The sequence below is a fragment of the Amaranthus tricolor genome, chromosome 10, assembly GCF_026212465.1.
Source record: "Amaranthus tricolor cultivar Red isolate AtriRed21 chromosome 10, ASM2621246v1, whole genome shotgun sequence".
NCBI classification, from domain to species: domain Eukaryota; kingdom Viridiplantae; phylum Streptophyta; class Magnoliopsida; order Caryophyllales; family Amaranthaceae; genus Amaranthus; species Amaranthus tricolor.
Genome location: NC_080056.1, coordinates 19,326,097 through 19,398,185, shown reverse-complemented (window position 1 = coordinate 19,398,185; position 72,089 = coordinate 19,326,097). Strand labels below are relative to the sequence as shown.

Genomic DNA, 72,089 nt, shown 5'->3' with positions numbered 1-72,089 from the left:
TTATTCCATGCTCATTTAATTTGTTTCGAAATACCCATTTCAAACCAATTACCTTCTTGTGTTTCGGTTTGGGTTCTAAATGCCATACTTTGTTCCTTTCAAATTCGTTCAATTCATCTTGCATGGCTATGACCCATTCCGAATCCTTTAGTGCTTCTTCGTGATTTTTGGGTTCAAGTGATGATAGGAACGCAAAATGTGCACAAAAATTTCTCAATTGAGATCGAGTTTGTGTTCCTTTATTCAAATCACTTACAATCAAATCAAGAGGATGGTATTTTTGATATCTCCAAGGTTTTGGTACAAAATCTCTTGTGGGAACAGTAGCATGTTCTGGTTCATCAGCTTGATTAACATTCTGTTCAGCTACTGGATTGTTCTGCTCATCTGTGGGAACAGCTGGATTGGGAACAGTCTGCTGTTCCTGATGTTCTGGCAGTTCCTGAACTTGATCAGTACTTTCTGCTTCTGCTGGAACCGGCTGTTCACCAGCTGTTTCTTGATCTTGCACTTTCAATTCTTCATCATCGTCCTCTAGATTTGCAAGACCTATCTTGAAATTATTTGTATCTTGTTCACTTGACAAAAGGTTAGTTTCATCGAAAATTATGTGAACGGATTCTTCCACACTCATTGTTCTTTTGTTATAAACTCTATATGCCTTACTTTGAGATGAATAGCCAAGAAATACTGCTTCATCACTTCTTTCATCAAATTTACCTATATTCCATTTTCCATTAACATGTACAAAACATTTGCATCCAAACACACGAAAATAGGAGATATTTGGTTTAACACCTTTAAGCAATTCATAAGGTGTCTTAGAAGTGATGGGTCTTATTAACACACGATTCAAAATGTAGCATGCAGTATTAACAGCCTCGGCCCAAAAATTTCTAGGTAAACCACTAGCAATCAACATAGTCCTAGCCATTTCTTCTAAAGTTCTATTTTTCCTTTCTACTACACCATTTTGTTGTGGTGTTCTAGGGGCGGAAAAATTGTGACTTATTCCATGTTCATTGCAATAACTCATAAAGCTTGAATTTTCAAATTCTTTACCATGATCTGACCTTATGTGAATAATTTGATTATTAGTAGATTTTTGTAATTTGTTAGCGAAAGAAACAAACTCATTAAAAGCTTCATCTTTACTAACTAAAAATAAAGTCCATGTAAATCTACTATAATCATCAACAATAACAAACACATATCTCTTGCCACTACGGCTTTGTATTCTCATAGGTCCACACAAATCCATATGTAATAATTCAAGGGTTTTTGAAGTGGTCACAACATTCTTTGGTTTAAAAGATGACCTTACTTGTTTTCCTTTGGCACAAGGATCACATATTTCATCTTTAAGGAATTTTATAGATGATAGTCCTCTAACTAGGTCTTTAGATCTTAATGTATTAATCAATGAATAACTAGCATGACCTAGACGCTTATGCCAAAGAAGTGGGTCGTCTTCTATAACACTTAGACACGTTAGACTGTTTCTGGGAACAGTGTCCAGGTCCACCACATAGGTGTTCCCTTTTCTGATTCCCTCAAGAATGGTGTCTCCTGTGTCATTCCTAGAAATAATGCACTTTTCAGAAGTAAAGTTTACAGAGTTACCCTTATCACAAAATTGAGAAATGCTGAGTAAGTTGTGTTTCAAATTCTCGACTAAAAATACATTATCAATGGCGTGGGAACATGACCTTCCAACCTTTCCTTTGGCGATTATCTCACCCTTCATATTGTCACCGAAGGTTACTGTTCCCCCATCATAGGCTTCAAGTGAGAGAAATTTAGTTTTGTCACCCGTCATATGCTTGGAACACCCACTGTCGAGATACCATGAGCTGTTCCCCCTCACTTGGACCTGTAAGATAATTAATTGTTAATTATAGGAACCCAGACTTTCTTGGGTTCCTTGTCGATCTTACATGAATCATATTTATCAATTTGAATGTTATCGACATAATTTCTGTTAGAGACAGTATACTGTTCCCTTTTGGTGCACTGTTCCTTCAGATGGCCAGCTTTTCCACAGAAGGTACAGTACCTGTCTCTAGGAAGATCAACGTAAGCTTTCTTACTTTTGTTATTCTTAAAATATTTTAGGCCTTTTGATTTCTTACTTTTAGCATCTAGAATCCATTTGGGAGTTATTTTGATTTTCCCTTTTTCTCTAGAATTTAATTCAAGATTATTATCATTATTATGGTCGGATTCCGGATTCAACTCTAAATGTTGAAAATCATTGCACAAATCCTTAGTAGATGCATTTATCAATTCTTTATTTAAGCCTAATAATTTGTATTGTGATAGCTCAATATTAAGAATAACATTTTCTTTCTTAAGTCTCTCCATATTTTCCTTTAGGATTATATTTTGGTCCAACAAACCGAAAAATCTGTTTTGGACATCATGTCTAAAGGTGTTTATGTATGAGACATGGTCTTTGCTTACTTTAAGTTCCTGTTCTAACTTGAGACACTTATCATTGCAATTTTCAAGTTTAGCTTGTGTCTCTTTTAACAACTCTTTTAATTCATTTTTACTTAGATTAAATGAATGGTCAGAAAATGAATTAGAAATATTTACCTGCTTCTCCTTGCCTTTATGCGTAGCCATGAGACATAGGTTAGCTGTCTCCTCTTCTTCGGGAACAATAGTTTCATTCTCACTTTCAGTTTCTCCCCATGCTGCAATCATGGCCTTACGAAAGTCAATCTTGTTGAAATTCTCTTTGTTCAACGATCTTCTTGAATCTCTTGTCTTTCCCTTGCCCTTTTCATTCTTCCATGTTGGGCAATCCTTGATGAAGTGCTCGGTACTTCCACATTTGTGGCATTCAAGATTTTTTGTTCTTCTTTCTTTGTTGTTTCTTTGATTTGCATACCTGCTGTTCCTGAAGAACTTCTTGAATTTTCGTACCAACAAAGCAGCCTCTTCTTCATCACATTCTGATTCGTCCTGTTCCCTCGCTGCCAGAGCCAGTCCCTTGTTCCTGGAACTGTCTGCTGTTCCCAAATGCAATTCATGCGTCATGAGGGAACCAGCCAGCTCCTCTAGATTGAACTTAGTAAAATCTTTGGACTCTTGTATAGCAGTAACCTTGGCCCTCCAGCGCTCATCTTGAGGAAGGCTCCTTAGAATCTTCCTTACTTGTTCATCAGTGGGAATTATTCTTCCAAGAGAAACAAGCTCATTTGTTATGTTGGTGAACCTAGTGAACATCTCTTGGATACTTTCTCTTGGCTCCATAACAAATCTCTCGTATTTAGACATTAACAAATCAATTTTGGACCGTTTGACTTCACTTGTTCCCTCATGGGTAACAGCAAGCAGGTCCCAAATTTGCTTAGCGGATTTACACCCCATTATTCTATTATGCTCGTTTGGTCCAAGACCACAATGAAGTAATTTTATAGCAAGAGCATTTAATTCCATTTTCTAAAAATCTTCTTTTTCATATTCCGTTATTGGTTTGGGAACTACTTCATTGTTGGAGTTAGTAATGGTTACCTCAAAATCTCCGATTTCAATGACTCTCCACACTTGATAGTTCTCAGCCTTGATGAAGATTTCCATTCTATTTTTCCAGTATGTATAGAATTTTCCATCGAACATTGGCGGTCTTTGAGTTGAGTATCCCTCTTCCATTTGCTCGTTCATAATTGACATTTTTCGGGAACACCAGAATCTGCCCTCAGGGTTTCCTGATCTTCTGGGAACAGGGCTCTGATACCAATTGTTGACTCAATTAGGAACGGGAACAGCAACAAGAGGGGGGGGTGAATTGTTGTTGTTGTAAGTTTAAGCGATTGTGCCCTGTTTTTGCGGAATTATTCAAAATAAATAAAGCTTAAACTAAGAGCAAAATAATAAGAGAGACACACGATTTTACGTGGAAACCTTTTGAGCCTAAACAAAAGGAAAAACCACGACCACTTGGGATTTTCAACAACTCCACTATGTTTAAGGCAATTAGTTACAATCACAATAAACACCTTGCTTCACTCGAAGCGTAACACCTAGGCCGACTCCTCTTCTCTCTAATTGCTTTACTCCAAGCAACAACCTTAGCTTCTCTACAAGCTAATCCTCTCTAGCTTCACTCAAAGCTATCTAAATTCCCCTTTAGACTCACCCGAGTCTAATTACATAAACTCTCAAAAACCCTTACAAAAAGGATTGAAATTCTCTAAGATAAATTACAGAGTTGCACAAGTAAATATTATGAATTAATTGGCAATTTGAAAACAAAATATTACTTGTAGAATTTCCAAAAATAAACGCTCAAAAATTATTTTTCTCTTAAAGCATGCGTTATATTCTTTTATGAAAAATCGAGCTAGTTAGCGTATTTATAATAAAATAAATTTCTAAAAATAGAAAAATATTCCAACCCATTATCCTTAGTCATGGATTAATGAATGATGCTGAATAAATCACAAAACGGTTAATACTTCAGCCTTTGAATAAATCAAACAAACGGTTAAGGAAATCAATAACCGCTATTCACTGATAACCGCTGTTCCCTGATAACCGCTGTTCCCTAAAGTAGTAGTTACTTCTTGTTCCCCACGTTAATGGCTGGAACTTCATGCTATATTTAGAAAACGGTTTTATCACACGGTTATTTTTTGACAAAGTCAAAACGGTTATCTTTTTGACCAATTCTTAGTAAATGGTTATTTTTACTATTTTTAGGAAAAGATTATTTTTATTATTTTTCAGAAAATCCAAAAATAATTAAAGCATAACTGCTGTTCCTACTTTTTAGTAGATCCAAGTTTATCTCCTAAAAATAAGGAATTAATCTTGAAACCACCACGTAAGGAATTTTAGAAATTCTTTTTGCCAATTAACTTTAATAAACTAATGCAACAAATTAATTTAAATACATTAACTAAAAAATAAAAGATAGAATTTATTAGCTAACGTAAATTGACTTCAGTTTGGGAACACTGCGCTGTCTCCAAATTCCAACTTGCTAGAACATCAAACCTGGGAACAGTAGACTTCCTGTCTCCATTTTACATCCCACGTGATATACTCTTCTAGCATCTCTTGAAACCTTTTGACATGTGTATTCCCATGAACTAAGTCATCGGTACTATCAACGATCACAATTAATCGGATATCGACCTGCACAAAATCTCTAAACAAATATTTGCTAAAGTGTAGTCATCATCAAAACTCAAGAGGTCCAACACTGATGTTGATCCGGTTAGGATTAGATTTGAGATCATTTCAAAGGATGTTGATACACAAAGCACACTATTGTTTTCTTCTTTTGATAACCATCAAAAACCATCCATTGTGGAGAATAATGAAGAAATTGTTGAAGCATCATGTGTAGAGGTGATTAATGATCTTAAAGGAGATGTTGAGGCATCTTGTGTAGAGGTTGTTGATGATCTTGAAGAAACTGTTGAGACAACTAATGTTGAGGATGTTGGTTCTTTGATGCAACCCTTGAAAGTGGCGAATTCTCCTTCAAGTTTGAGGACTAGTTCACATGTTGTGCAAGTTACGAAGGAAAAGTTTGTTTACATTGATCATGTGGTTAAACAAACACACTTTGTGGAGTTTGTCCATGTTAGTAGATTTGTTGAGGTTCATCCTACGAAAATTCGAGGAAGAATTTTTTCTAAGAAGGGAGAATGCAACAAGCAGAATGTAGTCTTGGTAATACAAGCAAGCTAATCTTCTTGGTAAGCTTGTTTAATATATGGGTGTGATTCATTATGCAAGTAAGGGCAAGAGCATTCTTCCTTACATGTGTGATGGTCATGGGGAACCTGATTCCTAATTTAATTCAAGCATGTTAGTGTAAATAAATGACGAGTAATAAAACTTTGGTTGAATAATGGGCATCAGCAGCAACACAACTCAATACAGAACGGAACAAGAGTGGTTCTGATCAGCAACAGTTCAGCAGCTATTGTGTGCAAGATCAGCATCATTAGCATCAGATTAGCAGCACCATTTGCTATGTTAAGCAGGCAGAATGATTGTGTCACATTATGGGTATGTGTAGTTCTTTTTGTACATGTTGGGTATGCTAGGTTATGGTAAGCATTGCGGGAAAGAGTCAAGAATTGAGGACAATTCTTTTTCTAAGAAGGAGGGATTGAACCATATTGGTTCAAATCTTGGTAGCTTTGCAATAAGTGGAAGAATGGGCATGTAGCACATTTGAAACGAATGTGGATGTTTCAAATAAAGAAAACAAAGCAAGCCCAAATGGAAGTCAAGCCCAGCCACGGAAATCAACCCTTTGCTGCAGAATGATCTTATGCCAGAAACAGAACAAGAGCAACAACAACACTGTCTGCCAAGCCACCTTGCATGGGTTGAAAACACGGGGAGCAAGAACATTGCTGGTCAATCTGAGGGATGCAGAGATAGACTACATGGCAAACTACAAGGGAAAGCAATAAACAAGGAAAGGGAACCAAAGCACGTGACAGAAAAACGCGAGTAAAGGAGCCCTGTCAGACAGAAAACAAAGTCTCCTTCGGTGGCTGTATTCTGATTTTCTGTTTTACGTTTTAAGTGCTCATGTATTAGCATGTTTATTACACATTCAAGATATGTAATTAAGCAAGCAAATAGTTTGTGCATGATATTTCAGCAAGTGCAGCAGAAAATCAATGTGCACAACTTAATACAGCAGCAGCAGAATATTGAAGAAAGCCACAGAAACAAAATACAGAAGAAACAACGACCAACCCACCTTGCACGACACGTGGAGACCAAACCTGTGCATCCAAGACCTGGGCTACAGTAGAAATGGAATCTTGGCACATGGACCTAGCCATCAAGGGCCAAGAACCCTATTGATAACTCACACAGCTCTCTGAAATTCGTGTGCAAGGTCGTGTAGTCAGCAGCCTTTCTAACAGTACTTATATTAGCTTCTGTTTTGTTCTTTTAAGTGTGCACATGTTTAGCACATGACCTATTATAGCCGTTATAATTAGTTAGCTCTTTTCCTTATAATTTTAGGCGTGTTTTGATTGCTCCTTAGGCTTATAAATAGTTGGCTCAATCATTTGTAAAACCAAGTTTGATAAATAACATCTCAGAAATTACACTAAGTGTTTTTCTTTCAATTGCTGTGCAATTGGGTCACCAAGGGTCAGTCTACCCTTATTGGTTGTGCGTGTTCTTGAGTGTTCATCAAGACTCCACATCACCCTATCCAAAAAAACTGATAACTCCTTTGAAGATCAACGGAGGAAGCCTAGAATCGTGTGGTTGTGAAGCCTGGCAGTCCAGTCCTTACCAACACATTCTGAGTGCCAGTTCTTAGAATATCCCTCATGTTCGTATCACAATCTGATTTATGCGTTGAATTCTTCCTTCACCACGCATAATTGGATCAATTGGTATCAAAGCCTCAAAGTCCTTGTGGGGTGGATAATTCAATTGGTTTTGATGAGAAACAACAGCCAAAAGTTGCAAAAACAAGAAGAAACAGAAGCTGTCAGAAACTGACTGCATTTGGGTTCGAAAGCAATAGCGTTTTGGGGATCGTATTGTGATTCGTTTTCAAAACTGTTAATACACGTTATTTCGGATTGAGTTGGGAAACTTTTGGCTTTGTAATCATTGGATTTGGTGTTGTGGTTAAGGAGATATGAATTTTTCTTTACAGACTGCCCAAAACTGATGAAATCCGGGTACCTTGGTAAGTTGTCTTCGAAAACCTATCAAGATTCTTTTATTTTGCTCTAATCTTTCACCAAATTATCAATACCTATCCCAAATTCATTAAACCATATCATTTCCTTAAGCATAATAGTGGAGTTTTTTATTAGTGCTTAAGTTGATATACCTTTTTTCACATTAACTTGTTTTTTCACAAATTTTGCAAATAAATTGCAATAAAATGTGAAAGCTTGTTGTGGACTTGTAATTTTAAGTTCCTAAAATGTTAAAGTTCTAATCTTTAAAGGTTTAAATGATTGGAACCCTAACCCTAAATTCCATATTGAACAAAGTTTGGATTTTTCATGTTTGGTTGATTAATATCCATCAAGTTCAAATACTTGTGAGTAAAGTTTGATTAGTTTTCATATTGGAAGATGTAATCTTGGTATTTTACACAAGTATGCAAGTTGGAAAATTTTATCATTAGATGATTAGTTTATTTTTCCAACTACGCCAAAGCGAGACATCACTACTTCCCTAGGAACGTAAGGTATACTAGGATACAAGTTGTCTTGGTTAAGCTCAACGATATTAGTAAGGAGTCCTTAGATGTCGTGGCAAAAAAGATAAAATGTCAAGGATGCATTAGATGCGACATTTTATCAAACCGAGAGTAGCTTGGAGCTATTAGCAATTGGATTGTTTACCTTAAGATATTTAATGATTAAGACAAGCCAAAGCATGCTTAACAATTTCTTGATCTTTGGGATCTCGGAATCATTTTATTCTCGCCTAAAAGGGACAATTTTATAAATGCATGGATAAAATGCTCAATAAGTTTAAAATATGCATGAACGCTTTTAAATTTCAACTTATTGAATTATGAATGGTTTTTCACTTCAAATTCTTTCAATTGTCGAACCATGTCTACAAGTAACTCAAACAACAACCAATTCTCTTTACGCTCAATTCTCGACAAGGAGAAGTTGAGCGGGCCAAACTTTCTTGATTGGCAAAGAAATCTGCGCATTGTACTAATGCAAGAGCAAAAGGAATACGTCCTTGATGAGGAAATGCCCGACGCTCCCAATGAGGAGGTCACTCAGGCTATCCTTAACCGATGGCAAAGTGCCAATCGGGATGTCAAATGCATCATGTTGGCCACTATGTCTCCAGACCTTCAAAAGACTTTCTTAGAAAGGAGACGGCTTTTGAGATCATTTCTGAACTTCAGAATATAATTCAAGAGCAGGCCCTAACTCAAAGGTTCGAAAACCACAGGTAGATCCTTGAGAGCAAGCTCAAGAAAGGAGAGCTAGTCAGCCCGCATGCCCTCAAAATGATTGGATTATTTGAGAACATGGAAAGGCTTGATGCTGGGTATTCAACCGAGATGGCAATTGACATCATTCTCCACTCATTTCACAAAGGCTATGATCAGTTCAAAATGAACTATAATATGCATAGTATGGAGAAAACCCTCACCGAGCTTCGTGGTATGTTGAAGCAAGTCGAGCAAACCCTCAAGGATGAGGGCAAGCATGACATGCTCATGGTAAGGAAGGGCAAGCCATTCAAACGTCCGGGCAAAAAGAAGAGCTTTAAAGGGAAAAAGAAGAAGTTCCTGCCTAAGTCAAACTCAGCCAAGGGCAGCAAGGACAAAAAGGTAGCCTCTTCTAAATCTGATTCCGAATGTTGACGTTGGAAACGGGACTGCCTCAAATTCAAGGAAGATAAGAAGAACGGCAACGTTGCTTCTTCATCAGGTATTTTCGTTATAGACTTAAACTTCGCTAGCAAAACATCGTGGGTATTAGATACCGGATGTGGCTCACACCTTTGTTCCAATGCTCAGGGACTAAGGAAAAATAGGAGGCTAGAGAAGGGAAAGGTCGACCTTCGGGTCGGCAATGGAGCAAGGATGTCTGCCGTCTACGTTGGAACTCTCAGTTTGTCTTTACCCTCAGGGCTTATTCTAGAACTTGAAAACTGCTATTATGTTCCAAGAGTGACCAAAAACATTATTTCAATATCGGCGTTGGACGCCAAAGGATTCGAATTTCGAATCAAAAACAATAGCTTTTTTATTTATTTTGATGTTTTATATGGTAAGGCACATTCAGAAAATGGTCTTTATGTGCTTTCTCTAGACAAACAGGTTTATAACATCGATAATACTGCCAAAAGGGCTAAGACCATCGAGTCGAATCAAACCTACTTGTGGCATTGTCGTCTTGGCCATATTAACATCAAACGCATCAAGAAACTTCATCAAGAAGGTGTTCTTGACTCATTTGACTTAGATTCGTTTGAAAATTGCGAAGGATGTCTATTAGGAAAGATGATAAAACAACCATTCTCCAAGTTGGGAGAAAGGACAAGTGACTTATTAGGTCTAATGCACACGGATGTATGTGGACCAATGAGTACACCTGCAAGACAAGGTTACCGATATTTCATCACCTTCACTGACGATTTTAGTAGATATGGCTATATCTACTTAATGTCGAATAAATCTGAATCCTTTGAGAAATTCAAAGAATTTGAGAAAGAAGTTGAAAATCAACTTGGCAAGAAAATTAAAGCGCTTCGATCGGATCGAGGTGGCGAATATTTGAGCCATGAATTCGACGATCACTTGAAAGAAATTGGTATTCTTTCAGAGTTGACGCCTCTCGGAACTCCTCAATGGAACGGAGTGTCCGAACGGAGGAATCGAACCTTGTTAGACATGGTTCGATCGATGATGGGTCTTAGTGAACTTCCTATCTCTTTTTGGGGACATGCGCTACAAACCGCGGCACTAACACTGAACCGCGCTCCGTCAAAAGCTGTTGAAAAGACTCCATATGAATTATGGACTAAGAAACCTCCTAGGTTGTCTTTTCTCAAGATTTGGGGTTGCGAAGCATATGTTAAGCGATTAATTTCGGACAAACTTCACCCCAAATCGGATAAATGTTTCTTTGTGGGATATCCAAAAGAAACCAAAGGGTATTATTTCTACAATAAATCCGAGAACAAAGTGTTTGTTGCTTGTGATGGTGTCTTTTTTGAGAAGGATCACCTTTCCAAAATGACAAGTGGGAGGAAAATCGAACTCGACGAAGTTCGAGAGGACGAGCAACAATGTCAACCTGATAAAACTGACAATCTAGATGCTTTGGAAGCATCTAAGAAGATTGATCAAAATCAAACTGAAAATGAAAATGCTTAACCGATTACCCGTCGTAGGTCGCAACGACAAAGATCTCAACCAGACAGATACCTTAGTATCGTCTTAACCGATGATCAGGACATCCTAGTCATGGATGGTAGTGAGCCAGTGACATACAAGCGAGCTATGACGAGCCCCGACTCTGCAAAATGGAAAGAGGCCATGAGATCCGAGATGTACTCCATGTCTGAAAAATGGAAAGAGGCCATGAGATCCGAGATGGACTCCATGTCTGAAAATCAAGTCTGGGACTTGGTGAATTTTCCCGAGGGTTATACACCCATTGGTTGCAAATGGATCTTCAAAGTGAAGACAGAAAAGGATGGAAATGTATCGATATAGAAAGCTAGACTGGTGGCAAAAGGTTATAGACAAATCCATGGGATTGATTATGATGAAACTTTTTCACCAGTTGCAATGCTAAAATCCATCCAGATCATCCTAGCGATTTTTGCATATTACGATTATGAAATATGGCAGATGGATGTCAAAACCGCCTTCCTAAATGGAATTTTGGAAGAAACTATGTATATGACACAACCAGAAGGTTTTGTCGATCCAGGCAATGCTGTAAAGGTTTGCAAGCTGAAAAAGTCCATTTATGGACTGAAGCAAGCCAGTAGAAGCTGGAATATGCGATTTGATGAAGCCATTAGCAAGTTTGGTTTTATCAAGAATCCAAATGAATCTTGTGTATACAAGAAGGTCAGTGGGAGTGATATTGCATTACTAGTCCTGTATGTCGATGACATACTTCTCATTGGAAACAACACAAAATTACTGGAGTCCGTAAAGGGCTGGTTGGGAAAGTGTTTTTCAATGAAGGACTTAGTAGAGGCACAGTACATATTGGGCATCAAGATCTACAGAGATAGATCTAAAAAGATGATTGGATTGAGCCAGAGTACTTACATTGATAAAGTATTGGCACGATTCAACATGGAGAATGCCAAAAGAGGGCATCTACCCATGTCCCATGGCATAACTCTCAGCAACAAACAGTGTCCACAGACACCTGTTGAGCAAGAAAGAATGAATCAGATCCCATATGCTTTGCTGATCGGATCGATCATGTATGCCATGATATGAACAAGGCCAGATGTATCGTATGCCCTGAGTGCAATGAGCCGATACCAATCAAACCCAGGAGAGGAGCATTGGACAACGGCCAAGAATATCCTAAAGTACCTGAAAAGGAAAAAGGATAAATTCCTGGTGTATGGAGGCCACAAAGAACTGGTTGTTGAAGGTTACACCGACGCTAGCTTCCAGACTGACAGAGACGACTTCAAGTCGCAGTCAAGGTACATATTTTGCCTAAATGGAGGAGCATTTAGCTGAAAGAGTGCCAAGTAGAGCACCACTACAGACTCTACAACTGAAGCCGAATACTTGGCTGCTTCAGAAGCTGCTAAGGAAGCTGTTTGGATTCGCAAGTTCATCAGCGAACTTGGTGTTGTACCCTCAATCAAGGGGCCGATAGACCTCTATTGTGATAACAATGGAGCTATCGCTCAGGCCAGGGAGCCAAGAGAACACCAGAAGGTCAAACATGTCCAAAGGCGATTTCACATGATAAGGGAATGGAAATCCAAAGGTGAAATCAAAATTTGTAAGATCGACATGGATGATAATATAGCCGATGCTTTGACTAAACCTTTTCCTCAAGTGAAACACAACAAACACGTTGAGGCAATGGGAATCAAGAACGTTGAGATAGACTTTGAAATTCCCTGTACATGTGTTTTAATTAAACTGGTTGATTTAATGTAAGGCACTGTATTGAAACCATTCATTAATGGAGTAATTAATTTTTGTGCAAAATTATCATTCACTCCATTACTATTTAATTGTGGTTTAGAATTAAATAATGAGTCCATTCGATTTACGAAAATATTCGAAACAGGGTATTAAGACCATGTCTTAGATAAAGAAACACCTGTTAAGTGAACATTGAATATTTAAATCGAAAATTATCCCTAATCGAGGTCATTTGACAGATGGACGATTGATGACCGGCATAGATTAGTGTGTAGTATGATTTACAACACCGTTTCTTGTGCTGCGAGGACGTGACAGTCATAAAACATTTGCACAGGTACAGTTTTGGAATTGTAATGGATAAGACCTATGAGAGTACTTTGAGAAATTTCAAAATTGTCATAAGTACATTTCTCATTATGACTATCGGAGCCTGTTTCCTCCGACCATGAGTATTGTGAAGTTTTCTTGTTTGAGTACTAGACTCTTTGATGTTCCCTAACCTCTGTCGTAACTGGGGATTATAACGGGAACACTCGGGAGACTACGTCCTCTTAGTAAGAGAAACTTACAATGCAAGACTGAGATTGACCCCCTATTAACAATAGGGAAAATGTTTTTGTTGTTTACAAGGCCGCTTGAAGAGCGAGACTGTGAAAATGCATGGCCGTGCTCAAATGGATTTTAGAAATCATCTGCTTATTGACACTTGAACTCGGAGATCAAGAAACACTTCTGAACGTAATAAGGATGACGATGAATCTTACCTTATAGTTCACGAAGAAACATTAAAAGACACAGGAAATGGGCTATACAATATATGCACACTTATCCGGAAGGACAAGTGGGAGATTGAAAGGAATATTGTCCTTCCAACAAGTGTATCATTCTAATAGAGGGTTCAGAATTATTACAGAGTTAATTCTTCAGTAAGATCAAGTGATCGAAATACCTAGGTGGAGGCCGTTTTCGATCAGTAATATCAAGGTACAATTGATATTATAGCTTGATCTTAACTGAACACTTCGGGTCGAACCCAATCGAATCACCGATCCGAGACGAAGAATTAATTCGAAAGGATTTAATGAGTCGACAGAGTTTTACGAATACAGACATCGGATATCGAGCCTAGGGCGTCGAGGCCGAGCGTCACAAAATCACAAGCGATAAGTACGAGCGTAGCCGTAGCACCACAATGGTGTAACCATGTGGATGCTAGGCTAGTTCGAGCTAGCATGCACCTAGCATGGCTAGGCGCACCATGACAGCCCATCGCACCACAAGCACAGCACCATCGCATGGCTAGGCCAGTGTGTGTGTGCGTGTGCTTGTGCCTTAGCCTTTCGCATCATCACAGCAGCATGCCTGCGCACATGCGTGCCTTCGCATGGCACTGCATCGCAGCATGCGTGCCATGGTGCTAGGCACCATCGCAAGTCCCCCGCACAAGCACAGCACCATGGTAGGCCTTATGTGCGTGTGCATATGCGTGGAATGCATCGCAGCAGCAACAACATGTGAGTGTGTGCGAGGCTGGTGCGTGGTGCAAAGCTGGTGCGCATGGTGCGAGGCATGTGCGTGTGCGAGAGGTGCAGCGGGGATGCGTGTGGTGCGTGGGATGCTGGGGCCAGTGCCATCACGATGTGCTAGCAGCACTAGGCGCTAGCACAAAGCACCAGCACCAGCACAGCCCAACACCAGCACGCACTGGCTAAATGGGATGCTGGGCAGCAAGGCAGTGCTAGCTGGCAACGCTAGCTGGCAGCCAGCCAGCCCTTCTTGACCCGGTTTTGTGCTTGCTTGTGGGGACCAATCAAGAGCCTTGGGGAACAAGGCAAACGGTCCCCCCCACCTAGCTTTGGCCATCACTTATTAGCATGTGATTGTGCCACTGGTCGCAATGTGATTAAGTTGATTATTTATTTAATTTGGAATTAAATAAATTTTTGATTTTACCAACTCTCCCACATTGATGGGAGATTGGAAATCAAGGGTGCTCTTCCCTATAAATACCAAGGGCATGGGCATTGGGAAGATACAACCTTAAGTGGAATTAAAAAGGCAACTCTTGTAATTAGAGTAAACCTTTGATTCATAAAACTCGTAGTTTTGTTTGTCCGGGTCTTGACTAACCTTCAAGACTTGGGACGCTCGGGTCGGGTCGAGGGTATGATCCGTCAGAGATCTGGTAGTTTCCAGATTTTGAAGTAATAGCTCTTCGGGAGCGAAGCACGCCACAAAGGTATAATTCTTGTTCTTAGTCTTGCTTAATTATGTTTATTATGCTTGTTAATTGCTTTAATTAAGGGGCAGGTCTTGGGGGGGTTTCCTTCCGCTTAGTGTCGGGTCACTACGAAACCCTACATTAAATGCATGGGGAATTTTTTCCATCAAATGGATGGGACGGTGGTCATGGCTCTACTTCAGCCAGTACCTAAGACATTTGACATCTTTGATGATCTGATGCTCTTGTCAGAAGGTCATATGGTCTATCATGGCCCTTGTGCAGATGTGTTGGATTTCTTTGAATCTTTAGGCTTTCGTTTGGCCCCTCATAAGGTGGTTGCAGACTCTTTACATGAGGTTTGATTTTTATCAATTCATTGTCTTTGAAAACAAGTTTGCTTGTTCTTTTAGTTATTTAACCCTTGAATTTGCCTTTCTTTTTAGGTTACCTCTACGAAGGATCAAGAGCGATATTGGGCATATTTGAAACTAAGGATTATGCTTTAATTGTCCAAAGTCCCTCCTTCCAGCTAGACTGCAAATGAACCAATACACTTACTAATGAACGTGATCAAAACTCAGGCAAAGCGCACTTGTTAAAAAAACAATTGAATACCAACAATTTTTATCTACTCTCCAGGTAATTAAGTGGTCAAATTTTATGTGTTTTATAAATAAACACTAATTTTAAAATTTTAAAACATATTTAATCCCTTGTATTTGATATTATTTATCAAAAGTTCCCCCTTACAGAGCATTTTAGGAGTTGGATGGACAGAGCATTCAGTTACAACACTTACAACTACATAAAGCAGAAATATTTGGCTAGATATTGTCTAATAAACATCTCGTCTATCCAACATTTCTAAATGCTGGTGTTTTAAAAAGCGGGTGCTAGAGACTATATATGATTATACTCATTATAGATATGTTTGTTTGTTTAGATTTAGCATATACATGAATAAATATATGATTAGGTGTAAAGTCTGCGAGTAATTTTACCTATTTAAAAAATATTAGGGATAAGCATTTAAGTTGTAGAATTAAGCTGTACGTGGTAATTTCAAACTTCGTTCTAAATTTGTTGTGATTGCTGGTAAAGTAGTTGCTTAAATAATTAAGGATTATACGTAAAGGATATGTTAAAACTATAAATATAGAGAGATGAGAGATAAATAGTTGATTAATCTCATTGCATTTTACACAAGTACATGAAGAGCCATTAAATATGCTTAGAGAAATAACAAACTGGACACAAATTTAGGAGCACTAACAAGTAGTGGGCTACACCACTATTCCTTAACAAATGTATCTAGATAAGAATATGCTAATTTATTCATTGGACTAAGTAAACAACTACCAAGATACTACTACTAATAGGAACTAACCGTAACTACTTACTACTTTGAAGGACAAAATTTAACAGCTCCTATCCTAAACTATAGGAACTACTTTGAATCAATCCAACAGGATATAATGTTAAAATTGTTGCTAGATGATTGTAGTTTCTTCTTTCCTATTTTATTTCACTTGATTTTATATTTATTTTTTATATTTCTTTGTTATCATTTCTTTGTTATCTGACTATCGTTTATTTGTTATCATTTCTTTGTTACGTGACTATATATTGGGCATATATTTTGAAATCTTACCGATTTATTTCTGTTGAAAAAATTGATGAAGCATTTAGAATTCTTAATTTGGGAAGATGGTTGGATAAACTCTGTCTGATCCATATGACAAACCAAGGAGTCATCCTTTAGCTCTGTCCAAAACAAAGTTTGCATTATCAAAATGGGAGCTTTATTAAGGCATGTTTCTCCCGCGAAGTTCTATGATACGCAGGCCAAGTTTCTTGTATATTTTTCGAACGATACAGGTGTCGATGCACATCTAACTATTCCACATTGATTACAATACTTCATGATTTTCTGTATAATAAACATGGTAGTAATACATACTCCGTAGTCAATAACAATTTTCCATATTACATTAACTCAGGTAATAGCTGTAACACCCTAGAAATTCCTTTTTTTTTAAAATACCTATTTTGCCCTTTTTAAAATACAAAATAGGAAAATCTAAGACATTACCGCCACCGTGAAAACGGCTAAGGCATTTATCAAAGACACACAACGGAAGATTACATTTTAGAAACCATTTAAAACAAGTCAACTTTTAAAAAGTCAAACGAAAACCAAGCTAAGTCAAACAAAGTTAACCTACAACTTGGAACCATCGTAGGCCCTTAAAACCAAATAAATGTTAAAACCTCTGCGTTAGTCTCATGAGTATAATAAAATAAATAATATTCAAAGTAACTAAACACATCATATTCTTATAGGAAACTGAGCATAATTCGCTCTTCACTCATCCCCATCATGAAAATCCTTCATCCCCTAAAAAACTCATCTCTACTTGTCCCTACTACTCGCCATTGGAAATGGGTCATCGTAGGGCCAAGGTAAAGACAAGGCCAAACAAACATACAAACACACAATCAGCAACGCCGAGTACATAAGCGTAATAAAACACACTAACATGCTTTCATCCTATCAACACACAACTTATCGTGTTACACCTGTAAACAAGCATTCAAGACACTCACACTTAACTAGACAAATGCTAATGTTCATTTAAATTTTGATTACGCATCAAAAGAGCTTCCAACCAACTACCTGCCTCAATAAATTGAGGTAAACTACACCGGGAGCTAACCGGGTAAGCAAATGTCACATTAAGTGACTAGACGTGCGCATAATAAATAATAAAAAGGAAAATATAGCGTCCTGTACACCCAGTAGAAGTCATGGTTAAATATAAAACCCCATAACTCCCCCCATATGTTCATACTCAAGGTATATATGTTCCAAGAGTTTTGGTGCGTAATCTCTTTCACTTTACGTTATTTACATATTAATAAACTTAGTGATGACTCTCAAACACAACACAACCAAACATTACAATTCATTCAAGCAATCAAACAACCCAATTTAATTCTTGAATATTTAGTGACCACATAAATTAAGTGTGGAATCCTTTTTTATCTACCTTGGTGTTAATTAACACCTTAAGCGCATAAAGGCACCGCAAATCCTATCCTTCGATGTTAAGAACACCTTAAGTGCACATAGAAACCGCAATATACTTAATTCCTGTGTACTAAGACACTTTAATAGATCTTTCCTCATGCTTATAGCATCAATAACATGAACCATCATAAAATTCCCTTTTTATGTTCCAAACCAAATTAAACATTTAGTTTAATTAAACATGCTCTCTAACATGCCAATAATAAAAGTGTGGATCATATCCGACATGCCAATATAATTAATTCCAATCACCAATTCACCATAGATATTTCACACATCACAAATCATTCACCAACATCAATCCAATTAACAAATTCCATCCAATACATATCATGATACTACTTGGAATTAATTAAACAAATCCTAGCATGCTTCTATACACTTAAACATTACCAAGTACGCGAACGTACCTTGAATATGATCTCAAAATCGCCACGACTAAATAAAATCACTCACTTGGAAGTCTCCTACAAACCAAAATTATAAAGAAGTATTAATACCTCTTTCACACAAATTCCCAGCAATATATACACACTTTAAATCACTCATAAGCCCTCTAAAATAATCTGAAATTTTATTTAAAACCCTTACTTTTATCCCAATTAATGGGTGATTAAAAATCCTTTCAAGAAACCTAATTATAACCTTTATATAAAAATTCCAACTTTATTAAACCATGAAAAATTGTTGTAATTATGTTTAAAAACATTAATTTCAATAGTTTGAATTAGCCACAATCCAACTCCATCAATACTCATTAATTTAGAAACCTAGGGTTTACAATTTGGGGCTCTTTAATTAAAAACTAAATCTGAAAATTTATAAATAAAATACTCATTATTAAACATCCTAAATCATCACAAAACCCCAAAAAAATAATTAGATTTAGGGTAGATTTAATTAAAACAAAAAGAATAATAATATTTTTTTTAAAAGAACCACCGGTGCACGCAACCACCTAGGCTGTTATCGTCGCGCCTCCTAGTGGCTGCTACCGCCGGCGAAGGTCGGTGGTGGTGGTCGGCCGGTGTGCGGTGTGTGTGGTGATTAAAACATTAAAATAATTAAAATTAAGGGGAAGGGAAAATTAAGGAGAAAAGAAAATAAGAGGAGAAATAGAGACTTCCCCTTTAGGTGCACTTCACCTTAGGCTTATGATGGGTATTTATATCCCCTCTCAAAATCCCTCCTACTTAAAATTCCTTTACTACCCTTAATGATCCCTTTCCTGCTCAAACTTGTATTTTGACTTTCCTTAATATATTGATTTTAAAAATTATCTTTCGATAAAATAATATGCCCCAATATTTCCAAATCATGAAATATTTCCTAAAACCCTAAACCCTAAACCCTAAAACCCTAAACCCTAAACCTTAAACCTAAACCCTTCATACCATTATTTTCGAATATCCAATCATGGTTCAGGACCATAATGGAATACACAATATAATGAATGGGGTGTAACCTATTTATCCCGTTTTGTAGTTGTCAATGATCCATGAACGGTTTACAAGTTCCTTAAAACCTAGTTGGCGTTTCCCTACTTTTTCATCCTTAATTGTTATATGTCAAATCCAACTTCCTATAGTTGTCAAGCATATTCACAACATGCTTAACGTAAGCACACTTCTAGCGACGCCTACAACAACCCAAACTCGATCTATCTGTAAACGACCTGAACTCAACTTAAACCTAAATTTTACCCGATCTAAGCTAAATTAGCACTTATTGATCCAACTCAAGCTTAACCCAAAATCGATTTGTCCTGAATAGAACTCAAACCGAACCGATCTGACTCTCCTAAACTCAACCTGGCCTAAAATTGACCTAACAATTACTTGATTCAATATAACCTGATTTGACCCACACTAATATTAACCTAATCCGATTTTAAGCCAAATTGATATCAACCTGATCCAATAGTAACCCGATCTGATTTAACTCGACACGATTTTAACCCGACCTTATTTCAAACCAACCAAAGTTTTAAACAAACCATAATTATAACTCAACCTATGATTTCAAAGCAACCATATTTTTAAACCTATATAAATTGAATGAGTCATATAGTTAACTAACTATACTTGTAGCCTCGTAAGATCGTACGACTGAAGAGTAAAAACAACCTTAAAAAGATGATATTTTGTTGCGTCTATATCACCATATTTGGCTGTCAACTTTCAATTTGTCACTAGTTTATTATTCATCGTCTCACTTATGTAGGTATGACATGTCATAGATAATTCGATTTCAATTATTTGGCTTAAACATGAATGTGACACTTGTTGTCTTCATTAACATTCTTACACTAATTTAAATGATTGTCATTTGTTACTCGTAAATATCTATATCTATATCTATACTATATATTAAAAAGTGTTTCTAAATAATTTTAGGGCGCAACATGACGCTTTCCTCATTTAATAAAGTTTTTCATTCCATATCCCCACCCCTTAAAAAGTGTGAGTCTTCCCCCTTATGAACAGTAGCCACGCGTGGAATTGAAATGACATGTGTGAAAGCATATGCAACTCACATGCATAAACTAGCTATTGTGCTTTACGATGCCTGTCTTGCTGATGTGGCAAAATAATTTCTTTCTCATTTCCTTTTTTCTTCTCTCTGCTTTTTGGCCGTAAATTTAGCCAGTGTATATTGGTCGCATGATAATAGCAAGAGCACCTGCACCTCGATTGCATCAACTTAGCCAACATGGGGGTGTTCAAAATAACTCCACCTGGTTGTCCTGTCCCGATTTCCCGATGACCCGCAAAAAACCCAATGGGAAATTTTCAAAATTTTCTGTTTTTTTCGGGTCGGGTACCCGTCCCGGTAAAATAGCACTTTTGTGGGCCGGGACATGGGACAAGCTTTGCAATTATGGGGTACCCGGATACCCGTTTAAAAAAATACATAAGAAGAATTTAACCAACCACTGCTAGTCAAGCCCATTTAATAAATAAAAAAACACGCAGTCTTCTTCTTCTCTCTCTTGCGCCTCATCCCTACTGCTCTACATCTCCTCAAACTTCCGTCGATTCCGTCAAAAAATCAATCAAATTCGACCTGATTCATCCTCAAACTTCATCAGGTTAATTTAATTTGTACTATTTTTGTGGTATTTTTGAAGTTTTTTTCGTGGCTACGGTCAACTTTGATTTTTTTGGAGAAGCATTCAGGTTTTTCATGATTATCGATTGAGTATTTCTATTTTTTTAATTGTTTGTACTGTATGGTTGGTATTGTTACTAATATGAATCTATAACTGAAATCTTTGATTGTGAAATTAAACTTTTCTGGGTTTTTTAAAATTTATTCGTAGGTACTTTATGATTGGGTTTTTTTTTTTTTTTTTTTTTTTTTTTTTATAAATGTTATGATGAAAGTTTTGTAACTTTGTGTATGAATCTTAAAAGTTTGAGGATGACATTTAGAATTTCATAGATAGATAATGATGTATTCATCAAATTCTTGTTTATAGTCTTTCTTACGCAGATTTCATTTGTACCTGCTTTAATCCATTGACTTTCACTCTAGAATTTCCCCCAATTTCTTTCATATATCGCAATCATCATCACCCAAAAAACCCTCCACCATTTTCTTCAGTTTTACCCAGATTTTCCCCTTTTATTCTTCATTTTGAGTCTGAAATGATGATAATGACATCATTTAAAGATTTTTTCTAATACAATTTTTACCCAATTATCTTCTTACAATTTCATTATTCCCCAGATTGAATAATTGGTGAATTTCATCATTTTTTTTCTGGTAAACCAAACACGGTACACGGAAATCCACAAAAATGGTAAGAAAATTTCAGTTGAAATCTCTATCTTAGTTTTTTTATGGATTTTTTTGATAATGTGTTTGATTTGAGATTGAATATGATAGGAACTAGGAAGTGATTTTTATCTTTTTGAATAAAAATTACCGTGATTTTTATCAACTTTTTGAATGAACATTTGTGTGACTGGTAAAGTGTGGAATATATACCACATAAAGAAACAGTAGAGTTTGTGTGAACACTCTGAACATAGATGTGATTGAGGCTATAACCAAAATTCGTCATGTTAATTTCTTGCTGTTCTTAGGTAGTAGTATTTATATGTGTTAAATGATGACTTTGCTATTTAATTCATCAAATCAGTTTTAAAATTTTCTAAAGATTCTTGAAATAACTTAAATCAATATTGAACACTAGGTCAAAGTAAATTAATTACTTTGAATATTAGTTGTCATATGTGTTGATCGTTATGTATTTGAATCGTAGGCATCTACATATTTTCTGATGCAACATATATAATGCTATTTCGATAAATAGAAGTACTCGAACCTTTCTTTGAAAAGCATAATTAGGTGTCAAATGAAGAGTTATTCACAAATCATAAGGAAATCAAAGTCCAAACTGCTCAATTTTGCAAAGATACTGCTATTATCATGCAAAATTGTCCTTACATTACATTAAATGTCTAGTAGTAGCCGTGGAAGAAAGGAATTTTTAGCAACTGAAGCATTTGTGCTTCATACCTGTTTCCAATCAGCTTGGGATCGAGTTCTCATTTTGGCTCCTTTGAAGTCTTGACATTCCTCATCCATTTCACTAGGCTTATCTATGTGTTTTCAAAATGTCCCTAGGTAGCTTTCCCATCATTGGAGCTACAAGAACCACCCCAAGGCCCAAGCGTGCACACATCACATTTATGTGGTAACATTGAAGTTTAGTGATACTCCATAGTAAAAGTGTTCAACAGGGCTGAGTAGAGTCAGGTTAAGATGACTGTACTGGTTGAAAACCTAGATGCTTTAGAATTCTATAATACTTGGGCCATACGTTTACGCATCGCGTAAGAAGGGTAGAGTCTCATTCCTATTTGCAAATCAAAAGGTGAAATCTTCCAACCCCCAACACTATTAGTAAATGAGCTGTAATTTACTATACTATAATAAGTAGATTAGAGACGAGGCTGTAATCAAACCTTGAATTCAAATGTGCTCTGATGATTGTAGCTACATGGAATCTGGGGTGTTTAAATGACCCTAAAATAAATTAGACCTCTCTATAGGAAAGAATTTAGGATCTCATTGGAAAAAGTACGTTCTTTTGCACTTTTTGTTAATCGTCCAATCCAGATGGCTCCAACTGTTGCAGTTCTACCCTAACTGTTTTGAGGGCTTCTTGATATGCACTACAACTTTTATGGTTTCTGCATTAATTTGTATCAGCTATTTTGCATATGCTGCAAAGTGATATTATTCAATGAGCAACTATTATTATCAGAAGTTGGTATTTTAAACATTTAGTCCATCCATTTTGCATACCATTTTGTTGAACAAATTATTATCTTAATATTCCTGCACTATGTAATATGCTATTGATGTATTTCTTTGTTAGTGCTAATGTTAATGAATCAAGAAAGATATTTGCTACAACTAATGCAGATACTACTATTAAGAAATTATTACATACAAATACAAATACTTCTTCAATTAATGCAAAATAAATTGTTCTCTGAGTAGCCTCTAAATATCACATTCATTGATCTCAAATCCCCCTCCCTTTTTTGATACAACATTGGATAATTTCTACATTCTTTTAGGTATAAAATTTAAAACCATTAATTTATAAAGATTACATTTAAAGGATCAATCTCTGGTCCTTCGTTCTTGCTTTCTTCCTGTTTATTAACCAGTAAATTATTTTCTTGAATGCATCTTGTTTTGCTCACAACCTTTTATTGCTATGTTTGTCCTTCGAGCTGTTGCGAATGCAATAACAATTGAAAACATCAGTCCCACCTATAAGCAACAAAAACATTTTCCTTCCACAATTCCGCACGTTTTTGGCATGTTATCATCAAATTCGAAAGTATATCTTGGGGGGACCGCGTGCGAAGCCCGCGGCCCCACAACTAGTGTATATATATATATATATATATATATATATATATGTATATATATGTATATATATATATATATATGTATATATATGTATATATATGTATATATATGTATATATATATATATATGTATATATATATATATATATATATATATATATATATATATATATATATATATATATGTATATATATGTATATATATATATATATATGTATATAGATATATGTATATATATATACATATATATATATATATATACACATATGTATATATATATATATGTATATATATATATATGTATATATATATATATATATATATGTATATATATATATGTATATATATATATATATATATATATGTATATATATATATATATGTATATATATATATATATATGTATATATATATATATATATGTATATATATATACATACATACATACATACACACACACACACACACACATACATACATACATATATATATATATATATATATATATATATATATATATATATATATACATATATATACATACATACATACATACATACATACATACATATATATATATATATATATATATACATATATATATATATATATATATATATATATATATATATATATATATATATATACATATATATACATACATACATACATACATACATACATATATATATATATATATACATATATATATATACATATATATATATATATATATACATATATATATATATATACATATATATATATATATACATATATATATATATATATATATATATATATATATATATATATATAGATGTAGGATCAAATAAGAAGGATTTTAAAATGAGAAGGGTGAGAAAAATTTTTGTTTGATTTTGTTTGGTTACTATATATACAAAAAAGGATACTATGTTATAAATTAAGAACATTTTAAAAATTATTTCATAGTTACCTTTCTGTATAACATACTTACTTTTACAATTATGTGTTTTTGGCTCAATCTTGACCATAAATTTTTTTTATTTTAGTGAAATCAAGGGTGTAGAGTCCTTCTCACCCTTCTGATTTTCAACCTCTACTCAATAGATCCATCCCCTATATATATATATATATATATATATATATATATATATATAGGATCATATGATATCACCCCCTTATGTGAGAACCTCAGAACCCTATTATATGTGAGGACATATTACAACCGTTGGATTAATTGCATCCAATTGCTACAATTTATCCCAATCAAATGTAATTTCAAATACAATTTTTCAGCATTTTCACTCTCCTCCTTCATTCGGCACACCATTTTTCTCTCTCCTCCTTCAATTTCTCTGCTCCCTTCTTACTGCTCTCTTTCTTTGCTTTGATTCTTCATCAATTCTGCTTCTAACTTTATTGATTCTTTGTCAAGGTAATTTTTGTTTATTTTAGTTTGATTTTCGTTGATTTTAGTTTGATTTCGTTGATTAAAGTTTGATTTTCGTTGATTAAAGTTTGATTACTTAAGGTTTTTGTCAATTTTTTTGCTGATTTTCGGCTCAACGTCCGTTCGATTTTTTTTCCGGGCGATTTCTATTCGATTTCTATTTGAGTACTTATTAGTTGATTTTAGTTTTAATTTTGCTTCATTTGTTAATTTAGGGTTCTTTATAGTGTAATTTGAACTTTTATTTATAATTTCTGAGGTTATGAATGGTTATAGAGATTGATTTTATCAATTTTGGTACTTGCATTTCACTAATTTATGCTAAAATTTTGATGCAAACTAAGTGTTTGACAATATTCCCCAATGAATCCTATTATTTTATCAATTTCAAATGTAATACATATTTAATTGATGGTCTTCTTATTTAATATTCCCCAAGATTGTATTGAGTCTCGGCTTCTAGGTTCTAGGTGTTGTGACATTTTCTGGGTACATATTTAGTATGTTTTGACTGATAATTATGGTCGGAAAGTGTTTACCAATGGTTTACAGTATACATTTTGTCATCATAAAGTTTGGAGTTTGAACAAAGATGACTTGACTTGGACGAATATGTATGATCTCAATTGCAATGATATGTGTTTATTGTGAATTTCTATGACTAGTAAATGGGTGGTATTAAATGGTAAACTGCTTGCATTACTTGATCCGAGTAAAAGTTTTTATAGACAATATCAAGGAGGTACACATTTTGATGGTCATGTTGTTGGTGCTTGGGATTGCAAGATAAGTTTGGTTTCAACTGTTCTTGAATAAGTATGACTAGACGAGTCTAGTCTTTTGTGTGTACTCTTGCCCGGAAATAATCGTAGTTGGTTCAGGCAACATTTTACGGCTAGGTGTACCGATGAGTTGCTCTAATGGTAGTATTTACTCAGTTTTCTAATGGTAGTATTACCAGTTTACTAATAGTCTTACTGTGTTTTTAATATTAGAAGTTGTAAGGAATTATGGATTAGTGGTAGTTTCATTTATATGTCCTATATATAATATCCGTTTTAATGTAGAATTAAGATGTTCAGCTTTACCAACGTTGAGATTAATTTGCTTTATGTTTTGCATGGTTTCATTGCATTGGATTGATAAAAGATTATATTAAGATGTTCAGCCTTACCAATCCAACTTCAAAGGAAAGGTGAATGAAGTAAAAGAGAGAAAATAACTCAAAAATAGTGATCAAGAAGTAAAATTCAAATTACCATGCAAAAAATAGATATTTTTAAGACAAAATTACAACATTAACCCCACATTACCACGCAAAAAGATCTCCGTACCCTTTTGAGATGGTTCAGTGTATCTCTAGTTGAGATACATGATTTTTCTCATTTTAATTTGACCATGACAATTTAAGTTTTAAAAAGCCTTTAAAAAAATTTATCAATTACATGTCTGCAATAGTAGCAACTCGGGCCAACGCCCAGGGCTATTCACTAGTTCTTTTTATTATAATCGTATATCGCACGAGCTAATCTACTACTCCGTATTTATTTTTTGTAATTTTTCTTTTGGGAATAAGTACTTCGTACTTCGTATATATTAAAGCTCTTTTTAGCTTTTTGACTTTTTGTTAATTCTTTTTCAGTTCTCCCCTATTTCACTGCATCTAAAGTTCTACACCCCTCTTTCTCGATTTCCATAACCCTAAAAAACCTAACTTTTTCATTCTCTTGACCTTCTCCCTCTTGGCTTATCAAATTCTCGTCGGTATGTTTCTAATTCTTCTAATAATTATACCTATTGTTGTTGAATTTCTTTCTAAATTCTATTTTTCTGATTATTATCAAACTTTTTTCTTAATTCTTCTGCTTTAGCTTTTAATTTGCTGTTAAGTTGGAAAATTTGTTTATCCAACTTGATTCAGGTGATGTCAGACAGCGAAAGATCATACGATGAAGTTCGGGACAGCATGTGGGAAAACGAAGCTTCAGATGATGAAGCTGGGAAGACGTTGTCGGACAACGGAAGTCCAGGCGATGAACCTTTGTCGAAGAAGCCAAAACTTGCTGTAATCTTTTTCTATCTACTTATTCTTCTATTATTCTCCATTTTTGTTGTTATGGTTACATACTTTTGGCTAGTAAGATAGTTGGAAATAGCAAATTGGATAAAATTGGTTCAAACACAAAATCACACAGTATTAAAGGGAAAAGCTTGTATACCAATTTTCATTATAAGCCTTGCAAGAATCCATGTAGTTGGACATAAGGACGGTTTAATTACTATGTAAAATTAAGAAGAAATTGCATTTTTTTAACCAATATTTTTGATGCTGTCAAAATATCCAATATTTAGAGAGTTTTTACACTAGTAAATAAATGATTTTGTACCAACAAGGGTTATGGTAAGCAACTTGATGCCGCTTAAGGAAGGTCTCGAACCTCACCATAAGCCAGGTGTGCGAGACAACTAAGCTTCCTGGTGGGCTTCCTAAATAAATAAGATTGTGTGCTTCCTAAATAAATAAGATTATATACTTTTGGTTAGTAAGATTGTGTCCTGATGAAAACCTTTTATGTAAATCTATTTATGAACTAACTCAATCCTTATTGGATTGGAAATAACCAGAGCGACCTTAATGAAGTCACTATTGATGAGCATTTGGAAGCAATTGAGGAAGCTGCTTTAAAAGAGTTAATCTTGGATACTTGCGGAAATTTTCTGGTTGGTTGCAAGGAATTACCTGGTCAACTTTATGATAGTCTGATTGAAGGACTTACCACTCTTGTTTACCTGTTGTATGCCAAGGTACTCTAGTTCCTATAATTTTCTCCTGTCCTCTCTCTGCTTTATATTCTTTAAAAGTTGAGATGTTTCAAACCAGAATGATGACATGCGTCTGATCATTGTTCCTTTCTGCTGTATACTTATTATATTGTTTATACATCTATATTTGACAGGAGGATTTATACCGGATGGGAAGTTCTCGCATGGTTATTGATCAACAAAACAAGTTTTGGGAAGAACTTGCACCTATAGGAGAGAAGGTGTGTGTGTGTGCATTTTGTCTTTTCCCTTTTGGTCAAAAACTGGTATTAGCAATTATCAAGTTTATGTATTTTTTTTATTGGTGAATGATGAGGAAAAAGTTGTACTCTTTTTTCCTCATTTTTTTTTTTTTTGGTTTTTCTTTTGTAAAGGATTATTTACATGTCAAATAGGCATGTGGTATTCAGACGTTGATTTTTTTTTAATTGCAATGCCATTACTAAGAGTGATATTTTTGATTTGTTACTTTATCGTCTAAAAATCGTCTAAACACCTTTTGAGGTGCGTAGATGGATTGTATGAAACCACATGCCTAATTCAATATTTGGAGCTTAAAAGCTCAAAATTTAATAGATTTTATAGTAGAAATAAGTTATTTTATCATATCACTTGTAGAGGATTAAAGGAAGCTATAGGAAAGTAGTGCCACTGTATCTCCGTTGCAAGTTTATTCAATCAATTATGTATTTTTACTTTTTTCACGAATGAATAAATTTATGAGTTTTACAAGTGAATATACCATAAAAAAGTTTTAGTCAATCAGTAATTATGTATTTTTACTTTTTTCACGAATGAATAAATTTATGAGTTTTACAAGTGAATATACCATAAAAAAGTTTTAGTCAATCAGTGCCATATCATGGAGTATAAGTGATTAAGTGCCTTTTACCATAATTGACTCTGCTACTCTTTCATCCAATCCAGTTCAAGCTCTCAAATATCAATAATTTATGTTTTATTTTATTTTATTAATTTTTTTTTTTTTTGGCAGAATGAATCAGTTTTTGAGTTTTGCAAGTGGATTTTCTATAAAAAGGTTGACCCGGAAAGATACTCTTTGTTGACCGAACATGATCTTGGCACAATGGTTTCGGTAAAGCTTTGAAATATTGATGTCATTTACCATTTCCATGTGATGATTCCATCCCTTCTGATGTTTGCTTTCACTGTGCAGCGTTATAGCAGTCTCTCATATAAGAAGCCTTATACGGTATGTGCATATACCAGTTAAGATTTTGCGCATCTTGGTGCATACATGATTGTATGAATAAATTGGTTAATTGCTTTAGTAAGATATGACTTTATGCTAGACAATAAGCTGAATGCTTTCTTTGAATTTGAGAAGATTTTAGTGTACCTATTCTCCATAGGAACCTTAGTCTGTGTGGCTGTATATTGACTTTGTTTTTTGTTGTTGCCCCAGTATTATCGCGTCGAGGAAAATATGAAGGTAGCATGGTTTTCTTGCTTTTCTGCTAACTACGGACTACCAGGCTTTTTTGTTATGTTCATAATTTGCTGAGCTTGTTTGTAATGACAGAGTACTATTGATGATGACATTCTGAAAGCAATCAGAAAAGTAAAGCTTTGTCCAAGATTATCGGTAAAATTCTAAATACTAATAATTGTGTTTGCTTATAGATGATCATTTTTTGTATTGAAGGATATACATAGACATATGAACACTTTTGATTGATTTGAAAATATTGCCTTATTTTATTCTGGATTTCTGGAGGCTGTTAAAAGTCTAAAAAAACAATAATCTGGCTTAGTATTAGTTGTTCTATTCATAATACTATGTTTAAATTATTAAAGTGAACCTATATGTTAATTTTTTAATACCTTTTTCCTTGTTTTGTTGCATTGATTTTAGATTTATTTGGATTAAGAACACTCATCTGTACAGTTGATGTAACACCTCTAGATTACATCCAAACTAAATTGCCTTTGTTCACCCATATAGCCACTTTTCTTCAAGGAAGTGCTGTTTTCACAGTTTGTTTGATGTTAGCAAGCTGATGGTTGAGCAATGGTGGCGGCGGCGGCGGCTAATGGAAGATAGGTTATGTGAAGTCAACATCCTTTGTTTCTTTTGAGAGTGTGTTCAAACACTTCAAAGGCAGATTGTTGGTAGAGAACAGGGCTAAAGTATATATTTATTAAATTAGATATCTTCTCCATTGCCTATCATAATAGGCAGACTTTGGTGGATTCTAGCTTAGCTACAGTGGGATGGGAGAATGATTGTAAAGTGGAAGGACAACTTCTCCAACCAATACTTTAATATCTTACTATTAAATTCATTCCATATAATACCATAATATATGTGTATATTAGAGCCTGAAACTTGCTTGAAGAAAAAGAATATATCTAATGATCTATTACAAGTCAAAATACTATTCCCTCCGTCCCTAATTCTTTATCCTATTTCCTTTTTAAGGCTGTCCTAAATTCTTTGCTCCGTCTCTTTATATAAAAAAATTTCTCTCTACTTTTTATACATGGTGGGGCCATACCGACCCCTTTACACTTTTCTCTCTTTTTCTCCATCTTCGTTTGTGTGCATAGCCCACAAGGAGCAAAGAAGTAGGGACTGAGGGAGTCGTTTCTTAGTTGTAAATATAACAATATTCTAAATCCTGATAAAATGTCGTCGATAATTTGATTGAAATTACAACTAATCCTAACTTTTAAATATCTTTTAGTTTTCCTCAATTAGTACATAAGATAATGAATGTTATGCATCTTTTCCTTATCTGCATCATTAAGAGCATCCACAGGTTGCTTCAGTCATCTCATCACTAGCTGTTGTACTTGAATGTACCTTACAGCTTAAATTGGAATGCCATCAAAAGAAATGACATGTGTTGATGACGTGGTCTTCTTTCCTGGAGCAGGTTGATCAATATACATATGTACTGATAGAGATGTTTACGGATCGTGATATGAAATGTCAAGAGTTTTTGATCGCCAAAGCTGTGGAGATAATTGATATTGAAACCTTGTACAGCTTAGATGCTCATTCACTGTCTTTTATTATTGAGTGGCCAGACTCAAAGAGGTCTCCCCATGAAGAGTTTGACAGCCTTCTTAAATTTCACTTATTCAACATTACTCTATGGAGAAAAAGAATGGTGTGTTTGTTTGGGTGGGCTGTTTTTACACATTCAAATATTTGCTCTTTTTTAAGCGTGAAATTTCCAACCATTATCATCTTGTTTATGTTCCAGGTCAAAGAAAATGTGGATGATGCGACTTTTCCTTTTACTTATTTATTGGTGCATTGGAACAACATAATGCCTCTGCGCGGGCATTTTGATTACTTTATTGAAGTTGCTGAACTTCGTCGTAAGGCTGAAGGGACTCGTTTTATCAACAGGGATCATTTCATGTGGGCCTTTCGTGAGAGAGGATATGGTACTTTTTCTGAAATTGACCTTATTCAAATATTTTTTATTATTTTCTTCAAGCTCTACTTTGTTACCAGTGGTTATTTAACACAAATTCTCTTGGGTTCATTTTGCCGCAGAGCTCCCTAGTATGTTTATGGATATTGCAGCCTCTAGAAATGCTGATGATAAAGCTGATCAACCTCCTTATCACATATATTTGACTGCAGTTGCGTTGTCAAAGGCTGGTATGTTTCCTATGCCTTGTAATTTTGAGCTGTTTATGGTGTGGCCTTGAGGACATTTTCTTGTTTTGAAGTGGGCAATCATGTATCTAATCTTGGGTTGTCTATACTGTTGGCTGTAAACGTCAAAAGGCGCTAATCCTGTTGTAACATAGCTTTCCCTTTCTTGGGCTGCAGGTCAAGAGCCCCTTCAATTTGAACATCTTGCCTTTGCGGTGGTTTTCAGCAATTCTTTTGGCTTTTCTAATGAGGAGGTAAATGTCTTAATTGGTCGCTATGACCTGGTAAATCTGCTTCTGAGGTTTTCATATATGTGTGCGTGTGCTTTATTTTTGAAGGGAATTTCCAGTGTTATTTGCAGCTCTTGTTACATGTCAGTTTCTAATATTTTCATTGTTATTTTAAGGTGAAAAAAATGAAAGTCGACTTCCAAGCTTTCAAGACTGGTATAATTGTGAACTAATTATGTGCTCTCCTGTATCTCAATTTTTCTCCTTGTAAATATATACGAATATCAAATTGTAGAATATTTGATAAGATTGTCATTATCTTATGCTATTCTTTTCAGCTTTAAGTAACCATGGTGTGAGTGTCCCAAAGGATCGGTCTGCATTCAAAACCAAGTCTTATTTTTATGACTAGGAGGCAAAAACAACTAGGTGGTTCAAAGGTAGAATTAAGGAAGGCTTGTTCGACAAGTTAGCCTTTTAAGCTCATACATAATGAGATTGTGATGGACTTGTGTATTTCAACTAATCTAAAAATGTTATAAATTTTAATTTGTGATTGATAGTGTTATACTGGTTGATCCAAGATTAAGCATTCGCTACACATTTATTGTAACTTTTTAAATTTTAATTTGTGATTTATTGCAACTTTAAGTAACCACAATTAGATTTTAAACACTACACTTAATTAATTACTAATCTAACCATTAATTTATATACCCCAAAAGTAAATCAAAATACATGAAAAGTATACCTTTTAAGGCAAAATCTAACAACTAAACCCATAATAAAAACCATAACCACTCAAATGGACCACTAATTTAGAGTAATTAATCGAAATAAAACAACACTCTAATTTAATAAATAAAATTGAAGATCTCAAGAAGAAAAAGCTGATATCATACCAAACTATACAAATAAAAGTAGAACATAAAATCACTAAATAATCAATGTTAAATCATTAATCAGATTACAAATAACCAATGACGAAAATCGACGAACAAATTAATCAAACAATAAACAACAAATATAAACACTAATTTCAAACTTGAAATAATTGCAATTAAAAAAAAACATGAATAACAATAAAAGAGCGAAGAAAAACGAAATCAAATAACTTACTTGATCTGAAATAACAAACGACGATGATCGAAGAACAAAGTCAAGAATTTCAAATGTGAAAAATGAAGGAGAAATTCGCAGGGGAGATAATCAAGTGAAGAGAGAGAAAGTTTTGAGAAGAGAGACAAAGAGAAATGAGAAATCAGGAAGATTAGAGGTAGTCATTCAAAGTGATGAATTTCCTATTTTGCCCTTAATGAAGCGGGCGAGATATTGATCGTTAGATGGAGTGTGATCAACGATCTAGATCAGTTCCTAGTTCCTATTATTCACTTTGGTTCTCACATGATCTCAATCCATATATATATATATATATATGTATATATATATATATATATATATGTATATATATATATATATATGTATATATATATATATATATGTATATATATATATATATATGTATATATATATATATATATGTATATATATATATATATATATATATGTATATATATATATATATATATATATATATATATATATATATATATATATATATATATATACATATATATATACATATATATATATATATATGTATATATATGTATATATATATATATATATGTATATATATGTATATATATATATATATATATGTATATATATATATATATATATATATATATATATATATATATATGTATATATATATATATATATATATATATATATATATATATATATATATATATATATATATATACATGTATATATATATATATATATATATATATATATATATATATATATATATATGTATATATATATATATATATATATATATATATATATATACATATATATATATACATATATATATATATATATATATATATATATATATATATGTATTGTCTCACTTATGGAGTTTGGAGTGGTATTCAATTTAACGATTTATTTCTCCAAGGGACTTCTGTATCTTAACGATTTATTTTTCCAAGGGACAATCCTCACTCCCCAGACCTGCAACTTATCTTACTGCTAGTCATTGCCCAGAAAGGAAACAACATCATCGTAGGGTCGCTAAGACCAAAAGTACACGTCAGAAAACGTTGCAATCATCTTAAATACCAAAAATACTTTAAATACAAGATAATGCAAAAAATCATTGCCCAAGTTTTAAGCAAAAACGCCCCAACATAACCCTTTGAGGGTGCGCACCATGGCTGCTAGGCAGCCCATGGCCTGGTGCCATGGTGCATAGGCGAGGTACGCTGTGCCCAGCATGCTCTGCTGCTAGCGCCAACTAACTGCTAGCATGTTGTGCATGCTTGCTAGCACGCTGGTGCCTGCGAGCATCTGGCCTGCTAGGTTGGCGCCTCTTGATGCTAGCCAGCATGCGTGCACTCCATACAGCCACACAGCCACACAGCCAAGCCTATGCTGATGGGCACAGCGCCTTCCCTGCCACACAGGAACACGCATTGGTGCGATGCCTTTGCGTGCACCATAGGCAGCCTACATGGGGGCAGCTGGGTAGCCCGGTTGGCCTTGGTGATGCTTCTGGTTTTGCATCAATTTGCGTGCATTTCCTCGAAATTTTAATTCCGATTTGTGTGACATGATTAATTCTAAATAACATTTTAGAATCAATTTAAGGGAAATTAAAATTGAGTCCAACTAAATAAATTTAATTTTATTGGTGCACAACCCTAAATTATTAAAAAAAAAATTATTTTTGAACAAAATTAGGTCTTTCTTTATGCTTAAAATAATATGAAAAATTAATAATGGATTTGACAAATGGGAGTTGGAAAAATAAACTAATCATCTAATGATAAAATTTTCCAACTTGCATACTTGTGTAAAATACCAAGATTACATCTTCTAATATGAAGACTAATCAAATTTTACTCACAAGTATTTGAACTTGATGGATTTTAATCAACCAAACATGAAAAATCCAAAACTTTGTTCAATATGGAATTTAGGGTTAGGTTTCCAATCATTTAAACCTTTAAAGATTAGAACTTTAACATTTTAGGAACTTAAAATTACAAGTTCACAACAAGCTTTCACATTTTATTGCAATTTATTTGCAAAATTTGTGAAAAAACAAGTTAATGTGAACAAGGTATATCAACTTAAGCACTAATAAAAAACTCCACTATTATGCTTAAGGATATTTTTAAAAACAGTAGATTAGTGATCCAAATGGACATTTAATCTAACCTTGTAATGCTTGCATTAATCAAGGCTTAAAAAGAATTAAAATTTTTGTTGAAAAACGAAAAACCCCAGAAAAAATGGGTTTCTGGTTTGATTTTGGCTTCTGGATAGCCCTCAAAGAGAATTGAATCTTTTCCAGAATGTCGATTCCACCCAAAAATCACAAATTATGAGCCAAAATCTGGGTTCAACAGCCAAATCGAGAATAAAACCAAGTTTTAAAATTAATTAAAATGAGCTTCTAATCTAATTAGAAGAACATGAACTAGAAAAATAAACTCTTTTAAAACGCCTTAATTAATAAGTAATTGCAAAAATTAAAAGGAGCATGGCTCCGATACCGCTGTAGGGTTTCGTAGTGACCCGACACTACGCGGAAGGAAGCCCCCTAAGACTCGCCCCTTAATTAAAGCAATTAAATGGCATAATAAACATAATTAAGCAAGACTAAGAAGAAGAATTATACCTTTGTTACGTGCTTCACTCCCGAAGAGCTCTTACTTCAAAATCCCGAAACTACGAGATCTCCAACGAATCGTACCCTCGAACCGACCCGAGCGTCCCAAGTCTTGAAGGTTAGTCAAGACCCCGACAAACAAAACTATGAGTTTTGCGAATCAAAGGTTTACTCTAATTACAAGAGTCGCCTTTTTAATTCCACTCAAGGTTGTATCTTAACAATGCCCATGCCCTTGGTATTTATAGGGAAGAGCACCCTTGATTTCCAATCTCCATCAATGTGGGAGAGTTGGTAAAATCAAAAATTTATTTAATTCCAAATTAAATAAATAATCAACTTAATCACATTGCGACAAGTGGCTGAATCACATGCTAATGAGTGATGGCCAAGGCTAGGTGGGGGGGGGGGGGGGGGGACACCATTTGCCTTGTTCCCTAAGGCCCTTGATTGGTCCCCACAAGCAAGCACAAAGCTGCCAGCATCCCAGCTAGCCAGTGCGTGCTGGTGTTGGGTTGTGCTTGTGCTGGTGCTGGTGCTTTGTGCCAGTGCCTAGCGCTGCTAGCACATCGTGCGGGCGCTGGCCCCAGCATCCCACCCACCACACACATCCCCGCTGCACCTCTCGCACACGCACATGCCTCGCACCATGTGCACCTGCCTCGCATCACGCACCAGCCTCGCACACACTCGCATGCTGCTGCTGCTGCGATGCCTTCCACGCACACGCACACGCACATAAGGCCTACCATGATGCTGTGCTTGTGCGAGGAGCCTGCGATGGTGCCTAGCACCCAGCCACGCAGTGCAATGCGAAGGCACGCATGTGCGCAGGCATGCTGCTATGATGATGCGATAGGCTAAGGCACAAGCACACGCACACACACACTGGCCTAGCCATGCGATGGTGCTGTGCTTGTGGTGCGATGGGCTGCGATGGTGCGCCTAGCCATGCTAGGTGCATGCTAGCTCGAACTAGCCTAGCATCCACATGGTTAGACCATTGTGGTGCTACGGCTACGCTCGTACTTGTCGGTTGTGATTTTGCGACGCTCGGCCTCGACGACCTAGGCTCGATATCCGACGTCTGTATTCGTAAAACTCTGTCGACTCATTAAATCCTTTCGGATTAATTCATCGTCTCGGATCGATGATTCGATTGGGTTCGACCCGAAGGGTTCAGTTAAGATTAAGTTGTAATGTCAATTGTACCTTGATATTACTGATCGGAAGCGGCCTCCGCTTAGGCATTTCGATCACTTGATCTTAATTAAGAATTAACTCTGTAATAATTTTGATCCCTCTATCAGAATGATACACTTTTTGGAAGGACACTATTCCTTTCTTTTAACAATCTGGAATGTAGTCAAGCTATCTAATCCAGTTGATATTTCATCCATGAAGAGTGTTTTCTTTAACCCCAAAATGAGTTCTCCTGCATTAGGTGAGATAGCATCAAAAGATTGCAAAGAAGTTCATATGTCATTAGAATAAAAAAAAAGTTGACAACTAGTAGAGTCAGTTGAATGAAAGAATAGACAACCTGAAGTAACTCTCTTTCTTTGACCAACCGAAACCCCTCGATTCATGTCATCACCAATCACTGTATCAACACATATATTAAGGCCGAGAACTTTGTGAAGGTAATCTTTTGCAATGTTGTGCGTTTTTCCACCAACTAATAACGCCTAGAGTACATGTCATCAAATAATTACACTATTCATAAATTGCTGAGCTTACTCTCTACGTAAGAGGCAGAGAACAAGGTCACTTCTAAAACACAACCTTCATATATGTATCTATTTCTGGGTTTGGATGTATATTTGTTTCTTTCTCTAATCAAATAAGTTCCTCCATATATCTTGCAAATCACATAACCAGACTCAATACTTAAAATTGCGAGAAAAGAAGATAACCAACTCAAAACTTCAAGCACATACTTGTTACTGTGTTCTTTGTTTAATATCGTCAAGGAAGAGTAATGTGTTCATTATTGGCGGTGTGATGTGTGATCTCATTAATTCATAGTTGATGCTTCTTTATTCCTTGCATATTACACTCAAGGATGTTACGTATGAGTTTTATTGGATTGATTTTAAGCACCACATTCCCAAATTTACATCTCTCTCACCTTATCACCCGAGCTTACCTTTTAAAAGTCATCTTGACTTTACTTGCAATTTGGTCCTTCTACCGGTGGAGGGTTAGATTTTGTGCAAGTCTTGACGAAGGTCATCAAATCGAAGTGAGGTATGAGCTAATATGGTTGAACATTCTTAGGGAAGGTTCAAGCTTGAGGAAAGGAAGCGGTAAGATTGGTTGGTTATTGAAGGGTGCTACAATTTATTGTTTCATTCATGTCATTGATTTGTGACACATATCTTGAGTCATGAAATAAAAGGATTTTGGTTTTCAATACATTACTCTAGGACAGTAAGAACTAGGGGTAAGCAAAGACCCAGGTACTAGACCCGGAACTGGTTAGGACCCAGCGAGTCCAGATCCGGAACCAGTTTTAAAATTTTTCGGACCTTGTTGAAACTGATTCCGATTTCGGGTCCTGGAAATTCGAACCGGTACCCACCGAGTACCTGGTTGTTTAATATGTTCTAAATTTTTTTTGTAAAACAACCTATCTCTTTCTCTCTCCTCCCTTTCCTCTTATTGCCCTTCATCAGTATTCACTAATCACTATAACCGATTCACCACCTCTCTCTTTCTCTCTCCTCTCTTTCCTCTTCCTCCACTATGATCTTCATTAAAATCGCCGCCTCTCGTTGCCCTTGATACCAGCAACCGACATTTTCACCTAGCATCCAGTCATCCACCATCCTCCACTTCCGTCCTCTCCCCGACGCTGGTAAGTCCTACTTCTCTTAATTCTTATTTTTTTTAAGTACAAATTGTTTCAGATCTATCGTTGTTTCAGATCTACTAGATGAATGGTTGTCAGTTGGACCACAAGTCGTTCGCCCATCTTTTATCGCCGCCTCGCCGCTAAGTACTCCACCCATCTTCTTTTTGAATGTATTCTATAAAGGGTGCAGAGGGCAGTGGTTGACTGGTTGGGGTATCGGAGTGGGGGTTGGGGTGTAGGGTTAAGGTCACAGATAGGGGGGAAGCGAAGGAGGAGGGGTGAGGGTTTCTTGGAAGGTTGAAGTTAGTGGTGTGGGTTGGGGTGAGCGGGGGTAGATTTAGGGTGCTCGGTTGGGTTTCGGGTGGTTTGGGGATGGGTGGGATGAAGATTGAAGATTCGGGTATCCGGTCTTGGAACCGGTTCCAATCGGTCTGGACAGGTTCCGAAATTCCTAGACCTGCTTCAACCGGTTTCGGGACCGGGTCCAAGATTTGGATACCTGGTACAACCGATTCCGGGACTGGGTCATGTGAACTTAACCGGGTACCCAGTTCCGCTCACCCTTACTAGGAACACAAACCACTGCAAGTAAAACAAATTAAAACACTATATAGATTCCAACTACATGCTACAATTTTATGAACTTGATTTGTATTGTTAGACCATGTTATATTCAACATAACTACCTTCAATCACCCCTGTCAGCACTAATTTAAAGTTGCATACTTTACCTGAAAAGGATTTGCTTGCACCTTAACCATCTAGCAGCAAAATCAAAAGTCCCCAATTATGAAAACCCCCAAAAATGAAAAATTAAACTCATAAAGATTCATATATGATTACAACTGCACAATTGTCGATAACTAAACTTACGTACTCATAGCCTTATATTTTACATCGAAACTGCCAAGGGTACAGAGTCAGTAATAATTTAAATTGATGCAAACTCTCTTTTTTTGAACATTTGTAAGGACAACATAAACAAACATCAACCTTATGATATCAACCCAACTCTTTTATATATATATATATATATATATATATATATATATATATATATATATATGTATATATATATATATATATATGTATATATATATATATATATATGTATATATATATATATATATATATATATATATATATATATATATATATATATATATATATATATATATATTTATTTATTTATTTATTTATTTATTTATTTATTTTATAGGGAAGTTCTATGTGGTGGCGTCAAGAATTCAACTTTTCCAACTCTCTTAAGTGGCACCAAGGTTTAGAAAAATTAACCATAGTGCCCTTTTATAGGTTTATGGGTAACTTGTTTAGTTAAAATGGTTAACCTATAATTTTTTTATTAAAAAACTATTTAAATTATATTTTAAAATAATAAAATTAAAAAAATTTTTTTAAAAAAAAGAACAAATTCCCAAAAATTCTCAGCCACCCCACAAACCCTAACCTTGCTGGAATCCGACCAGTTACCAACTCCCGACCACCGAAACTACCTCCCAGCCAATCCCCGACGTCCAAAACCACCTCCCAGCCAACTTCTGACCATTGAAACCACCTCCCATCCAACCCTTGACCACCGAAACCACCTCCCATCCAACCCCCGACCACCGAAACCACCAAAATTGGTCGACCTTCCCCAACCCCACCTGACCTTGTCCCGACCCCCAAAATAGCTACCCCGATCCCCAAAACAACTACGAAGTCCAAACCACCACCACCTCCACCGCAAAATCCTAAATTCAACTAGGTCATGTGGGGTTGTGGAAGGCCGGCTGGCTAGTTTGGTGGTTTCGGTGGTCGGGGTTTGGATGGGAGGTGTTTCGGTGGTCGCAAGTTGGTGGCTGGCCGGATTCTGGCAAAGTTAGGGTTTGTGGGGTGGCTGGGAATTTTTGGGAATTTTTTTGTTTTTGTTTTTTAATTTTATTATTTTATAATATACTTCCTCTGTTCTATTTATATTGCAACAATGGACTTTTTGCGGTATTCATCACTCTTGTTTTACCATATAATATGATTTATACATTAAGCAAAATCTAATCATGTAGGATCATGTTGGATTTTTCTCATAAAATACTTTCACAATATCAACTTTTTATAATTTTTACTCTTACACAATTATAGATATTTAGCATATAAAATGTGCTTTGGGATGCATAATTCCATCCTTGTTGCAATATTAGTAGAACGAAGGAAGTAATTTAAATAAGTTTTTAAGAAAAAAAATCAAAAAAATCAAAGGTTAACCATTTTCACTAAAAAAGTTAGCCATAAACCTAAAAAAGGGCACTATGGTTAATTTTTCTAAACCTTGGTGCCATTTAAGAGAGTTGGGAAAAAGTTCATCTTCCACGTAGAAAAGTTGAATTCATGAAGCCACCTATAGAATTTCCCTTTTTTATACAGTAAATCACTATTTCAATATCTGCCATTTATGATAGAATTGATCGTCAAAATTTCCTAACCCCGAATAATCTTTCATAACGTCACTTATTACATTTATTAGTTCAATATTCCACCTTAGAAGTAAAATGAGTAACCAAAATTTAAATTGAAATTAGCACATAAGTTCTTGCCCAAAAGAAGGTATCAAATGATAATGTTATGCGTTATAAATTTTCAAGCAAGTAATCAACACGACAATTAAATTTTAAGATTTTATTTCACTACCTTAATTCTCTTTCCTCCTTGGAGTCGACACCCGACTTTTTTTTTCTAATTCAATGGCAACTGCATCCCTAACCAAAGAAAACAAAATATAAGGGAAAAGTGAACCCTAGAAAATACTAGATAGTTAATATGGAACAAAAATGGCAGGATTTCAATATCTTCATGCCTATTCATAAAGATGATTTCACTAACTACAATTGAAACCCTCATCTGAAATTTGAATGAAAATCCTATTCCAAATAAACCTAGAAATAGTAGCAAGACTCTATCCAAGACCTAATTATTCAATATCTAGATGTCTATCTATACCAATTACACTTAATGCCAAATCTCAAGAATAACTTATCTATGAGTCTATGACTATTAAGGAAAAGCACTTTCATTATTTTCTCATAGGTAATCAAAAATTAATTGCCCAAATGATAACCCATACAACAATCACATGACAAAGGGAAATTTCATGAAACATGAGAAACCATGGGTGATCAATCATGTCTTAAAAGAATTTTCCTTCCAGAAATTCAAGCAAGTTTACAAACAAGGCCCACATAACCTAAAACTAATAAAATATTTGGCATCGTTTTTGGTTTTCAGTTTTCTGTTTTTTTTTTAAAAACAAAAAACAAAAGACAAGAAACAAGAAACAAGAAAAAGATGTTTTCACTTTTTTATTATCAGTTTTTAAAATTATCATGATTTTAATAAGTTTGACTAATTTTTGATTCATTATATGACATATATCATATGATTTTGAAAAACAGAAAACCACAGCAATGCCAAACGAGCCCTAAGTTAGTTGATTTTATTTACAACAAGGCCTGCAAATTAACGAATTAGAGAATCGACGAAACACATATATCAAAGCTATCAGAGACAATTAGAGAAACAACAGAAGTTGATAAGAAAAAATCAAATCCTGGAACGTACCTTAAGTCCAGGAGTTAGTTCATTAAAAATAATGGCAAATGGTGTTAAGTTATGCAGAGTATCAACTCTACATTATAAGGGTTTGTTTGGCCAAGCTTCTGAAAACCAATTTATGTTTCTTAGAATTCTCCTTCATAGAAATAGTTCTCCAGAACACTTAGGAGAAATAATTGTGTTTGTCAATAAAATCTTAAAAGTACTTTAGAGATATTAAATCAGTTTTTATATTGTTTGGCCCAATATATATGGTATAACTCTAGCAAATATTTTTTTTTAAAAAAAAAAAAGTTTAAGTCATAACGATATGATATTTTAACAAAAAAAAATGTCAAGGCATACCTGCAACAACTTAATATGTAATTCATCTATAAGGGAGCGTAACTCAACATTCCACCAGCAATTTGTCAAGGCATACCGGCAACAATTTCATTATATCCATGCCAGATCTAGATTCTTTCTTCTCATTCATGACCTTATTAAGTCTCCCCTACAAGTACGAAAAAATTAATTTGTCTTATTGTCCTCAACTTTAGGTCCTACATAGTTAAGTTATATAGCAATACTAGCATGAAACTCCATTCTTTCAAACACAAACAATACTTGTAATATTATGTACTCTTTCTCTCACTCCACTTCATTTCATGCAGTTGTAGAGTTTTGACTTGCTTTTGACGGAAAAAAACAACAAAAATCGGCACAAGAAAAGGGCTTGATTATAAGAAGCAGCGGGTCCTCCTTCCAGGATTCTAATCTGGTTGGCAATAAACCATTTTCTGGAATTCATCTTTCTCCTATTACAACTTCTCAATTATCCTTTAAATGCAGCTCTTGCCTTGACTTCCTAAGCATATGAAAAGCAAATATCAACACAATTGCAAGCAAACTTTAGCAAACAAAATCAATTCAATAGCATAATCATATATTAGCAAGCTCCCAACGTGCCAGCAAGCACAAGCCCTTTGCACATGCTCATCTAGATTTGTACAACACCATACTTACTTACTCAGTAGGCTTTTTCAAGACCAAATCACCTTCCTGTCGGGCAAAATAGCCACAAATATAAGCACCACACTACCATAGTATCATTTCCAAACCAAAGATCACCAGTGCAATATGAAAATCTATAAAAAGTTAGAAGCACTACACATAAGATTTTCATATGTTATTATCTTGCTGAATTGCATGGATCTTATCAACTTGTTCTTATTTGTGTTGGGAAAACAAATAGAAGCACTACACATAAGATTTTCAGCATGGATCTTGCTCTATTTTCATAAGATTTCCTCCGAGCAGGTACTTTTTGTATCAGGATGAATTTGTGTTGGGAAAGTAATTAGGAGAAGAGGCTTTTAGATTTGTTTATAAGGTTTCTTTAGCTGTTTTATTTGGTTCAAAATATTATACGGGATTTGATTGAAAATAAAAGAAATTGGATGAAAAGCTGTTTTTATAAAATATTCACTCTCCTTTTCTCTCAAAATTGGAGGAAATTGACAAGAAAAAGAAAATTAAAATCTGTCAAATTAAAAAAATCTAATTTATTTAATTTTTTATTTCCTCCAATATGATAATTTTCCCCCCCAATACTAATATTTCCCTCAATTGTACAAAAACCCACTAGGCCACTAGTAAGAAAATATAAATGTGCACCGGTTATAAAAAATCGGTGCATAAGGGATTTTTCATTTTGTACCATTGTATTTTAGACTTTTCCATTTGGTATCCAATTTTTATTTTTAGTAAAGAATAAGTCAAAATTATTACAATTGTACCATGTAGAATAAAAATAAAAATTAAATATAATGGTACCAAATGAAAAATCCTTTAAATAAAAGAGTAACTGCACCGATTTCGTATTGAATCGGTTCAAAATCGGCGCGAACTTGTGCCAATGGCACCGGTTCAGACCGGTGTGAATTTAAAAAAAGCGTGCTTTTTTCTTTTTCTTTCCTTCTAACACTCTTTTCCTCGTCTCTCTTCTCTCTCTCTTGCTCTCTCTCCTCACAGATTCTCTCTCCACGCTAGCTTCCCACCTTGAAAACTAACACTTCGCAGGCGCTGGCAGGTGTTATCTGCTCCTTACTAGGTTTTTCTCTCCCTTTTTTTTATTTTCGTATGATTTGGGTTTTGATTTCGATTTCATTGAGTTCTAGGGTTATAATTTTGGATTTTGTAATGTGGTTGCTGTGTTTGGGTTTGAGTTTGTATGTGAAATTTGATTTTGAGTTCGATTTCGTCCCTCTTGTTAGAAGATAATTAAGTTTTTTATTTTCGGAAACCACTTTTTGATTGTTCTTGTGATTTAGATATCTAGGTATGTTCACTTAGTTCAGATTATGGGTTTGATTGGGTTTTAGTAGCTGGAATCAGATCTAGGAGTATCTGAAATTGCATTAAAAAAAATATGTGCAATTACCATTTTTGATCCTAGAGAAACTTAAATTTTCTCATTTTGTAGTTATTGAATGCATTTGGAATCAGGAGATTTGTAAAGGAAGCAGGCTACAGTTTTGTGTTGCTTGTAATGAGATTGTAATGATTATATTCTCATGTTTGACATGGTTAAAGGTTATAATGCTTGAAATTTTAAATAGCCTGATGTATCACCTATAGGTTGAACATCTTTAGTCCTTTGAAATAGGCTCAATTTGGAAACAAGAATGCAGATAATTGAGGAGTTACTGGTTGCTATCAGTACAATTGAAAGTTTGAGAGGTAAGTCTTGGAATTTAGAAGGGTAGTAACCGTTCTGCTTCTATACTTATCTGTATAGCTAATACAATTTTTTCTTATGCTCGGAATTGTTGCCTCCCTTCTCCCTTTCTACTTTACTCTCCTTATTTTCACGATCCTTGCTTGCTTTTTTGGACTTTATGTAACAATGGTAAAGTTCTCTGGTTTTGTTTGGGCGATTAGGTATTTGAGATTTTGAATTAGTTGCTCAGAAAATAGTGGTTGATAATAATGCTTTAAATCATGTTCGCATGAGTTGTTCTTTATCATTCTTAAGTACGTACGTAGTTAGAAATGTTGGATTTTTTTTAGTCTTACTGATATGGGCTAAATTCGTACTTTTAGGTGCTACTATGGAACCATTTGGGTCTTTTGTGTCTCAGCTATTTTCTTGCTGGGGAGATCTAGATTTAAGCTATCCAATGGATTATACATTGCAGTTGCTGCCAGGCTGCACAAGCAGGCTTTATTAGTGGATGTACTTAAAGCATTATGGAGGGCAGGTTATTTCTATAAATCATACTTGATCATCTTCATGGGGCTGGAAATGTATTTCTAGCCACCCAAAGAGCTTTTATTTGCGTTTTTGAAGTCTTGCAGCTTCTTAAGTTCTTCTAAGATCACTGACATGTATGTCTTGATCAGACTTTGATGTACACCAACTCTTGATTTGTCAAGTGCACGTCGTCACTACAACAGGTATGAGCATTTCAATAATAGCATCTAAACATCAAGCTATACAATTGAGTTCTTCACCATTCTTGGAGGGTTCATTAGCTCTCTACTATGTCTTTTCTTCTTTATAGTGAGTTGGGGATTTATTTTTTCATTTGTTTGAGCTCGAGTTCTAATAATTCTATAAGGTATTTTGTCTTGCATGTGACTGAATTTTAGCTTGATTAGTAATTTGTGCTTTTGTTTGTTTGTTTTCTATTGCAGTTCGTTGTGAATCCAGAATAAAGGTAGAGAAATGCCGACTTTACTATCTTTGCCTCCGAGGGTAATAATCTTTCAACTGACCCATTTTGAAATTTTAGCTGCAAATATTGTGTTTTAGGTCAACAGAAATTTATTTTGGTTTGGGTACAATAAATATTTTGGTTTGAAAGCTCTAATGTCTCTATCGTTGTTTGCAAATATCCTATGTTATTAGGCTATAAGCAGAATCAATCTTTCTATTGTTTCCTTTTGTCTTTCTGTGATTACAATCTTAAACCTTATGTTTCCTTTATTGCAATAAATCATTGAAGATTCATCCTTGAGTTTTGATTGGATATTAGAACCTTGGTTGTCTTTGCTGATGTTAATAGTTTTATAGGCTTGTAAATAAGAACAGAAGACGGGAATGATATTTATATGTATGTTGCTATTTTAAATGAAGAAATTCATGATGATATAACTAATGCGACTGGTTGCTAACTCTGGAATTAGCTCCTTATATGTTGCTATTTTAAAATTGAATACATAATGCTTCTACACAAGGTGCCTTGACAGGTCGTGTTTTAGTTTTGCGAGCACGAGCTCTATGGCCTGCGAGGCTGCTACTGCAGCTGTCGCCTTGCCAAGGTTGCAACTATTGCAGCCCTGTCGAGGCTGCTGCTGCAGCTGGCCTAGAAAGGTTGCAGCTGCTGCTGCCCTGCAGAGGCTGCTGTTGCAGCTGCCTTGGCAAGACTGCAGCTGCTACTACTCTTCTGAGGCTGCTACCACTGTGTACCTCGCACCTCAAAGCACCTGTTATGCAAAGGGACTTTTCATTGTTCTATGTCTGTATGTTAGCTTAGTTTTTTATGCTTTGTATGGGTTGCCTTATGTTACCACCTCACTAATCAATTTTTTCTTTCAAATCCCAATTTAAGTTAACTTGGGTGTTCAATAAAATTTTCATTTATCATTTCAGAATTGTGTTTCTACTACTTATCCAAGTTTTTCTTTCGATTACGCCCACTACACGCTGCATTTCTCTTCTTTGCTTTTGCTTATGTATTGCTGTTCTGCTACTATGCTGCTGCTGTTCTGCTATTTTGGTCATTGTAACTAGGCTTGCTGATGTAAAATAAAGGGTTGAATATGGACTTTATCATGCAATGATTCTCGTTGCCTAACAACCTTAATCAATGGTGCATTCAAAGTCCTACAATACCTCCCAAACAAACACACAGACAACCCAAGTAGACCAAGAACGTAGTTCTTGATTTTCTGATGGGCCTGAATGATGCGCTTGGCCTGACTTATATCACTATCCAACAATTGATGTAATGCAAGGAAATGATAACCTTGATTACAAACTTCCGGCGAGAATCCAAGTTTCCACGTAACCCTTCAAACTCTCCGGTCAAGTTGTCCCACAACTTGATGAAGTTTACACAAAAACTTCACAAAATAGAAAAATAAACTTTGCTCTGAAAAATACCTCTCTTATTGATTCATTCAAACATGCTTGATTACATGAGAAACTAAGTATTTATAGAGTTTGTTATCTCAACTAGCCGTTACAAAGACTCCTAAATACACGTGGAGTTAGTTAGAAAAAAACAGAATACAACAAAGGCCAAACACTTGGACAAAAATAATGCCCTTTAATTTCTTCTGACCAGCCTTCCTTCTCCGTTCCATCTAGTCTTCCTGGTGGATTATTAGAGTGACTCAAGGGCCTCTATGTCTAGGTCCATGTAAAGAGATGCCGTCCCAACCTTTCCCTTGGTCCAGGCAGCCCTGGTCTGTGCTCAGATGGTCCGTCAAAGTCTGCTGGTCACCAGGTTCTCCTGTTGTTTTGTTCTTGCTGTCTGGGGGTTCTCTTGGGTCCCATGAGCTGGTTTCTGTGGGTTCTTTGCTTCCCTTAGCCTCCTTGAGTATTCCTTGCCTCCTTCCAGACATGTGGGCCTCATTATTGCTGTTCATTTGTTTATTTGGCGTCGATGTCAAACCATTGGTGCTTGTTCGATCCTGGGTGATCTTGGTGAGGTCTTTGTTGCTTGATGTTTTTACATCAACTCCTCCCCCTTGGATAAGAATTGTCCCCAATTCTTCGTCTTATTGGTGTAAGGTTAGATCTCCTATATTGAAGATAGGAGATATGTTATGCTCAGGGGGTAGTTGGATCTCAAAGGCATTATCTCCATACTTTTTCAGAACAGAGTATGGGCCTATGGCTCTGGGTTGGAGCTTGTTTTTTCTTAGGTGTGGGAATCTGTTTTTTCTGAGATATACCCATACTTGGTCTCCTTCCTTGATTGGTTGTCGTGCCTTTAAGTGTTTGTCTGCTTGCTTTTTGTATTTTCTGTTGGCTTCTTCCAAGTTGGCATGCACTTGTTGATGGATTGCTTCTATCTGTTGGATTAATTCCTCTGCTTCTACTTGCTTGCTGTCACAAAGAGGCAAATCAATTAGTGAAGTAGGAAGTAAAGGGTTAGTGCCATATACACACTCAAAAGGGGTGTGCTTTGTGGAACAGCTAGGAGCCCTGTTGTAAGCAAACTCAGCATAGCACAATTTCAAATCCCATTCCCTGATGTCCTTAGTCACCAAAGCCCTCAGTATAGTACCCAAAGTTCTGTTGGTCACTTCAGTCTGACCATCAGTTTGGGGGTGGTAGGCTGTACTAAACAACAGTTTAGTGCCTAGCATCCTCCACAACGTTTTCCAAAAATGACTCAAAAACTTGCTGTCTCGATCAGACACAATAGTTTTAGGAATACCATGTAACCTAACTACTTCAGCAAAATACAACTTGGCAATGTTTTGTGCATCATCTGTTTTATTGCAAGCTATGAAGTGTGACATTTTAGAAAACCTATCCACCACTACCATAATGGCATCTTTCCCTCTTCTAGTCTTAGGTAGGGCTACCATGAAATCCATGCTTACATGCTCCCATGGCCTTTGAGCTACAGGTAAGGGAAGGTATTCTCCCTTGTGAAAGGTCACCTTGGCCTTAAGGCAAGTCTCACACTTTAGCACATGTTTTCCCACTGTGCCAAGCATTTTTGGCCAAAAGAAATGCTTAGCTAACATGTCCAAGGTCTTCTTAATTCCATAATGCCCTGCTATGCTACCCTCATGCACTTCCTTTACTAAGATAGTTCTAAGGGGTATCTTGGGGATGCATAGCTTATTTCCTCTGAACAAGAACCCTTGGTGTATACTAAACAGGCCTTGTGGTGTGGTACTGCACAGCCTATATATGTCAGCAAAATCAGGGCATGTGGGGTACTGTTCTTTGATAAATTCAAATCCCAAAATTTTAGAACCTAATATCCCAAGCATGCTATACTTTCTACTTAATGCATCTGCAATGACATTGGTCTTTCCCACCTTATACCTAGCTGAAAAATCAAAAGTCTGCATGAATTCCACCCACCTAGCATGTCTACTACTTAACTTGTGTTGGCTATTTATGTATTTCAGGGCTTCATGGTCTGTGTGTAGCACAAAGGGCTGTATCCTTAGGTAATGGGACCAGTGATCAAAAGCTCTGATGATGGCATAGAATTCTTTGTCATAGGTGGAATAATTGAGTCTACTGTTATTTAGCTTTTCATTTTTGAGTCTTTTTCATTGTTTCTTTTTTTCATATTAATTCATTTTGAGTCTAGTTTTTGGTAAGCCTTTTTTTGTAGTCAGGAGGGTTGTGGAAAAAAAGATGCGCAAGTGTTTTTCACCAAAGGTCACAGAAATAATTCATACTGTAGGTGTGTAGTGAAATTTGATTTGTGATCAAACCACACAATATTTTTGCGTAATTTCAATTCTGAGTGTTTGTAGACATCTTTAGCTGTGTTGTCACCAATTTTCATCATCATTGGAGTTGGTTTGATTGGGTTCACAGTAGTGAAGGTCGAACACACAGATTCTGAATTTGTAGTGTTTGTTTCTGTTGATTTCTGTTTTGTGCACACCGAAATTCCAAAACCTCGTGTCTTTTCTTTTCTTTTTCTTTTCACCCTTTATTGAGTCTAGAAGATGACATTAACAAAGTTAAGCATGGACAAATGTGGAGCATTTGATAAACCAGAACATGAACAAGCCTTAGTTGTATTGGGCGTTAGTTCAGCAAACCATGGAGTATGTAGAATTGAGGACAATTCTTTTTCCAAGAAGGAGGAGTTGATGCAAATGCATCAAGTGTTAGGTTGCGGGACAAGGATGTTTTGGGAACAAGGAAGCACCTAGGAACAGCATCACGCACATGGACATGGGAACAACATGGAAATGGGAACAGCTCTTGGTTCAGAACAGGACAGCAGCAAACTAGCGACCAGGCCACCTTGCACGACACGTGGAGACCAAACCGGTGTATCCTTGACCTGGGTTAAAGTGGTAATGGAATCTTGGTACATGGAACTTCATGCCTTGGCCCAAGAACATCACTATGCATCATGGATAACCCACTGAAATGTGACGTGAAGGTCAGCCACTCAGCAGGTCATACAAATCAGAACAGAACAAAGTGTTCTGGCCAGCTGACCTAGCACGCGTTGTCTAGATCGTGTTTCATGGTATCTTGTGCCACCAAGGGTAGGAATGGAATCTCTACACTAGGAACTTGCTATCAAGGTCCTAAAACCACTCTAAAGATCCACGAGGAGGCCTAGAAGCTGAGCTGAAGGAGGGCTGCTCGACAATATGATAGTTCAGATTTGTTTAAGTGTTTTGCTTGTTTTATCTATTCTGTTTTGTCCACGTGTATTAAGTGCCTCATCTTGTAACGGCTAGTTTAGATGCAAAACTCTATAAATACATAGCCTCACCCATGTAATAGGACGTTCATGTATGTTGTCATGTGATCAATCAATAGAGAGGTATTTCAGAAATGGATTTTCTGTTTTCTTCTTCGAAGTTGGAGGCAACTTCATCAAAGGCTACGGAGTATCCTTTGATCCTTAGAGCGTTAAGAGTTGTGGAGCAACCTTGATACTTTAAGGAAACCTCGAGTGCAAGGTCTGGAAGGCTTTGTACATATCAGTTTAGAGTCGATCATAGAGGAGGGTCACAGGTGATCAACATCAGAAAATCAAGAACGGAGTTCTTGGTGCTGTTTGTGGTTGTTTCGTGTCCTTTGCATGGTCATTTGTAGTTTTTATGAGTTGCTTCCGCACAACTTTAATCCTTGCATAACCAAGGCCCTAATCAGCCCTTGATTACGCATCAAATTGGTATCAGAGCCATTTTGCGAAAGGGACAAGGTACGCACAGAAGGAACGTTTTTCAGTTCTGTCAGTTTTTGGGGTTTGAAACGTGATTGATTTGGAGGACTGTTTGATGTTATTTTTCAAAACTGTTTTTGCACCATATTCTTCATTGATTTGGTGAACTTTGGGCGTTGGAATTAATGGATTTGGTGGAGTAACGAAGGAGATATGCATTATTCTTCACAGTCTGCGCACAATTGATCAGTTCTGTGCATTGTGGTAAGTTGTCTTCGAAAACCTATCAAGATTCTTTCCTTTGGCCTTCATTTTCCGTCACATTATCAATCACTATCCTATAATCATTAAACCATATCATTTTTTCACTTTCTCTTACGTTTTATAGGTTTCTTGAGTAACCCATTCATTGTGTTGAATACAAAATACAGAATAGCTGAATTTTTTTTAGTCTTCTGTATTTTATTTTTTTCATCCTTCATTTTTGAGTCTTTTTCATTGTTTCTTTTTTTCATATTAATTCATTTTGAGTCTAGTTTTTGGTAAGCCTTTTTTTGTAGTCAGGAGGGTTGTGGAAAAAAAGATGCGCAAGTGTTTTTCACCAAAGGTCACAGAAATAATTCATACTGTAGGTGTGTAGTGAAATTTGATTTGTGATCAAACCACACAATATTTTTGCGTAATTTCAATTCTGAGTGTTTGTAGACATCTTTAGCTGTGTTGTCACCAATTTTCATCATCATTGGAGTTGGTTTGATTGGGTTCACAGTAGTGAAGGTCGAACACACAGATTCTGAATTTGTAGTGTTTGTTTCTGTTGATTTCTGTTTTGTGCACACCGAAATTCCAAAACCTCGTGTCTTTTCTTTTCTTTTTCTTTTCACCCTTTATTGAGTCTAGAAGATGACATTAACAAAGTTAAGCATGGACAAATGTGGAGCATTTGATAAACCAGAACATGAACAAGCCTTAGTTGTATTGGGCGTTAGTTCAGCAAACCATGGAGTATGTAGAATTGAGGACAATTCTTTTTCCAAGAAGGAGGAGTTGATGCAAATGCATCAAGTGTTAGGTTGCGGGACAAGGATGTTTTGGGAACAAGGAAGCACCTAGGAACAGCATCACGCACATGGACATGGGAACAACATGGAAATGGGAACAGCTCTTGGTTCAGAACAGGACAGCAGCAAACTAGCGACCAGGCCACCTTGCACGACACGTGGAGACCAAACCGGTGTATCCTTGACCTGGGTTAAAGTGGTAATGGAATCTTGGTACATGGAACTTCATGCCTTGGCCCAAGAACATCACTATGCATCATGGATAACCCACTGAAATGTGACGTGAAGGTCAGCCACTCAGCAGGTCATACAAATCAGAACAGAACAAAGTGTTCTGGCCAGCTGACCTAGCACGCGTTGTCTAGATCGTGTTTCATGGTATCTTGTGCCACCAAGGGTAGGAATGGAATCTCTACACTAGGAACTTGCTATCAAGGTCCTAAAACCACTCTAAAGATCCACGAGGAGGCCTAGAAGCTGAGCTGAAGGAGGGCTGCTCGACAATATGATAGTTCAGATTTGTTTAAGTGTTTTGCTTGTTTTATCTATTCTGTTTTGTCCACGTGTATTAAGTGCCTCATCTTGTAACGGCTAGTTTAGATGCAAAACTCTATAAATACATAGCCTCACCCATGTAATAGGACGTTCATGTATGTTGTCATGTGATCAATCAATAGAGAGGTATTTCAGAAATGGATTTTCTGTTTTCTTCTTCGAAGTTGGAGGCAACTTCATCAAAGGCTACGGAGTATCCTTTGATCCTTAGAGCGTTAAGAGTTGTGGAGCAACCTTGATACTTTAAGGAAACCTCGAGTGCAAGGTCTGGAAGGCTTTGTACATATCAGTTTAGAGTCGATCATAGAGGAGGGTCACAGGTGATCAACATCAGAAAATCAAGAACGGAGTTCTTGGTGCTGTTTGTGGTTGTTTCGTGTCCTTTGCATGGTCATTTGTAGTTTTTATGAGTTGCTTCCGCACAACTTTAATCCTTGCATAACCAAGGCCCTAATCAGCCCTTGATTACGCATCAAATTGGTATCAGAGCCATTTTGCGAAAGGGACAAGGTACGCACAGAAGGAACGTTTTTCAGTTCTGTCAGTTTTTGGGGTTTGAAACGTGATTGATTTGGAGGACTGTTTGATGTTATTTTTCAAAACTGTTTTTGCACCATATTCTTCATTGATTTGGTGAACTTTGGGCGTTGGAATTAATGGATTTGGTGGAGTAACGAAGGAGATATGCATTATTCTTCACAGTCTGCGCACAATTGATCAGTTCTGTGCATTGTGGTAAGTTGTCTTCGAAAACCTATCAAGATTCTTTCCTTTGGCCTTCATTTTCCGTCACATTATCAATCACTATCCTATAATCATTAAACCATATCATTTTTTCACTTTCTCTTACGTTTTATAGGTTTCTTGAGTAACCCATTCATTGTGTTGAATACAAAATACAGAATAGCTGAATTTTTTTTAGTCTTCTGTATTTTATTTTTTTCATCCTTCATTTTTGAGTCTTTTTCATTGTTTCTTTTTTTCATATTAATTCATTTTGAGTCTAGTTTTTGGTAAGCCTTTTTTTGTAGTCAGGAGGGTTGTGGAAAAAAAGATGCGCAAGTGTTTTTCACCAAAGGTCACAGAAATAATTCATACTGTAGGTGTGTAGTGAAATTTGATTTGTGATCAAACCACACAATATTTTTGCGTAATTTCAATTCTGAGTGTTTGTAGACATCTTTAGCTGTGTTGTCACCAATTTTCATCATCATTGGAGTTGGTTTGATTGGGTTCACAGTAGTGAAGGTCGAACACACAGATTCTGAATTTGTAGTGTTTGTTTCTGTTGATTTCTGTTTTGTGCACACCGAAATTCCAAAACCTCGTGTCTTTTCTTTTCTTTTTCTTTTCACCCTTTATTGAGTCTAGAAGATGACATTAACAAAGTTAAGCATGGACAAATGTGGAGCATTTGATAAACCAGAACATGAACAAGCCTTAGTTGTATTGGGCGTTAGTTCAGCAAACCATGGAGTATGTAGAATTGAGGACAATTCTTTTTCCAAGAAGGAGGAGTTGATGCAAATGCATCAAGTGTTAGGTTGCGGGACAAGGATGTTTTGGGAACAAGGAAGCACCTAGGAACAGCATCACGCACATGGACATGGGAACAACATGGAAATGGGAACAGCTCTTGGTTCAGAACAGGACAGCAGCAAACTAGCGACCAGGCCACCTTGCACGACACGTGGAGACCAAACCGGTGTATCCTTGACCTGGGTTAAAGTGGTAATGGAATCTTGGTACATGGAACTTCATGCCTTGGCCCAAGAACATCACTATGCATCATGGATAACCCACTGAAATGTGACGTGAAGGTCAGCCACTCAGCAGGTCATACAAATCAGAACAGAACAAAGTGTTCTGGCCAGCTGACCTAGCACGCGTTGTCTAGATCGTGTTTCATGGTATCTTGTGCCACCAAGGGTAGGAATGGAATCTCTACACTAGGAACTTGCTATCAAGGTCCTAAAACCACTCTAAAGATCCACGAGGAGGCCTAGAAGCTGAGCTGAAGGAGGGCTGCTCGACAATATGATAGTTCAGATTTGTTTAAGTGTTTTGCTTGTTTTATCTATTCTGTTTTGTCCACGTGTATTAAGTGCCTCATCTTGTAACGGCTAGTTTAGATGCAAAACTCTATAAATACATAGCCTCACCCATGTAATAGGACGTTCATGTATGTTGTCATGTGATCAATCAATAGAGAGGTATTTCAGAAATGGATTTTCTGTTTTCTTCTTCGAAGTTGGAGGCAACTTCATCAAAGGCTACGGAGTATCCTTTGATCCTTAGAGCGTTAAGAGTTGTGGAGCAACCTTGATACTTTAAGGAAACCTCGAGTGCAAGGTCTGGAAGGCTTTGTACATATCAGTTTAGAGTCGATCATAGAGGAGGGTCACAGGTGATCAACATCAGAAAATCAAGAACGGAGTTCTTGGTGCTGTTTGTGGTTGTTTCGTGTCCTTTGCATGGTCATTTGTAGTTTTTATGAGTTGCTTCCGCACAACTTTAATCCTTGCATAACCAAGGCCCTAATCAGCCCTTGATTACGCATCAAATTGGTATCAGAGCCATTTTGCGAAAGGGACAAGGTACGCACAGAAGGAACGTTTTTCAGTTCTGTCAGTTTTTGGGGTTTGAAACGTGATTGATTTGGAGGACTGTTTGATGTTATTTTTCAAAACTGTTTTTGCACCATATTCTTCATTGATTTGGTGAACTTTGGGCGTTGGAATTAATGGATTTGGTGGAGTAACGAAGGAGATATGCATTATTCTTCACAGTCTGCGCACAATTGATCAGTTCTGTGCATTGTGGTAAGTTGTCTTCGAAAACCTATCAAGATTCTTTCCTTTGGCCTTCATTTTCCGTCACATTATCAATCACTATCCTATAATCATTAAACCATATCATTTTTTCACTTTCTCTTACGTTTTATAGGTTTCTTGAGTAACCCATTCATTGTGTTGAATACAAAATACAGAATAGCTGAATTTTTTTTAGTCTTCTGTATTTTATTTTTTTCATCCTTCATTTTTGAGTCTTTTTCATTGTTTCTTTTTTTCATATTAATTCATTTTGAGTCTAGTTTTTGGTAAGCCTTTTTTTGTAGTCAGGAGGGTTGTGGAAAAAAAGATGCGCAAGTGTTTTTCACCAAAGGTCACAGAAATAATTCATACTGTAGGTGTGTAGTGAAATTTGATTTGTGATCAAACCACACAATATTTTTGCGTAATTTCAATTCTGAGTGTTTGTAGACATCTTTAGCTGTGTTGTCACCAATTTTCATCATCATTGGAGTTGGTTTGATTGGGTTCACAGTAGTGAAGGTCGAACACACAGATTCTGAATTTGTAGTGTTTGTTTCTGTTGATTTCTGTTTTGTGCACACCGAAATTCCAAAACCTCGTGTCTTTTCTTTTCTTTTTCTTTTCACCCTTTATTGAGTCTAGAAGATGACATTAACAAAGTTAAGCATGGACAAATGTGGAGCATTTGATAAACCAGAACATGAACAAGCCTTAGTTGTATTGGGCGTTAGTTCAGCAAACCATGGAGTATGTAGAATTGAGGACAATTCTTTTTCCAAGAAGGAGGAGTTGATGCAAATGCATCAAGTGTTAGGTTGCGGGACAAGGATGTTTTGGGAACAAGGAAGCACCTAGGAACAGCATCACGCACATGGACATGGGAACAACATGGAAATGGGAACAGCTCTTGGTTCAGAACAGGACAGCAGCAAACTAGCGACCAGGCCACCTTGCACGACACGTGGAGACCAAACCGGTGTATCCTTGACCTGGGTTAAAGTGGTAATGGAATCTTGGTACATGGAACTTCATGCCTTGGCCCAAGAACATCACTATGCATCATGGATAACCCACTGAAATGTGACGTGAAGGTCAGCCACTCAGCAGGTCATACAAATCAGAACAGAACAAAGTGTTCTGGCCAGCTGACCTAGCACGCGTTGTCTAGATCGTGTTTCATGGTATCTTGTGCCACCAAGGGTAGGAATGGAATCTCTACACTAGGAACTTGCTATCAAGGTCCTAAAACCACTCTAAAGATCCACGAGGAGGCCTAGAAGCTGAGCTGAAGGAGGGCTGCTCGACAATATGATAGTTCAGATTTGTTTAAGTGTTTTGCTTGTTTTATCTATTCTGTTTTGTCCACGTGTATTAAGTGCCTCATCTTGTAACGGCTAGTTTAGATGCAAAACTCTATAAATACATAGCCTCACCCATGTAATAGGACGTTCATGTATGTTGTCATGTGATCAATCAATAGAGAGGTATTTCAGAAATGGATTTTCTGTTTTCTTCTTCGAAGTTGGAGGCAACTTCATCAAAGGCTACGGAGTATCCTTTGATCCTTAGAGCGTTAAGAGTTGTGGAGCAACCTTGATACTTTAAGGAAACCTCGAGTGCAAGGTCTGGAAGGCTTTGTACATATCAGTTTAGAGTCGATCATAGAGGAGGGTCACAGGTGATCAACATCAGAAAATCAAGAACGGAGTTCTTGGTGCTGTTTGTGGTTGTTTCGTGTCCTTTGCATGGTCATTTGTAGTTTTTATGAGTTGCTTCCGCACAACTTTAATCCTTGCATAACCAAGGCCCTAATCAGCCCTTGATTACGCATCAAATTGGTATCAGAGCCATTTTGCGAAAGGGACAAGGTACGCACAGAAGGAACGTTTTTCAGTTCTGTCAGTTTTTGGGGTTTGAAACGTGATTGATTTGGAGGACTGTTTGATGTTATTTTTCAAAACTGTTTTTGCACCATATTCTTCATTGATTTGGTGAACTTTGGGCGTTGGAATTAATGGATTTGGTGGAGTAACGAAGGAGATATGCATTATTCTTCACAGTCTGCGCACAATTGATCAGTTCTGTGCATTGTGGTAAGTTGTCTTCGAAAACCTATCAAGATTCTTTCCTTTGGCCTTCATTTTCCGTCACATTATCAATCACTATCCTATAATCATTAAACCATATCATTTTTTCACTTTCTCTTACGTTTTATAGGTTTCTTGAGTAACCCATTCATTGTGTTGAATACAAAATACAGAATAGCTGAATTTTTTTTAGTCTTCTGTATTTTATTTTTTTCATCCTTCATTTTTGAGTCTTTTTCATTGTTTCTTTTTTTCATATTAATTCATTTTGAGTCTAGTTTTTGGTAAGCCTTTTTTTGTAGTCAGGAGGGTTGTGGAAAAAAAGATGCGCAAGTGTTTTTCACCAAAGGTCACAGAAATAATTCATACTGTAGGTGTGTAGTGAAATTTGATTTGTGATCAAACCACACAATATTTTTGCGTAATTTCAATTCTGAGTGTTTGTAGACATCTTTAGCTGTGTTGTCACCAATTTTCATCATCATTGGAGTTGGTTTGATTGGGTTCACAGTAGTGAAGGTCGAACACACAGATTCTGAATTTGTAGTGTTTGTTTCTGTTGATTTCTGTTTTGTGCACACCGAAATTCCAAAACCTCGTGTCTTTTCTTTTCTTTTTCTTTTCACCCTTTATTGAGTCTAGAAGATGACATTAACAAAGTTAAGCATGGACAAATGTGGAGCATTTGATAAACCAGAACATGAACAAGCCTTAGTTGTATTGGGCGTTAGTTCAGCAAACCATGGAGTATGTAGAATTGAGGACAATTCTTTTTCCAAGAAGGAGGAGTTGATGCAAATGCATCAAGTGTTAGGTTGCGGGACAAGGATGTTTTGGGAACAAGGAAGCACCTAGGAACAGCATCACGCACATGGACATGGGAACAACATGGAAATGGGAACAGCTCTTGGTTCAGAACAGGACAGCAGCAAACTAGCGACCAGGCCACCTTGCACGACACGTGGAGACCAAACCGGTGTATCCTTGACCTGGGTTAAAGTGGTAATGGAATCTTGGTACATGGAACTTCATGCCTTGGCCCAAGAACATCACTATGCATCATGGATAACCCACTGAAATGTGACGTGAAGGTCAGCCACTCAGCAGGTCATACAAATCAGAACAGAACAAAGTGTTCTGGCCAGCTGACCTAGCACGCGTTGTCTAGATCGTGTTTCATGGTATCTTGTGCCACCAAGGGTAGGAATGGAATCTCTACACTAGGAACTTGCTATCAAGGTCCTAAAACCACTCTAAAGATCCACGAGGAGGCCTAGAAGCTGAGCTGAAGGAGGGCTGCTCGACAATATGATAGTTCAGATTTGTTTAAGTGTTTTGCTTGTTTTATCTATTCTGTTTTGTCCACGTGTATTAAGTGCCTCATCTTGTAACGGCTAGTTTAGATGCAAAACTCTATAAATACATAGCCTCACCCATGTAATAGGACGTTCATGTATGTTGTCATGTGATCAATCAATAGAGAGGTATTTCAGAAATGGATTTTCTGTTTTCTTCTTCGAAGTTGGAGGCAACTTCATCAAAGGCTACGGAGTATCCTTTGATCCTTAGAGCGTTAAGAGTTGTGGAGCAACCTTGATACTTTAAGGAAACCTCGAGTGCAAGGTCTGGAAGGCTTTGTACATATCAGTTTAGAGTCGATCATAGAGGAGGGTCACAGGTGATCAACATCAGAAAATCAAGAACGGAGTTCTTGGTGCTGTTTGTGGTTGTTTCGTGTCCTTTGCATGGTCATTTGTAGTTTTTATGAGTTGCTTCCGCACAACTTTAATCCTTGCATAACCAAGGCCCTAATCAGCCCTTGATTACGCATCAAATTGGTATCAGAGCCATTTTGCGAAAGGGACAAGGTACGCACAGAAGGAACGTTTTTCAGTTCTGTCAGTTTTTGGGGTTTGAAACGTGATTGATTTGGAGGACTGTTTGATGTTATTTTTCAAAACTGTTTTTGCACCATATTCTTCATTGATTTGGTGAACTTTGGGCGTTGGAATTAATGGATTTGGTGGAGTAACGAAGGAGATATGCATTATTCTTCACAGTCTGCGCACAATTGATCAGTTCTGTGCATTGTGGTAAGTTGTCTTCGAAAACCTATCAAGATTCTTTCCTTTGGCCTTCATTTTCCGTCACATTATCAATCACTATCCTATAATCATTAAACCATATCATTTTTTCACTTTCTCTTACGTTTTATAGGTTTCTTGAGTAACCCATTCATTGTGTTGAATACAAAATACAGAATAGCTGAATTTTTTTTAGTCTTCTGTATTTTATTTTTTTCATCCTTCATTTTTGAGTCTTTTTCATTGTTTCTTTTTTTCATATTAATTCATTTTGAGTCTAGTTTTTGGTAAGCCTTTTTTTGTAGTCAGGAGGGTTGTGGAAAAAAAGATGCGCAAGTGTTTTTCACCAAAGGTCACAGAAATAATTCATACTGTAGGTGTGTAGTGAAATTTGATTTGTGATCAAACCACACAATATTTTTGCGTAATTTCAATTCTGAGTGTTTGTAGACATCTTTAGCTGTGTTGTCACCAATTTTCATCATCATTGGAGTTGGTTTGATTGGGTTCACAGTAGTGAAGGTCGAACACACAGATTCTGAATTTGTAGTGTTTGTTTCTGTTGATTTCTGTTTTGTGCACACCGAAATTCCAAAAGCTCGTGTCTTTTCTTTTCTTTTTCTTTTCACCCTTTATTGAGTCTAGAAGATGACATTAACAAAGTTAAGCATGAACAAATGTGGAGCATTTGATAAACCAGAACATGAACAAGCCTTAGTTGTATTGGGCGTTAGTTCAGCAAACCATGGAGTATGTAGAATTGAGGACAATTCTTTTTCCAAGAAGGAGGAGTTGATGCAAATGCATCAAGTGTTAGGTTGCGGGACAAGGATGTTTTGGGAACAAGGAAGCACCTAGGAACAGCATCACGCACATGGACATGGGAACAACATGGAAATGGGAACAGCTCTTGGTTCAGAACAGGACAGCAGCAAACTAGCGACCAGGCCACCTTGCACGACACGTGGAGACCAAACCGGTGTATCCTTGACCTGGGTTAAAGTGGTAATGGAATCTTGGTACATGGAACTTCATGCCTTGGCCCAAGAACATCACTATGCATCATGGATAACCCACTGAAATGTGACGTGAAGGTCAGCCACTCAGCAGGTCATACAAATCAGAACAGAACAAAGTGTTCTGGCCAGCTGACCTAGCACGCGTTGTCTAGATCGTGTTTCATGGTATCTTGTGCCACCAAGGGTAGGAATGGAATCTCTACACTAGGAACTTGCTATCAAGGTCCTAAAACCACTCTAAAGATCCACGAGGAGGCCTAGAAGCTGAGCTGAAGGAGGGCTGCTCGACAATATGATAGTTCAGATTTGTTTAAGTGTTTTGCTTGTTTTATCTATTCTGTTTTGTCCACGTGTATTAAGTGCCTCATCTTGTAACGGCTAGTTTAGATGCAAAACTCTATAAATACATAGCCTCACCCATGTAATAGGACGTTCATGTATGTTGTCATGTGATCAATCAATAGAGAGGTATTTCAGAAATGGATTTTCTGTTTTCTTCTTCGAAGTTGGAGGCAACTTCATCAAAGGCTACGGAGTATCCTTTGATCCTTAGAGCGTTAAGAGTTGTGGAGCAACCTTGATACTTTAAGGAAACCTCGAGTGCAAGGTCTGGAAGGCTTTGTACATATCAGTTTAGAGTCGATCATAGAGGAGGGTCACAGGTGATCAACATGAGAAAATCAAGAACGGAGTTCTTGGTGCTGTTTGTGGTTGTTTCGTGTTCTTTTCGTGGTCATTTGTAGTTTTCGTGAGTATTAATCAATAAAGCTTCTGCGCCACATTCATCCTTGCATAACCAAGGCCCTAATCAGCCCCGGTTACGCATCAGGACTGCACAGGGACTCAAACTCTCCCTCACATACCCTTTTTGCATCAGTTCTTCCACTTGTCTCTGCAGCTCTTGAGTTTCCTTAGGGTTGGTTCTATAGGCTGGTCTATTTGGCAAACTAGCTCCAGGAATCAAGTCAATTTGATGCTCTATGCCTCTCACAGGTGGCAAACCAGGGGGCAAATCAGTGGGGAAAACATCTTTGTATTGTTCCAGTAAGTCCTTCATATCAGGGGGTATGGGTGTGGGTTCCTGTACCTCTTTGGTTATCAAGATATATAATTCTTCATTTCCTTTTACTTCCTTCTCACACTCTCTCCTACTTATTAAATGGACAGGATCCTTAGCTACTGTAGAAGGCACAGCTCTGTGTGGAGGCAGGGGAATCAATTCCTTCTTTTTCCCATTGTGACTGAGGGTGTATGTGTTAGTGTATCCATTATGAGTGGTCTTTCTATCATATTGCCATGGTCTCCCCAGAAGTAAATGGCAAGCATCCATGTCCAGCACATCACAAAGGATCTCATCAGTATAGGTTCCCAAAGTCAAACTTATCAAGCATTGTTTACACACTACTCCACTTGCCTTATTATCTAACCATTTCATTTTGTATGGGTGTGGGTGGGGTTTAGTTTTCAGGTTCAGCTCACTTATCAACTGCTTACTAACACAATTGGATTCACTCCCACTGTCAATAATTAGATCACAAACCTTCCCTTGCACCTTGCACTTTGTCTGAAAAATATTCTCTCTTTGATCAGATTTTTTTGTGGATGGTGTTGTGTGAAAACTCCTTCTAATGATCAGGCTCACGTGTTCTTCCTCAGGTAAAATCTTCTCTAATTCCTCTCCTGTTTCTTCTTCTGTGTCCCCCTCAAATGGGCGCCTATTACCTTGTTCATCTTCCAAAAATGTGCCATCATCATCACTTAGATTGGGTGGGTCCAATACCTCATCTTGCCCATTTTTGGAAACCAAGATCTTCTTAGGGTTTGTATTTTGCCTAATATCATTCCATTCCATCATTGTGAAGGCCCTGGCATTAGGGCAGTCTCTTTGATAGTGCCCTCTCCCATTACATTTGAAACACACTATGTTTTTAAGGTTGGTGTTGGCTTCTATTCTGTTGCTAATAGGTTTTGGTCCAGTGCCTGGTGCCTCCCTCCTAGGTGCAGTTAAACTACTAGTGTTCCTAGGTGCATAGGTCCTGGTATTCCTTGTGTGGGCAGCAACAAACCTAAGGTTAAGCCTCTCAATCTCCTGGGCATACATGCTGGCTGAGTGTACCGTGAGGTCTGGTGTAATCCTCATTTGTCCTTTGATATCATCCCTCAAACCTGCAATAAACCTACTCACTCTCATGTCCTCAGGGTCATTCAGGTCACAAAGAACATAGATTCTCTCCCATTCATTGAGATACTCCTGTACTGTTCTACTCCCTTGTTTCATGGAGTTGAGCTGCACATATTGTTGTTGTTTGTGGTAGGATGGGATGTACTTTCTCCTCATGTTCTTCTTGAGTTTTCCCCAAGTATTGATCCTACCCTTCCCTTCCCTAAGTCTCTGTTTTTGTGTCCTTTCCAACCAAACTGCTGCCGACTTAATCAGCTTTACCTTTGCCAGCTTGAATTGATGGTCCAATGGAGTTTCCCTAAATTCAAAATACTGTTCCATCCTCCCTTCCCATTCCTGGTATTGGTCTGGGTCATGTGAAATTCCATCGAATTCAGGTATATCCACTTTGATTGTCCTATCTTCGTATGGTCGAGGATTAGGGTTTGGTGCTCTATCAATTTGGTTTTGTGTAATCACACCGGTCATCTCTTCTCTCAACTGACGCAAACTATTCTCCATCATGCTATGCATTCTTGCTTCTATTTCTCCCAATCTTTCCTCCATGGCCATATCCATTCGACTAGAGACAACTAGAATATCCAGAAATGCACAACAAAACGAATGCAACAATCGCAAATGCAAGAAATCAAAATGAGCGTAATGTTGTGTGCCTCGTGTCTGAATGTATGCAATCAATTGTTCAAAATTAAATGACAAATTAAAATCAAAAGGAAAGATTACTCCCTGTATATTATCGATTCACTGACGATGGATTACAATGAATCTAAAAAAAATCGCCCAGCGCCTTTTTCTTCAAAATGCCCAGAACAAAATGAAACCTCTTTCCTCAGACTGTTCCTTTGTACCCTTCTTTCCCAACTCGTAATCTAGGCTCTGATACCAAGTTGATGTAAAATAAAGGGTTGAATATGGACTTTATCATGCAATGATTCTCGTTGCCTAACAACCTTAATCAATGGTGCATTCAAAGTCCTACAATACCTCCCAAACAAACACACAGACAACCCAAGCAGACCAAGAACGTAGTTCTTGATTTTCTGATGGGCCTGAATGATGCGCTTGGCCTGACTTGTATCACTATCCTACAATTGATGTAATGCAAGGAAATGATAACCTTGATTACAAACTTCCGGCGAGAATCCAAGTTTCCACGTAACCCTTCAAACTCTCCGGTCAAGTTGTCCCACAACTTCATGAATTTTACACAAAAACTTCACAAAACAGAAAAATAAACTTTGCTCTGAAAAATACCTCTCTTATTGATTCATTCAAACATGCTTGATTACATGAGAAACTAAGTATTTATAGAGTTTGTTATCTCAACTAGCCGTTACAAAGACTCCTAAATACACGTGGAGTTAGTTAGAAAAAAACAGAATACAACAAAGGCCAAACACTTAGACAAAAATAATGCCCTTTAATTTCTTCTGACCAGCCTTCCTTCTCTGTTCCTTCTAGTCTTCCTGGTGGATTATTAGAGTGACTCGAGGGCCTCTATGTCTAGGTCCATGTAAAGAGATGCCGTCCCAACCTTTCCCTTGGTCCAGGCGGCCCTGGTCTGTGCTCAGATGGTCCGTCAAGGTCTGCTGGTCACCAGGTTCTCCTGTTGTTCTGTTCTTGCTGTCTGGGGGTTCTCTTGGGTCCCATGAGCTGGTTTTTGTGGGTTCTTTGCTTCCCTTAGCCTCCTTGAGTATTCCTTGCCTCCTTCAAGACATGTGGGCCTCATTATTGCTGTTCATTTGTTTATTTGGCGTCGATGTCAAACCATTGGTGCTTGTTCGATCCTGGGTGATCTTGGTGAGGTCTTTGTTGCTTGATGTTTTTACATCACTTGCTCATGAAGTTGCTGATAAACATGTTGCTGACCATGTTATAACAGGTGAATTATGGTTTAGACTCCTGTATGATGGGACAAATGTGCTATATTATTTTACCAAGGCTCATCATTCGTTAAATACTTCATTATTTTCTGCTCAACTCTTGCCATAAGTCTATAGGCTTCAATGTTTTAAATCAAATTGTAATATTACTGCTTGTATTAATGAAAATTATAAGCTTATACATATGTTAGTGTTTATATGTCAATTTAAATGAAAAAAATGCAAACTTTTTTTTTAAAAATTTTCTTAGGCATTGTTTGCACCGGTTTAAACTGGTGCGAATAACTTTTTTTAATTTTTGAAGGCATTATTCGCACCGTTTAATCGGTGCGAATAAATGTTATTCCCACCAGTTTTGAACCGGTGCAAATAATTTCACTTATTCGCACCCCTCAAATCTAACCGGTTCTAAATCGGTGCGAAAAGCCGGTTTTGAACCGGTATTCATTTAGATTTTTCTACTAGTGACCCTCGTCTAACTTTTATCATACGGAGTGTATATATATATATATATATATATATATATATATATATATATATATATATATATATATATATATATATATATATATATAATAATCAACCACAACTCTCTTTTATCACTACAATCAAGCATACCCCATTACCCAAAGTTACTTGAAGATCTAAGCAAATTTTCAATAATCAAGGTTCGAAATCCTTGTAAATTTTCTCTTTTTTTATTTTTTTTATTTTTGCTTTTTTGTTTATTTGGGTTTATTGTATGTCTGCTACTAAGTATGATTATGGATTTTTGGGTTACTTAAATCATATTCGTACTCCTGTTTGATACGATAGGATTAATTGCTGAAATATTATTAGATCAATTCATTTTATGTATTGTATTTCTGAATTGATTTTAGGTTTGTGTACAGTTTGTAAAAAAATTTAATTTCACTGAAATACTCGTATGTCATAGTCCTCATAGATATTTTATGATATAAATTAATATCGGTCATTCTATGGTGTAATTAGTTCTGTGTATATGTATTATAATAGTTATGAAATTAGATTGTCCTTTTTGTTGTTATTATATCAGTATTATGAATTTAGTTTTTTTTAATTTTTTTTTTTTGCTATTATTTCAAAATAATGAATTTTTACATGTTTATATATTTTTCTTTTCAAGAATGTTTATATATTTTTTCTGCTATAATTTAATATATTTTATACTTGTATTTTTTTTAATTTTGTTGCATATTATGCCATAGATGGAAGAAGATTGTAATGGTAGTTACCATGAGCCAAATATAGAAGATGACTACAGTGTTGATTCTTTGGTAATGACTTGGGATAAAATGAGGCAATTGGCTACTATCAAAATGATTTGTTTAGTTATATATGGATTATACATAACCCAAAAAAGGTTGATTCATAACCATATGCCATCTAGAGAAGAGACTATTGCACGAGAGATTGCAAGGAGAAACCTTTTTACATTTTATACAACTTTTAGAAGAAGTCGTCATTTTTACGTATGCTACTAGATACTTTTGCTCATTTATGTACCCTATTGTATACAAGGGGTCAATTGAATGACACACGTCATGCTAGTGTTGAAGAGCAAGTTGCAATATTTATTTATGCTATTGCTCATAACGTAAGAAATTGGGTTTCGCAAGATGCTTTTCGTCATTCTGGTGAGACCATAAGTAGATATTTTCATTGAGTTATGGAAGCTATCATTTCTTTAGAGAATGAATTTCTTATACAACCTGACGGAACATCTATTCCTTCGGAGATTATGAGCAACAATAGATTTACCCATATCTTAAGATAAATTATATGATTTAAGTAACTTTAATTATAATTGTACATAAAGATATAAAATATTGTGCAACTTTAATTTTATGTCAAAATTATATAGGAGCTATTGATGTACACATGTCCATGTCAAAATTTCTAATTCTAATGCACCAAGGTATCGTGGTAGAAAAAATTGGCCTACTCAAAATGTCTTGGCATCTTAAAATTTGATTTAAAGTTTACTTATGTGTTACCTCTTACCTGGATGGGTAGGAACAACATCAGATTCAAAAATAATTAAAGATGTATTAAATTGAGAAGATAGATTGCATACCTTTGAAGGTAATAGCGATAACTTAAGACAAACTTTGAGTTCATATAACATACTTCAATCATCTAATTTTTATGAGTTATTTTTAGGTAAGTATAATCTAGTTGATGTTGGTTTCATGCTCACTGCTGCGCTCTTAACCCCTTATAGGGTGTACGCTATCACCTAAAAGAGTACTCTATTTGTGAACTAAAAGATGCACAAAAACTTTTTAATCTTTGGCACGCGTCACCACGCAATGCTATAGAGAGAGCATTTGGGGTGTTAAAAAAAGGATTTACTATTATTGCAAGTTCAACTGAGCCACACTACACTTTTGATGCACAAAAAGATGTTTTCTTAGCATGTTGTACACTGCATAACTTTTTAATGAGTATTGATCCTGATGAGGAGCTTATTGCTGATGTTGATCGTGAGCTCTTAAATAGTAGGAGACGACTTAGGCACAATGCAATAGATGAGGATACCGAAGAAGGAAAAATTATTCGTGATAATATAGCTGCTAAATGTGGAAGGCCTATGTACTCTAGTTTGTTGTCTCGTATAATTAGATGACAAGGATTATCAAACTTGAATGTTAATGTATTTTTTTTTTATTAAGTGAGTTTAACTTATCAATGTCAACTATTTTTTAAATGATAGGAAATTTAAAAAATGCATACTTGTATGTTATTTTATTGCATTGTACGTGTAGGTTAACTAGATGGACATACCATCAAAAAAGAATGATCGAGGAGTCCAAATAAAATGGATCGAAAACATGGATGCACTTCTTATTGATTCACTACTTCACCAACAACAGATTGGTAATAGAATAAATGGTCAAGGGACTACTTCATTCTATGATTCATGGTCAAGGAATTCCGTTAAAAGCTCGAGCTTCCACTACTTCAGAAAGAGCACTTGTAGAATCGCCAAAAGACTATTAAATTTTTATTTTCATGATGCACATGATCTTATATGTTTAAGAATTCCAGTGGCTTTAGATAGGATTCTGAGAGCAAGCTATTTTTAGCAAAGTATGCCAAGCCTTGATTAAGGTGTTTTTACTCTTTTTAAAATAAAATTTAAGCATTATATTATTTTGAAATATTCACTATTAAATACATTGTATTAAATCACATATTATAGACTAAACCTGAAGCCCAAAAATGGATGACGACTCCTATTCCATTTTACGAGAAACTCATGGACCTTTATGCAGAAGATTGGGAAAATGGTGAAGGATCTCTAACAGAAAAAGAGAGAGCACTACGTCAAAGGAGTGACAACGGAAAAGATTTCCTACCAAATAACATTGAAGCTATCAATGACCTAGTAAGCGAAAATGAAATAATTCTAGAGGATTTTGGTTGTAATAATTCTCCAATGATGCAAAAATTAGGATCTTCAAGTGCTTTCAAAAGTGAGAGCAAGGAATAGTTCGTCTAAAGGTAGAAAAGAAAAGGAAGTCCAGAAGATGACTATGAGAACCAAGTTTTAAAGGAGGGACTCGATAGTAAGCCAAAAAAGAGATCAATTCAAAACGGCGTGATTGACACAAGTATGGAAAGAAGATCAATTAGTCAATCAGTTGGGAAAGAATTCCAAAAATACATAAGGAACACAAGGAAAGAAGAATAAACAGCAAAGATCTTCCCCTTTTGAATACATTCCGAAAATACTTGTAAAACCCTGGTATTCCCTAGGTATAAATAGCTGAGAATATATGTAATAGCTTCATTCATACATTAATACTTGAAGATATATGCAAGTTACTTACGAATTCTATGTCTTTTCTGATCAAGGAGCTTATCCTTACTCAGTATTGTCTCTTTAACTCTTATTCCTTTAGTTAATTTGCTCGTTCTTTATTGTGCTATTGTTCTTATTGTGATTGTTAATGCAGGGTTGATTGTTATTACCCCTCAAACCTTAAGCAAATTTGTAACATCTCGGAAAAACTCGGATCGTTAAAAGAGAGATTTTTATATTTTTAAAGAAAACCAAGCAGGACCCGAGTTAAACCAAGATGTCATAAAGGCACGAGAAAACAAAATTTTTAAAGTTAAAACTTACGGATCGAGTTCTACTAGAGTTATTGTAGATTAATTAGTGATATCGTAGTCTTAGCAGCGGATAAAAGATATGAAACCAAAATTCCAAGGAGTACATCTCGAGAGCGAAGTCGCCTCTTGAATAAATCCATTTCTAAAAAGCTAATAAAGTTCGAAATTAAAATCCTTCCGTACTCTATCTCTTTTATTCTTCAAATGTAATCCTCACTCCCCAGCCTGCAACTTAACTCACTGCTAGTTATTAACCCCGAAAGGAAAAACAACATCATCGCAAGATCGTTAAGATCAAAGGTACACGTCAGCAAAAACATTTCTTATAACATTAACATTATAGCATAAAGCACATTGGCAACTTACCATACGTCGGCTATAGTTCAATATTTACTTTTTAATAAATTTCAAATGATTCATTGAGTCAGTCAGCCATACTGCTGTAACTTTCCGGCCATACTGCCGAACCAAACCCCAAACTTTTGGAGTAAGACAATACATTAGGGGGAGCTAACCCCTAAGCAAGTCTCTACCATAGGCAACACGCCTTACTTCGGTGCCTATGGTTAAGTATGCATACCCTCGCGGTGGCTCATAATGCCCCCACAAACCGCGAGTAAAATCTTTCCACCAATCGACGTCATACTACGTCTACTTTAAAGTTAGTGAGGTCATACTACCTCTACTCATCAAGTTATTGAAATCATATCTCTTGAATAAGAAAGCATAACATCACCTTCACACTTTATTCAATATATTACTATTATTATTATTCTTTTATAACAACCAATCCACGATGTACAAAGTTTTATTGCGTGTACGTACCTTAAGAAAGCAAAAGCAAATCTTAAATGAACCTATCAACTTCCCGTCACGAATCGACTTCCTACACGATTCAATCGTACATACGGGAATAAGCATATATTCACACTTTCTCAAACCACAACCAAGGCGCACACACACACACATCTAACATCAAGCCACACTTGCAAACAATTCATGATCACACAACATACTTCATCACAACATAACATCAAATAAAATTCAGATTTAGTATTTTTTCCAGAACAGTATGTTAACACTGCCAAACTGAAATTCCGACTTCACCATTGCGTCCGGAAGGCGTCAAAACCCCCGGGTACCAATTTTCATAATTCGTAATGTACTCTAAGTATTTTTAACCTATTTTCAAGCCAAAAAGTGTCCCAAAAACAGATTTTTTTACCATTTTCCTAACCCTACGGGATTCACCAAAATTCATCAACAAATGAATTCCAAATGGTACATTGCCTATCAAATATTAATGACCAAATTTATATAATTCTTATGAACCATCTTTGAGATTAAATTCATTGTTCAACAATAATTTCTTTATACATATTTGTATATTTTTTTTCTCTAGCAAAATTATAAATTTCTCATATTAGCCAATAAAATAAATAACTTTTCCACCAAATATAAAAAAAATCACACACACATTTTTTTTTACATGAACATTCATATTTATATATAAATTTCAAAATCACCCATCAAACAAACCAATCCTATTCTTCACATATATGCATATCTAGAAACTCTAAAAAGAAACATTCTTCATCAATTTAGATAGAAAAAATACATCCCAAAATCATACATGAAATTTTAAATTCATAAATTAAACATGAATTATAAGATAACACATATAATAATCATAGAATTTTAAATTAAAACTTAAGAATCAACATAGATTAAGAATTACACTTACAATTGTAAAGGAAAACACCAAATGATGAAGGGTAACGGAGTTAGGAATGTGGATTAGGAGGAATTTTGAGAGGATATGTTTTTTTTTGTCCTTGGAAACTTTAGAAATGAAAGGATGTCAAAATGAAAATGATTAAGGAATTAAGAAGGGTTAATTATATGGGATTAATGCCTTGATCCTTCATTACCCTAAGGGAGTTACAAGCTCCACCAAGAGTCCCATAGGACCGGCCACCTTCCCTCCTAATTTTTTTTTAACATTTTTTTTTGAAGATAAAGATGGGCTAAGGAAAAGTTTGGGCCCCAAATAATTCTAATTGCCAAAAAGGATTGCAAATCTCATGACCAAGCCCAATTATAAATAAAATATATATATATATATATATATATATATATATATATATATATATATATATATATATATATATATATATATAATATTACTAGTGAATTATTAAATATATCGGGAAAAAAATATCGAAAAAATATACAGATTACCCCCCTTAAAAATGTTTTGGCCCCAAAACCACACTTATCATAACACATAACCACAAAACAAGTAAAACAAAGTTAATCACTATACACACATACACAAAGCAACCCAAAACATGAATCCCGCGAAAATCCTATCGCCTTCCACCCCCCTTAACGAAGTTAGGTCCCCGTAACTTACTAACCTGAGAGAAAAGGTGAGGATACTGCTCTCGCATGGAGTCTTCCGTCTCCCAGGTTGCCTCTTGTGAGCGGTGATTGGACCATAATACTTTAACCATGGTGATATCCTTCCGACGACTACTACGGACCTTCTTATCCAATATCCGGACAGGCTGTTCCTCATAGGTTAGGCTCTCATCAAGTTCTAACGCCTCTGGATCTAATACATGAGAAGAGGCTCCGACGTAACGTTTCAACTGAGAAATGTGAAAAACGTCGTGCACTTTACCCAGAGCATTAGGCAATGCTAATTGATAGGCTAACTTCCCTACTTTCTCCACAATGTCATAAGGACCTATGAAACGTGGGCTTAACTTTCCACGAGCACCAAAGCGAACTACTCCTTTCATTGGAGACACACGAAGTAGAACCTTGTCACCTACTTCAAATTCATTAGGCCGACGTCGGAGATCGGCGTACGATTTTTGTCTATCTTGGGCTGCTTTCATTTTCTCGCGAATTAACTTTACTTGTTCAGTCATTTGAACAAGCATATCAGGTCCTAAGGTGACAGATTCAGTAAAATCATCCCAGCATACAGGACTACAGCACTTACGACCATAAAGTGTTTCAAACGGAGCCATTTGAATCGTAGCTTGGTAACTGTTATTATAAGAGAACTCTACCAGATCCAAATGTTCATCCCATGAACCTTGCCATTCCATGGCTATCGCTCTCAACATGTCCTCTAGTATTTGATTGACACGTTCCGTTTGACCATC

The 72,089-nt window shown here is 36.1% G+C and overlaps 2 protein-coding genes across 13 annotated transcripts; both read left to right on the top strand.

Moving 5' to 3' along the window:
- Positions 1 to 20,907: 20,907 nt before the first annotated feature.
- LOC130825377 (uncharacterized) lies at positions 20,908 to 32,564 on the top strand. 9 transcript variants are annotated; one of them, XM_057690576.1, is made up of 15 exons: positions 20,908 to 21,049; positions 21,691 to 21,763; positions 27,213 to 27,356; positions 27,917 to 28,096; positions 28,249 to 28,335; positions 29,109 to 29,210; positions 29,292 to 29,327; positions 29,541 to 29,567; positions 29,658 to 29,720; positions 31,015 to 31,251; positions 31,348 to 31,534; positions 31,647 to 31,754; positions 31,929 to 32,005; positions 32,158 to 32,197; positions 32,320 to 32,564. In XM_057690576.1, exons 2-15 carry the CDS (start codon positions 21,761 to 21,763, stop codon positions 32,391 to 32,393), a joined length of 1,365 nt encoding a protein of 454 aa, XP_057546559.1. In that variant the 5' UTR covers positions 20,908 to 21,049; positions 21,691 to 21,760; the 3' UTR covers positions 32,394 to 32,564. The 9 variants fall into 9 exon arrangements, with proteins under 9 accessions (XP_057546559.1, XP_057546560.1, XP_057546552.1 ...); XM_057690577.1 differs by lacking the exon at positions 32,158 to 32,197; XM_057690569.1 differs by having other exon boundaries at positions 31,929 to 32,197.
- Positions 32,565 to 44,173: 11,609 nt separating this feature from the next.
- On the top strand, positions 44,174 to 67,183 carry LOC130825376 (uncharacterized). Of its 4 annotated transcripts, XM_057690566.1 has the most exons (5): positions 45,037 to 45,120; positions 45,283 to 45,440; positions 45,583 to 45,636; positions 45,877 to 45,937; positions 65,997 to 67,183. In XM_057690566.1, exons 1-5 carry the CDS (start codon positions 45,086 to 45,088, stop codon positions 66,037 to 66,039), a joined length of 351 nt encoding a protein of 116 aa, XP_057546549.1. In that variant the 5' UTR covers positions 45,037 to 45,085; the 3' UTR covers positions 66,040 to 67,183. The 4 variants fall into 4 exon arrangements, 1 of the variants encoding a protein (XP_057546549.1); XR_009046888.1 differs by lacking the exons at positions 45,037 to 45,120; positions 65,997 to 67,183 and adding an exon at positions 44,174 to 44,290 and having other exon boundaries at positions 45,283 to 45,636; positions 45,877 to 46,208; XR_009046886.1 differs by lacking the exons at positions 45,037 to 45,120; positions 65,997 to 67,183 and adding an exon at positions 44,448 to 44,919 and having other exon boundaries at positions 45,283 to 45,636; positions 45,877 to 46,190.
- The last annotated feature ends 4,906 nt before the right edge of the window (positions 67,184 to 72,089 follow it).

What these genes read in the sequence shown, in the direction of transcription:
- LOC130825377 (XM_057690569.1), top strand. An exon ending in TTTACCTGTTGTATGCCAAG is followed by an intron (nt 28,097 to 28,248) that starts GTACTCTAGTTC and finishes TATATTTGACAG; the next exon opens with GAGGATTTATACCGGATGGG. An exon ending in ATCTTGGCACAATGGTTTCG is followed by an intron (nt 29,211 to 29,291) that starts GTAAAGCTTTGA and finishes TTCACTGTGCAG; the next exon opens with CGTTATAGCAGTCTCTCATA.
- LOC130825376 (XM_057690566.1), top strand. Translation starts at nt 45,086, where the DNA reads ATGGTAAAGTTCTCTGGTTTTGTTTGGGCGATTAG. An exon ending in GCACGTCGTCACTACAACAG is followed by an intron (nt 45,637 to 45,876) that starts GTATGAGCATTT and finishes TTTCTATTGCAG; the next exon opens with TTCGTTGTGAATCCAGAATA. An exon ending in TACTATCTTTGCCTCCGAGG is followed by an intron (nt 45,938 to 65,996) that starts GTAATAATCTTT and finishes ATTATGCCATAG; the next exon opens with ATGGAAGAAGATTGTAATGG.